Consider the following 72,089-nt stretch of genomic DNA (forward strand, 5'->3'; position numbering starts at 1 on the left):
CACATATGACCCCTTAGGACACTATGTGATCCTAAAGGGAATGTCATATGTACACTAGTATGTTATATGTGATCCTCTATGGTCCTAAGGGAACGTATAGTGTCATTAGGGGCATATGTGGTCTTAAGGGGTCATGTTGTGTGTGTAATAGGATGTGAAAATGGGTCACATTGTAGAAGATTTCTTTTGTCTAATTTGTTTAAATTTGTTATCTAAATTTTCTAATGTTTTTTTAAATTAAAATTTATTAATTTTCTAATGTTTAATTTATTATATTTACATTTATGACATTTTTCTAATTTTCTTTTTTTGCTAATGTTTTTCTAATTTCTGATTTACTACCTTAGTTTTCTATGTTTTTCATAACAAATTTTTAAAATGTTGAAAAAAAAATACATATATATAGTTATGTAATTTTAAAAACAAATTGACATATTTCAGTCAAAAAATTAAATTATCAAACATTTTTCTAAAATAATGAAAAATAATAAATTATCAAACATTTTTCTAAAATGCTGAAAAACAATAACTATATACAATTATTTAATTAAAAAAATAAATTAACAAACAAATTATTTATTAATTTAATAAAAAAAGACATTATTAAACCAAACAAAGGGTTATTTTGTGCACTTGATATAATAAAGGTTGAAAACTGAAATATGAAAGACACTAGCTGCTGTAGACAAAGCTTGGTGACGTGATGCTGACGACTGGTTCGATCCAACCCCCACTAGACAAAAAAAGACAAGTTTGACAATGACTCTTTAACTGTCACATTCACTATTTATAAATGTTTTAAAAAAACCTAACCAAAAAAGGGTTCGAGCAAAGGGGGTGTTCGCTCGAACCCCTCAAAATAATAATATTATAGTGGGTTCGCTCGAACCCAAAAACCACCCACAGTTTGAGCGAATCCATGACCGCAAGGAGGTTTGCTCGAACTCTAAGGGGTAGTTCGAGCAAACATGCCTATTTTGCGCAAACCCCTCAAAAAATAAACTTCCCACTTTCGCCAAATTCCTTCATTGACAAAAGTGGGAACCAGCTTTGTGAATTCACCCATGACATGTAGTCATTTTTCTCTTGTTCTGATAATGATGGTATTGGATAGAGAATATTTTCTTGATCTGGTGTTCCAATGTTGACTATTTCAGTTGGTTCAATCAGTATTGAAGATCTTTCCTAGAAATACTCAGGTAAGGTGTCAAATCTCCCATCCTCTGGCACGTCAAGGAGGTTTTCACCATTGGATACATCCTTTCTTTTTACTTTTTCTTAATCTAATGTTATCATTAACTGGTTTTCAGCATTAGATCTGATCTTTTCACTTTTGCAACTGACAGATTTGGCACCCCCTTAAGTATAAGATACGTTACTAAATTCATCGGTGGAATTTTTTGTAGGTTTGGCTGCATTGAGGTATAAAGAAATGACATGATCATCAGGGAAATTTTCTATTTGAATGAGTCCTTCATTGTCCCAATCAATAAGCTCAAGATATACTAATGGCAGAGATTGTCAAATTGTTGCATGTCAAGAGTATTAAGGGTCATGATAGAGATGTTGAAGTCTTCAATGACTATTTCTAAGTCTAAAATATTATTTTCCTCAGAATGACCTTCAACAAGTAGTTCCTGATCATCCTCACTAGAGTCAACATCAATATATTATAGTTCCCATTCAAGTGTTCTATACTCTGACATTTGAGCTACATATGAGTGGACTATATCGATGTCTACATCTTTTATATAGAATGACTCTTCAGAAGAATCTTTAGATTGGTAAGAGTTTCATTCCCACTCATTGGAATATGTTTCACTACAAGCTTGTAATCTAAAAATTTTCTCATAAAGGTTATTAGTAGCTTCTTTTCACTTCTTAGCAATATCCTTAGCTTCTTCATGTTGTATGTGAGTTTCTTCTTCTTGTTGTTTATGGATAGCTTCCTCTTGTTGTTTACATGCAACTTCTTCTTCTCTTTGAATGGCCCTTTCTTCTTCTTGTTGTTCATACTCTTTCTCTTATTGATTGTGAGATGATGCTTCTTCTTGTGGATCTATGGTATTCTGCCCATAACCTAATCCTGATTTATCCTTAGGAAGTTGTGAAGGAGGCTGTATTGGTTCTAAAATACCTTCTTTCCTTTTGCCCATAGGACCACTACCACCGTATCCCATCTTTCTCATGATATCATATCCTTTTCTATATTGCTCTACTGGTATATTGACATTATTGACTTCTGGTTGGGATTCTGGCTCATCTTTGTATAACCATTGCAAAACATCCTTGTCATCGATCTCTTCAACTAAGGTACCAACTTTGACAAATGATCCATTTAGTATTTTACTTGGTTCTAAGACAAGTTGTTATTTTGAACCTGTTGGTTTTCCATATGATCTCAGAGAGACTGGTAGGTCTGGTAGTGAATATTCCCCTAAGCCTTTTTATTTCAATTGCATCTTTTTCTCAAAGCTCGATAAGATTGAAGAAAATGATTTTTCCTTAGGTGGTGTAGTAGAAGAGGATGCTTCTCTATTATACAAAACAATGATCTCTTGAACTGGCTTCAGGTTACTACAATATTGAAATAGATTTGAATCTGCTGGAATGGTGATCTCTTGTCCATCATAAGGAAACTTGAGGTACTGATGGTAAGTTGAAAGGATAGCTTGCATATCATGGATCTAGGATCTTCGTAGAAGTATGTTATAAGACAAATTAATGTCTAATACTTGACATACTATATCCTTTTGCATAGGTCCAACTCTGACTGGCAACGCTACAACCCCTTTGGAGGAACGCTATTCTTTATCATATGCTTTGATGGTTATCTTTTTGTGAGGATCAACTGCATCTTCAAAATAGCCTATCGCATAGACAAGACTTAATGAACAAATATTTAGGCCAACTCTTCCATCTATTAGAACACATTTTACGTAGGTTTTGTGAATTAATACTTCGATATGAAAAGTATCATTATGCAGATGTTGCAGGGACATGTCATCATCTTCTATGAAGGATAAGAAATGAGGTTCTATAAGATGTCCCACCATGATTTGAAATTGATCAATTCCCAAGTCTTTGGGGACCGTGGTATCTACTAGAGCCTTTTCTAGGATCTCTTTATGTGTGGGTGATATTTTTAGAAGTTCCAATATTGAGATTTGCACAGGGGTCTTCTATAATTGATCCACTATGTTGTATTACCTAAAAGTATAGGGTGTGTTGGTTGTAGGTCCCGGTAAAGCGATCTTAGCTTTACTGCATGTAATAGCGTGTGTAGGTTTTGGTTCAAATCTTTCTTTCACTATAATGACATTGACCACATTATCGTAAGTATGGGAATAATTCACTTTCTCCTTGCCCTTGCTATCTCTAGTTACCAATGTCTCACCTTTCTTGTAGTTTGGTAGATGAGTTTTAAATGTTGTGTGTGATTTGTTTGTTGTGTGCCCATCTATCATTATTACCTCATTATCTATCAAATCTCGAATGACATGCTTTAATCGTTGAAAATAATTAGTCTGATGTTATTTTCTCCGATGATATTTGCAAAAATGATTGTCATTCCACCAAGTAGGTTTCACCTTTGGTTCAAAATCCCTCACTTCTGGTAATGTAATTAATTTGTTTGCGAGAAGTGTTTCACCAATAGGTGTAAATGTCCTATGAAATTTGGTGAAGGGTACCTTGTTTTATTATTATCTTTATTGGTTTTCGAGGTATGAATGACAAGTTGAATATAGGTTGCTTGGGTTTCACAGTGTTAGCATCTGGACTATCCCTTCATTCACAATGTTTCTTATTCTATTCTAGAATTTAACTTTATTAGCATTATTGTGAATGTTGTTGGAAGAATTATTCCCTTCTCTATGAAGCTTTAATACCCCTTTTTTACCAAGGCTTCTTCGATTTTGTTTCCATTCTCAACCATTTTATTAAATCTTGGAGGAAATTGCATCTTAAGTGTACAACTCATTTCATGGTTCAAGTTCTCGATAAAAATTTCCATCTTTTCATTGTGAGGAATAGGATGAGAATATCATGCACACAAACATCTCTACCTTTGTAAGAATGTCATAAAAGGTTCCCCATTCTTTTTATTTGTATTACATAGGTCAAGTATAGTAATCTTGTGTTGAATGTTATATGAGTATTGGGAAACAAATTTTTCTACCAATTTTGAAAATGTTCTTATACCAAGTGGTAACCTGGAAAACCACTCCATTGCTTGGCCACTTAAGCTCTTGGGGAATAGTCTCATCAAATAGGTGTCCTCCTGTGTGAACTCCATACTCACTGTGCAAAATTCCCTAACGTGATCTCCAAGGTCAGTCTTACCATTATATCTTTCATACTTCTAGGGATTTCGCAATTAGGAGGAAATGGTATCATATTTAGAATTCTATCAAATGGATAAGGACATATCTCTTCTAGGGAATATCTTCTTGTGGTTCCCCCTTGCAAGTCTTTGACTTGTGTTTGGAGTGCTTGAATATGTTGAGTAAGCTCTAAAAGGGGATTATCAATATTATACCTCCCTTCACCATCTTGGTTATTTTGAATTCGTTCATTATGAGTCTCATTTTTAGTTTGTTCATTGTGAGTATCACTTTGAGTTCGTTCATTGCAAGTATCACTCTTAGTTCGTTCATTGTGAGTATCACTCTCAGTTTGTTCATTGCAAGGGTCACATTGAGTTTTTTCATTGTGAGTGTCACTTGTCTCTCCACTTCATTTTATATTAGTGGTATCAAAATTACTTGGTAGCTTGGCCCCTTGACATGTTGATATGAGAAAATGTCTTTCCTTATCTGCTTCAATGATTCTTTCCAAGAATCTTCTAAATTTTGGATCTTGTTTTGCTCCTTCGATTATTTCTTCTATTATTTCATAATCGTCATCATTGTTGTGAGTAGTGGATCCAAATTTGTGATAGAAAGGATTCTCTTCGTCCATTGTAAATGTTTTCCCTTGTTTCTATTGTTTTAGTCTCCTCTGATTTATGGTCAAAATTCGCATACAAGTGATTTTATTGTTTTGAAAACTTTTACTCTTCCAGAAATGTTGCTTAATAAGTGATCAATTCTTGAGGTAAATAAGACAAGTTAATGCAACCACTTTGATTTATACTTTGTGATAACACAGATCTTTGTTGTATAGCACGTGTTCTCAATGGTTCTTTGTCAAATTTGTTTCCTCTACTATGAAAATAATTTCAATAACAATGTAGAAATATGCAACATTTCAACAAGATTTTGCAATTTATGTAGATAATTTATTTAATTTTTAAGATTGCCTTGCGACTAAGTTTCTTCGTTTTCAATCACTATGCAATGGCCATCAAGTATCTGAAAATTTACAAGTTTTTTATCTTAGTTTTGAGTGCAAAGTTTTGTTATGATATGACCATGTCAAATAGGAAGGATGTATCCTATTTAGAGAACTAGGTCAATGTCATCTAGCATTGTAGTTTCATGATAAAGGATTATAGATCCTAATAAGAAACTATGTCTGAAAGATCAGACTATCAAATATGTTTGATTATGTACTTGAGAGATTTGGATCTTAAACTTGTTTGAGATGAATACTTGTGAGACCTAGTGCATTTAGTCTTACATTTAACTTAATTGAAGCCAATTTTTGGAGTGTTTCACCAATAGATGTCCCAAAATATGGTGCTATGTTATCAACCCAAAGAGTTGCTTCTTAGACCTAAAGAGCTATTCCCCAAACTGGAAGAGCTACTCTACTGACCAAAAGAGCTATTTCTAAGACTGAAAGAGCTATTTGGTTGACTAAGAGAGTTGTTTCTCAGACTGAAAGAGCTATTCTGTTGACCGAGAGAGCTATTTCATAGACTAAAAGAGCTATTTTGTTGATCGAGAGAGTTGTTTTGCAAACCAAAAGAGCTATTGTTTTAACCAAGAATGCTACTTCTCAGACCAGGAAAGGTATTTCTTAGACCGAAAGAGCTTCTATTTTTACAAGAATGCTACTTCTCAGACTAAGAGAGCTATTCTCAGACTGAAAGAGCTAATGTTTATACCAGAAACTTTACTTCTTAGACTAGGAGATTTGTTTCTCAAACCAAAAGAGCTATTGTTTAAACTAGAAATGCTACTTCTCGGACCAAGAGAGTTGTTTCTCATACCAAAAGAGCTAATGTTTATACCAAAAATGATACTTCTCATATTAGGAGAGTTGTTTCTCATACTAAAAGAGGTAATGTTTATACCAAAAATGCTACTTCTCAGACCAGGAGAGTTGTTTCTCAGACCAAAAGAGCTATTGCTTAAACTAGAAATGCTACTTCTCAGACCAGGAGAGTTGTTTCTCAAACCAAAAGAGCTATTGTTTAAACTAGAAATGCTACTTCTTAGACGAGGAGAGTTGTTTCTCAAACTAAAAGAGCTAATGTTTAAACCACAAACATTACTTCTCGGACCAAGAGAGTTGTTTCTCAGATCGAGAACACTAATTTTTTGACTAAGAATGCTATTACTTAGACTAAAAGAGCTATTCTAAAAATTAGGAACTCTCAAGTTTGAAATAGTGATGTTCGGACTCAAAAACTTGTTGTTTTGAATTAAAGATTTAATGTATGGGTCCTGATAAACTCCAATCTATTGCTTCTTCTCTACTAATAATGCCTACTCCCTCAACTCATTTCAAAAAGATAGGATTGCGTGTAATAAGCCTTTCATATTCTATCACTTTTGGGAAGAAATAATAGCAAAAATCTAAGCATTTATCTATCCAACCGTAGGGTAAATCTACAGCTACTCCTCCAATGCGGAAATAATTATGCATCATTCGCATGCTTGTGGCAGCTTCAAATAAATCATATATCATTTCCCTCTCTCTTAAAATATAAAAGAAAGGAGTCTGCGCACCAATATCAGCCATGAAAGGTCCAAGCCATAACAAATGAGAAGCTATATGACTTAACTCTAGCATAATCATTCTAATATAGCTAGCCCTTTTAGGTATTTGAATATTTTCCAATTTTTCTGGCGCATTAACCGTTATCCCCTCTGTAGACTTAGAGAACTGATGTTTAGAGCTGATTAGTGAAAACATGAAGAGTTAATGTTGACACATGAGAAATTTGATATTCACACCAAGAAAGCTAAAGTTCTAACTAGAAACTCTGATGTTTGGACCAAGAACTCTACTTTTAAACTGAGAACTCTAATGTTTGTACCAATAAGTCTAATATTTGAACCATAAAATCTATTGTTTAGAGTAAGAACTCTACTCTATGAACTGAGAACTCTATTATGTGAATTGAGAACTCTACTCTGTGATTTGAGAGCACTACTGCTTGAACTAAGAGAGCTAATGTTTGAATCGAGAGTGCCAATCTGCTATGAACTATGTTATTTTGACAGTTTGATGTTTGTTTGAATTTTTCGTGCTACCAATGGATGATATGTATCGAATTTATTGTCTAAAAAAATAGAAGAAAAAATTTCAAATAGTTGTCTTGTCTGTATCTTCTAAAGGCTCACAAAAAGCCCAAATTTGCACAGGCTTTACACAAAGAAGACACTTCAAGTAGATTTATCCTAAGGAATTGGTGGCAATGTGATAACTTAGCCCACAGCTAGGAATCTTCGTGATGAAAGTGTAAACACCCTAAATGGGGTGTCCACTTTTTTTGTTGTCGAGAGATGGCAGATAGGGGCCTCCAAGACTAGAAGGATTACCTAATCCCCCTCTCCCTGGAAGGCTACAAGTAGCCTATGCAAAGCTAAGGATTTCTACCTCTCCTCAAAGGAGCCAAATGATGAGTGTCTTGGGGGGAAAATATTCTATCCCATTGCACTGAAATTATCACACCAAGGCTAAAAAGGTTGGCTTCTAACTAACAAGGAACTAGTAAGGGTATCTATTCAGCGCGTTGGGGTATAAACTCAATTAATTGGTCTCCCAGCCATGAGAACCAAGGTTTTATATACCCGAAGGTACGAAGGAGAGCTATTCTCAACATTGTCATTGATTCTTATTTTCATTAAAATCACATTTATTTTATAGTGGGTTAGATGAGCTTGGCTTTAGCCATTCCAACTTGGGTCATTCCCCTCTCACCCAACCTTATGGGCTACTCAGGAGGGCAGGCCTGCTAAGGATTATTGCACTACTAAAAAGAAAAGTGATGAGTCTAGATTTTTTATCACCTCATGAAGGTGAGAACATACTCACCTATAATTGAAGATACACAAGACATGGTGTTTATTTTTCTTCCTAATTAGTCTAGGTGCAGATAATAATGAAAACAAGTAATGCAATATCCCACAGTTACACCAAAATGTTAGTAGTTTGTAATTTTCTCTTTGGTGATGAAGATTTTTTTAACTTGGGTCTTGCACAGTGAATTAGGTGCTTGCAAAATAGAAAACAACTAGTCAGATTATGCAAAATAACAGTTTAAAAATAGAACAGAAAAGTGCAGAACCGAACATCAAATTGCTAAATGAACTACCTAAAACGTTGTTTTGGAAACCAAAAATGCTACCCTTTTAGCCAAAAATGCTATTTCAAAATCTAGAAACGGTATTTCATAAACTAAAAATGTTGTTTCATTGACCAAAAATGCTATCTTATAAATTAGAAACATTGTTTCATTAACCAAAAATCTTGTCTAATCAACTAGAAATGCTATTTCATAAACTAGAAGAGCTATTTCAGAAACCAGAAATGCTATCTCAAAAACCAAGAATGCTATTTCAGAAACCAAGAGAGCCAAAATAGAGAAAATGAGAGTCAAGAGCCAAATCCTTTTTTTTGGTTGATGAAAACATTGAAACGGTGATCGAGACCACCAATCTGTATTCTAGGAGAGCTAATATATGTGTCAACAACACTATTCTACAAATCCATGAGAACTTGTCAAGAAACATTCCTGCAATAAAATTTGTTAAAAACTTTGGGGCTATGCCCCACAGTGGGCACCAAAATTTATGTGTGCAAAACTATTGTTATTAATCCATAAAAAGAATTTAAAATCACACATAATGAAACATTAAATTAAGGAAATAAAATAAAGCATTTAAAACACTCCCCAATGTCGTCTCATTGCTCCCTCATCTTGAGGACTTTATCGATTCATTTGGTGGCTCTCAGATGCATGATCTTTGATAAAGTGACAACCCAAGAAATGGAAACTGATATGCAAGCTAAGATGCACAAGATAATCTATTTCTATGCAAATCTACATTATGATGATTAAACTATCATGAAAGCCATTATTACAATGATGCTATGCTATTCTAATGCTATGATAAATATGATTGCTAAAAATATAGATAGAATACTGAGAGAATGTTGATAATGATGCTAAGGTCCTCTCATAGCCAAAAGAGGGGGTATTTATAGGATTTTCATGACTAGAGGTGAGGTGCAAAGAATCAACGATGCAGATTCGGTCTCGGTAAATCGACAATTGAGATTGAAGAATTTGGAAGGAGGCTGAGGAAATGGGCACTTGTCATTCCTATGGAGGCAAGTGGAAAATAATATCCAACCATATGCCAACAAAGGGGCAAGTAGCATGGAGATGAGAGACATGTGGCATAAGTGTCACGTGTCTCCAAGAGAGGGTGGACACTCCAAAAATGGTTAGGATAAGAGGTTGGAGAGGATAGGATTAGTTAACCTATGATTAGACTAGGGGTTGGTTAGAAGAAGGTTAGGTTAGGAAGTGGTTAGGAGTTAGGACACATGTGCTTAAATTTGAATTTTAAATTCAAATTTAATGGGGAAACAATAATTAAATACACAAATTAACCAAATTCATTTATTTAATTAGGAAATAGAAGAAATTGATTTTGGTGGGATGAATCAATAAAATGAACCATATAAAAAATTATTTAATTCATTTATATAGTAGAAGAATAAAGGTCATTAATTAAATATTTTTGTATTTAATTAATTCAATTTTCCAGACCAACTTTTAGTGTATACTTTTTTCCTCTCTTTGAAGCGATGCGTGATAGCATGTCGTTTCAAAGAAAAATTGCTCGCTTCTACTGATTTGGTTAGATATGATACCCCAAACATTAACTGATAATGATAGATGTGAAGATGCCCCCTCAGAAGATAAATCAAAAAATTTTGAATTTTTAAAAAAATTTCATGATTTTTAAATTTTTTACTGTTAGATCTCTATGTTGTATTCTCTACAATGATATTAAGAGTGTGTTATTCCCTTTGTGGATTGTGTAATCAATGCAGCTCCACACCCAATTGAGGAAGTTTCTTCTCATTCGACTACTCATGTATTATTCTGTAATACTTATTGGTTATGTAGAAGAAGAAAGGTAGGCAGGACACCGTTGATGGAATGTTGTGGATATAAGAATATTTGTGTGCAGTAACCTCATATTCAATAGTATCGTTACCAGGCAAGGGATTGAAGAGACATGTATGTTCACCACAATTTGACTGTTCATGCTAGAAAATTGTTATGTTTCATATACTTGACTTTAATTGATGAGAATGATGAAATGTCTCTTGATCATGTCATTTTTAAGGATTTAAATTTTTTGATGTGGGATTGGACCAGCATCAACAACAAGCTAATTTTGACATGTACAAAATTTCTTTGTTGTCACTCGTTAGTTGAAGGTCGAATTTTGATTTAGATGTATGTTTATTCATCATGGCATAATACACTTGTACAAAAGAACAAAGATGTTGTTATCTATGTAATTTAAATGCTTTCATAAGAACAAAAATGGTATGGTTTTGGATTCACTTTAATATAATTATGGATGAAGGTGTTAATTAAAGAAATATCTAAACATGCATAGCTCTTTCACACCAAAACCATTTGTACAAAAAAATTACTAAAAAGGCAAACTAATTAATATACAATAACTCTAAAAGGATAAAAAGTAAAATCATTATCAATTGTTTCTTGAGGTTTGTTTGTATGTCTTGATCATCCTCTAGTTAAAACTTTGTTTCAAGTTGTTGAACAAGAGTGTGGCATCCTAGCTTCAACTGTGGGTTATAGGAGCTCACCTTATCTTTAAACACCTTATGATTGGATTCCAAATCATTGGATCACCATTTCTTCCATCCATAAAAAGTAGATATAAATAAACCATATTGATCAACAACAATTATATCAAGACATACTACTATGGATTCAAACTTTGAAGCCTTATAATTTTGAAATACAATTAGATCTTAAAACATTTCCACAATTTCACAATTTAATCTTAGAAGCTTTACAAGCACCTCCAATTCTAGAAAGTAGATGCAAAATCCACATGACTGTGCACAACTCACATACATGTTCAAATTAAGTATCTTTGAATGATTATTGCCTCCTTAAGTTACCGCTTATCTAGCAATAATAGATATCTATTAAGTAACCCTAATACATGCTTCTAATGAGGAACTACCTCAAATAATCAATACGAGACATTATATTTACCATAGTCTATGGTAATCTTTAAATATGTTTATGAACTTAACTACAAAGAAATTTAATGTTAGTTTTATATTTTACAATTATATTTTCATAATCTAGAAAATAATATCCTTTAGATAAATCATGTCATATTATAAAATATTCTTGTAAGTTCTAGCCAACCATATAAATTGTCTCCTATTAACATTCTCTAATTGATCAATCTTCTACAAGCTATAAAAAACATTGGAAGATAGCTCACCCAAAAGACCTCATGTTATCTAAACAAAATTTGATTTAAGATACTATTGGAACCACAAACTAAAAACTTTACTAGAATTTAAAAATCTTGGATAACCTTCCTATCTAATTATGTGCTTATAACCTCCAATGCTCGTCACCTCCACGTTATTGAAAGATCTATATCCTACATATAAATATTCCAATGAAAAAATAGTAGAATTAATTGTAATATATGATGCAACTCTCGAAATAAAATAGATAGTATCATTGCTATTCAGATTCTTACATGTAAAAAAAAACCTTTTCATATTAAATTTCAAATTCATAGTTTTCTTTTTAATTAGACAAATCTTTAATAACCAAGGAAAATGAACACAAATCTTTGTCTGGTTTAATTTATACTGATGAATAAGTGGTATTAAAATGTTAACTCTTAGCTAAACCACTATTTATCCTAATCGAGAAGGTTTTGAACCGTCGATGAACATTATCTAAGCCGACGATGATGTCAACGCCTTTATTTGTTTAGCAAATAATTTTCCTATTTTAAATCCACGACAACCGTCACTACTTTGTTCAATTTATAAACATGTTTCAAGTTTCAAGTTTCATGCTTTACACGACAAAATTAAACTTGGAGAGAAGAGAGAGTGAATGACTCATTTTCTTCATAAGTATCACGAACATGGACTTAGTTTGATGGCCGTATGCTTACTAAACTACAATAAATGATCTAATAGCTTAGAATTAGTTGATGGTAAAAGGCATTTTCTAGACTATATATGTGACATGAGCCTAGTTACTCCAAACCCTCTACTATCTAGTCGAGGATTAGTACGTTGCCATTCCATCAACTGAGTTCATCTTTTATGAGTAAAGATTTTCTATGGTTCATTTATTTTGGAATGTTTGAATTTGATCATTCTAACTTTAAATCTTGATTTGTTAGTGTTGGGCCTCTCAAGTCGGGGCAAAATGTGGTTTCATCTTCATTTTTTTCTCTCAATGAATGCAATATGGAGGCTATATCAAGGAAAAAAGGATTAAAGAGTTAGGCCTTGCACATATAAGTGCTTATACTACTTTGTTTTTGTATGGCCTAAAGGTACAACTTGTATACATTCTATCTAACATAAAAATATAGTACAATCTACTTTCACAAATCCAAAGTTCATGTGCTTAGGATTGAAAGTTCTTTATCCATGTGCCTAATCTATGGTGAGAGTGTCATGTTGGTGAACATTACCCCTATCTCTAGAATATTAGATTGGTGTGGTTGGAGTTGGTGAGGCAAGCTTTTTCCCTTTAAACCAAACAAGAGAGAGGTAGGGCTAGCTTCAAAGTGATAACTCACCTATACCTCAACCAATACTTCTACATTTATTTGTTCATAAACTTGTTTTTCTATTCTCGCTATTTTTTTATTCCCATTATAGATGCCAAGTATAGACTATAGATTCCACTCACCAGCATAATCACTAATGATAATCTTGGAAACCAAACACTATCAATCACCCCAATATCTTAATATGTAATGTCTAGAGCACCTAAAAAGCCAGTGCATCTACATGCTTAGTGCTAACATCCTAGAGATACATAATGATTTAATTCTACCTTCCAATGCTTAGGTAACCACTTTATTTCCTTTAGTCTCTCTTTCCTATCATCTATAGTAGAATCAAAGATATATATCCCTTATTAGCTATCATCATCTCTCCTAGAGGGGGTCATAACAAGGGATTTAAGTGGGATGAAAATTGATCCTTTTGATTACTAATATAGTTTATTGTTGACTACAAGTATAAATCACTACCTCCATGCTACACTGGTTCACAACAACAAAAAAAACCAACACACCCAGAACCTTCACTATAATAAGAAAAGGGGTAAATAGGAATTAACTCACTTCTTCTCATAGACCCAACCCCCAACCCATACAAACCCATCATCAACCAAGATGCAAACTCTTAGATTTCACCTCAAAGTTAAACCCATCCCTACTCTTCCTTCTAGACACATTATCGAGGCGCACCATACTATAGAGAGGGGGGCCAATCAATCTTGGAATTAATTGATGAAGGAGACGTTATAGAAAATGGATGTAATTTTGACATCCAGGTCACTATCTATAAAGGAATTAGGGAACTATGGGAATATTGTTAGGATAATCTCGATTTGACTTCCCCATTACAAAAAAAATCCCTACCCTATATTCTCCCTCCTTTCTATAGCTATGCTAAGATAAACTAAACAATCGTAAGGGGTCGGAGGTTAAATACCTTTTGTCTATAATATAATGTTAGGGGAGATACTTTCAAATAAGGCCAATAAGAACTATTATATGGATGGACCCTACTCCATAATGGAGTAAATAGATAAAGGGAAGATCAATATCTAATAGAGTGGCAATCAACTTCAGTTGAGAGGAGTATCTATTTATTCATTTATGCACTCAACCAATAAATCAAAGGATCAATACTTTTACATTTCTTTTTAATAATGATGCATTTCCAAGAGAGTGCATGCACATATTAACTGACTCAAATATTGAGTCATTCATCACTAAGGCTCAAATGGAGCTCAAGGTTCTTGCTTTACTCATAGGATGACAATATCAATCCAAATGAGATAACATCAAGTAGAGGTTGTGCAGGGTCTAATCATAATAATCTTATTTTATTTAGGAAGAAGATCAACCAAAATCTTGAAGAGTGACATAATAAAAAAACATACCATCATCCTTGTGCCAATTGAACTCAAATGCATGAAACATAACTTATAACTTTATAAATAAGAAGGTTTCTTACATGAACATTCAATTATATTATGTTTCTTTTGAACAAAAATACTAGTGTGTTATAATATGTTTCCATTATGCCAAGACTAATGCCAAAATTAATGCATATTATAATATTTTAACATTATTGTCTTCCTCTTGAATTTCCAACCCTTAGGGTTGGATTTTCTTTGGCCATCCAACCCAAAGGATTAGCCAAACATTTCAACATTCAAACACATTTTTTTTTAATTCTCAAAATATTGATACAATCTCAAGCATGGTCTCTATCAATTTTCCATGTGTTTCAATGTCAAGTCAAAAAACTGACAAAGTAACATTGAGCTCTTTCTTAGATTTCTAACCCCGATTTTTTTTATATGTTTAAATTATGTTAAGGTTTTGATCTTTAATTTTTTTTTTTAGTGACTCTTTCTTTTTTTAAAAGACCTATGTATAATAATTTTAGTCTCATTTTTTACTCGTTCATTGAAATTAAAAAAAAAAAATTGTTTCCGAAACTAGTATTTTAAAACAATAAACAAAAAGGAATTTCAATTATTTTTAAATAAAATTAGGGGTCTACATGTTCATTTTTATATTTTTCAGGGATTTTCCACTTTGAAAATTACTAAAAAAATCATATATTCATTAAAAAAATTAGTAGAAAATTTGAGCATAAACTAAATTTTGTTAATTAATTTCTCACCAAAGCAATTTTTAAATACTAAATAAATTATTAAAGTTTTGGGTGCCACACACTAGGCACTATGTTATGTTTTTTAACAAACACGGGACTAGTTTGTGTGTTGCCCCTTTTTAAACCGCTTAATCTCCACCAATCTTTTTTTTTTTTAATAGCACTTTAGAAAGTAGATTCAGAGCACTAAAAATCTTGTTCTTATTGCATCTCTCAAATTTTGAGTATAAATATCTTTAATTTTTCATCCAAGGTCAATCTTTTTTTATTTAAAAAAAAAAGTGTCCTCTTAAGACACCTTTTTGGTCCCCCATTTCCACTCACCCTAAATAAGTGTTCAGTTTTTAAAAAAATTAGAACAAATAAAAATAAAATCTATTAGAGGTCAACCAAAAACCTTGAATCCTAATAAGCTATCGCACTTCCCAGAAATTCGATAATGGTATCATATCTCCAAAAAGTTGTATGCCCCATTGAGCTTCTTCTAGGGTGGATATCTTCATATTGTACTCCATGAGAGATTTTGATCTTAATTATGGCTTCGGACTACAATACCTGGTGTGAACCTATGGTGTTGTCAATTTTGTTTACAAGAATGTAACTGATTCAGAATTGTTGCAAGCTAAAAAGTAATTCATTTCATCCCAAAAATCAAGTTTATACAAAATTTTGAACTTCCCACGGTCACAACAAACCTTTGGGATGCATGACTGTTCGACTCCCAAATCCTAAAAAATTAAAGTAGACACAAAAATTGAAACTACAATCCTAGAAAGACAACCCACTGCGGGACACTAACGTCGGAATAGAAATCCTGACTCGAGGTCCCAGTCACCCATCCGAGTAGCTCACATAGGTGGTGTAACCACTTTATGCAAACCTGATAGAGAAAACTATCCCAATGACAAACTTGACATTTTGGACATCTATCAACATAGCCATCAACAGTCAGATAAGCAACATTTTCCATACCCTATAGAGAAAACTATCCCGATGACAAACTTGACATTTTTTACAATAGAGGCACCTTATCGGTATAGCTATTTCAATGACAACAAAATGACTCCAAATTTGATATTTTTAAAATCATTTCCTGATCATTCCTCCCCTCTTGAAAATAAATGGGCCCCATTGTATCCACAGTATACAGAAGATGAGGAAAATGAGGTTGAATCTGATCTCGAGTAAGCCATTTACCCTGCTAAGGAAACTGGCTTGCTTGAACCACTTTGTACAAATAAATTTGTTGTTGTTTCAAGTTTTTCACCATGGTGTCCATAAGTTGATCACATTGTACTGGAGTAGTTGCTTCTGGATTCAGTTTTGTAATATTAATTATTTTTGCAACATGAGCAACATCCAATAGTGGAGGAAAATACGGTTTCAACAATTCTACATTGAATACTGGATGAAGACCCAAAAATGGAGGTAAATTGAACTTAAATGCATTATCACCAATTTGCTTGATGATTATATATGGGCCATAATGCAAAGGGTGGAGATTCTTGTTGGCACCTTGAAATCTCTCTTTCTGAATATGCAACCACACCTTATCACCAACTTGAAAATTATGGGGATATGTAGTCCTGCTTTATACGCTTGAATATAATAGGTAAGGATGATGTATGTTTCATGATTATTAAAAAACAAACGAAAATATATTGTGTTTATCTCATCAAAAATTGATATAAAATACTATTAGAACTAACTATAAAGCAGGGTTCCAATCGACATCATTAGGAACAACATAGTTATGTACATAAAGTTCACAAAGTAGATTTTTTATTGTTGTAGGAGATGTCTGATAAGCACGGTAGAATTCTTCTAGTGTTTGCAATGAGGGGCTTAAATGGTGTAAACCTTGTTGTAGTTTTCTAGGTGGTTCTTTAAGTCCATACAACTTCAAATAATTTGCTAGACCAATCTTTCCTGTTGAGTGCTACTATTTTGGTCAATATTGATTCAAGCTCCCTGTTAGTGATCTCTACTTGTCCATTAGCCTGTGGATGATAAGGAGTGGATTTACTATGCCTGACATTGTATTCATTAACCAAGGCTGTGATCAAAGTGGAAGTGAATTGTGCCCCTTGATCTATTACTATTTCTCTAGGAACTCCATACTAAGTGAATATTTCTTCATATAAAAATTCTGCTACCTAATTATCTTTGGCATGCTTGAAGGATTTGACTTCAACCCATTTAGTAACATATTCGGTACAAACAAGAATGTAGGAGCGACCATTTGATGGTGGATTGATTGGCCCAACAAAGTCTAGGCCCCATTTATCAAATGGTTTAACAACCACCTGAGGGTGTAGAGGCATTTCATCAAACTGAGTTGGTCTTCCCATTCTTTGACATCTGTCACATTTCCTGGTGTATTTAACTGCATCCTTGTGCAAGGTTGGCCAATAGTACCCTGTAGTTAATATCTCAAGAGCTATTCTTTTGGCTTCAAAGTGGCCTCCACAAGGCTCATCATGACAGGCATGAAGTATATCATATGTCTCATCTTCCCTTACATGGCACCTCATAGCTTAATCTGGCCATGTATAAAATAAGCAATCTGTTATCCATGAGAAGTTGAAACTCTTTTCTACTAGCAGTCTCTTTTTTTTGGGTGAGAAATGTGGGGGTGTCTTGTTAGCTGCTAGGTAGTTGGCTATGTTAGCATACCATGGACTATTTAAAATGATGGAAAACAAATTCTTACCTGGAAAAGAATCATTAATGACCTCATTATTGTCTGGTATTTGAATCCTTGATAGAAAATTTGCCACTACATTTGCTTTCCCTAGTTTGTCTATAATAGTAATATCAAATTCTTACATTAAGAACAACCATCTTGCTAATCTACCTATAGTGGAGCTTTTGTTCATGAGGTACTTGATGGCTACATGATCAGTATGCACAAAGATTTGATATCTAGTTATATAGTGTTTGAACTTATTTAGGGCATAGATGACAGCTAATATTTCCTTTTCAAGAACAATATAATTCAATTTTGGTTCTTGCAAATTTTTACTGATGTAATAAATTGTATTTTTAAAAACTCCTTGTTTCTGCCCCAAAAATGCTCCTATTGTGAAATCGGATGCATTTGTGTGAATGTGTAAATGAATTGACCAATCAGGTCCTTTAAGTACAGGGGCTTGGGTTAAGGCTTCTTTTAGTTTAGAAAATGATTTTTCACATGCAACTATCTATTCAAACTCAGCTTCCTTTGTCAATAAAGAATATAATGGCACTACTATATGACTAAAGTCCTTAATAAATCTCCTATAGTACCTTGCATGGCCCAGGAAACTTCTTACATCTTTTTGTTTGACATAGGTAGGAAGAGAAATTATTACTTCAATTTTAGTTGGATCTATTTGAATACCCGTGTGAGAAATTTGATGCCCCAACACTATTCCTTCTTGCATCATCACAAAAAAAAAATCACTATTTAGGGATAAATTGTGATATTCACACCTACAACACTTTGGTTAGATTTTGTGATGCCTCCTTAAATGTAGTCCCATAAGTAGTAAAGTCATCCATGTAAATTTCCATACAATCATGGGATATGTTTGAAAATATACACAAGACAACCCTTTGGAAGGTTGCAAGAGCATTACATAAACCAAAAGGAAGGATTGAATAGGCATATGTGCCCCGAGGGCAGGTATAGGTGGTCTTTTCTTGATCTCTCGAAGCTATTTTGATCTTATTATAACCACTAAACCCATCCAAAAATAAAAAGTATTCCTTACCTGCTAGAGAGTCTAACACTTGATCTATAAATGGAAGTGGGAAGTGATCCTTTTTGGTAGCAGTATTGAGCTCCCTATAGTCCACACAAACTCTCCATTTCCCTCCTTTCTTTGGAACTATAACTAGAGGAGAAACCCATTGGTTGTCTGCAATAGGGTAGATGAATCCTACATGAAGCAACTTTTGTAGTTCCTCTTTAACTATTTCCCTTAAAGCGGGATTAATCTTTCATTGAGGCTATCTAACTAGTTTACAATATTCTCTGATATAAATCATATGGGTACATAATGTAGGATTTAATCCCTTCATGTCATGATAATCCCATGTGAAATCTTGTTGTTGGGATTTGAGAAATTCTGTTAATGACAATCTTTGCTCTGCTGCTAATTGACTATTGATATTCAGATTTCTTCCTGCAGCAACTTCTATTTGAATTACTGACTCGATATTAGATATTTCAAACAAACAAGAGGTTTGAATCTCCTTTGGTAGCAATGTGTGAAACATATCTGTGGCTGCAGGAGAATCTAAAGAGCCTACAGATAGAAGAAGAGTATTCAAAGGACTTACTGGTATACCCAATGACTGTTGAGCTGCTCGATAATGATTTCTTATTATGTTAGAGAGTATTGTATCATCCTCTTGAATTTGTATGAATGGTTCCCTTGCTAACATAATTAGTTGTTGAATGGAATTAATTTCCTTTACTTCTTCTCCTATGTCTGGCCATACTACTCACTCTTGATCAAGTTGTGGTTGTGCTGGAGAATAGAGTACAAGTGTTTTGGTAGTAATACCATCTGAAATTGTCATATCTCCTGATCTGCAACCTATATATGCATCAATTGTTGTCGGCCAAGGACTTCTCAAAATAATTGGATATCCATCTAATGTGGCCTTAGGAGAGAGGATTATAAAATCAACCAGATATTCCCAAGAATCTAATGTGACAACAATGTCTTCAACCATCCCTTCAGGCTGAACAATAGAGCTATCAAAAAGCTGCAAGACCATTGGAGCTGAGGATGTCCACAATATGAGGCATCTAGAAGGGTGAATGATATATTAGATACTTTTTTCTTCTAGTTAGGAGGTGAGATTAGAGTGATAGTGACCATGTTAATATAAGGGCCATCATCCCATACTAAATCTAATGTAGAGATTGTTAGACAGTTCAAATAACCACAAGACAACCGAGAGGGGGGGGGGGGGGGGTGAATCAATTGTCACCAATTACCAGAACCATTAGAAATTAAAACTTTAATACCAAAACCCAAAATATTAATACCAGAATAGCAGTTAAACCAATTAAGCATAAACAATAATCACAGAATAAATACCATCCACATGACACCAAGATTTATGCGTGGAAAACCCAGTTAAGGGAAAAACCATGGTGGGAAGCCTACCCATAGTCAGATAATACTTTTGCAGTAAGTATGTGAATTACAATTGAGGGGCCCACACTTGCAGGAAGGCCAACAACCTAGAGCGCACTACTCATCACAAAAGGAGCCTCACTGACTACATAGAAATCCAGACTACAATCCAGGGAAGTATTGAACTGCAAAAGATAGCATCTCCTATGCCTGAGTATAGTTCTGGTTAATCTCAATATCAAAGGAATAAATCCTCTTACATAAACCCAATTTGATCTCCAATGATCGACCAAATCCTCTTCCTAAATGATATTACATTATTCGCACATTACATCCCTATTTCCATAACCATGATGATCTACAATGAGATATTACATCTATATATACAAACCTTCAACCATAAACAATCAGGTCGGCCACCAGATAATAAACCAATTACATAATTACAAAACATGTTGGCCTTCGGCCAAACAAATAATATTTAGCACATAAGACATTCCAGAAACACATCGAGAGGTCCAATCCACACATTACATTAAAGTCAGTCCATAACCTAGATCAACCAGGACCCAATATAGGTCCATACGCTAAAGCAATGATCTCCATCTGCCAAGTCTCGAGCATGATCACCATCAACATCTTGCAACTCCACCAGAAACTGCACCAACACCACTAATGCAATTCATCAAAGATCTCCATCAAAAGCTCTGCTAGTGAAACCCTCGCTAGAACCAGAAGCTAAGCTTCCAAGCAAACAGGATAGCATTCGATCACCAGACTGAAACCAACTTACTGAATATGAACATGAGTATCATGAATAATCCAATTCCATAACCAAATCATGCCGAAGCCTACCAGATCATGTCGGATCCAAACCAATCCAAAAACCACTCAACCTACCAGGACCAGAAGGGTGCCGGTAAATCATCCAAACAACTAGTGTTGGCATCAATGACAAAACATCACTGCAACACATAATAAATTCAACCAAATAGCCAACAATCTCCCCCTTTGGAATTGATGGCAACACTAGATGTGAAAAACATCTAAGTACCAAGAAATGCCAAACAAGTCTCCCCCAACGGAAGACAACCAACAATCTCCCTCTCAAGATATAGCAGTGAAATTCTGAATCAAAGACCAAACTCCCCCTATGGATAATATCTCTGTAAAGCTTTAAATTATACAAATATCTCCCCCCCTTTCTTTTTCTCATCAATATCTCTCCCCCTTTCTTTTTCTTTTTCACATAAATATCTCTCGCCCTTTGACATCAATGCTAGAAATTTGACAAAAATATCAAAGCAAAAACATAAACCACCGAATCACAAAGTTGACTACTCCCCCTAAGCAGTAGCATCCCCACATCAGTGCCGGAATGAAAAAGTATCTTTGATAATGCATATCGGACTGATGCCAAACTGCATCAATCAAGTCTCTATCGGAGAGGCAAAAAATCCCAATCTATCTCTCAAGTACTCAAATGATTCCTTAGGCAAAGGTTTAGTGAAGATATCTGCAATCTGTTCTTTAGTGTTCACATAAACCAGTCTAACTTCATTTGCTTCCTCCTTTTCCTTCAAAAAGTTGTACTTAATAGATATGTGCTTTGTCATAGAATGAAATACCAGATTCTTTGATATATCAATAGCAGTAGAGTTATCAAAGTGAATAACTACTGGTGCATTACAATCCACCTTTATATCCTTCAACATTTTCTTCATCCATAAAACTTGTGTACAGTTAGTAGCAGCAACAACATACTTAGCTTTAGAAGTAGATAAATAAGTACATGACTATTTCTTGCTGATCCATGAAACCAACTTCTTTCCAAGAAAGAAAGCTCCACCGGAAGTACTTTTCCAGTCATCAACATCTCTAGCCCAATCAACATCTATATATGCACATAAAGTAAACTTATCATCCTTAGGGTACCACAAACCATATTTTGATGTACCTTGCAAGTATCTAAAAATCCTTTTCACCATACTCTCATGATTCTCTCTAGGATCACTCTAAAATCTTGAAATAATGCAAACAAAATTCATTATGTTAGGCCTAGTCTAAGTCAAATAAAGGAGACCTCCAATCATAGATTTGTATCTTGTAGGATTTACCAGTGTAGAAACATCTTTTCTTGTCAATTTCTCACTTGTAACCATAGGAGTACTTACCGGTTTAGAATCTCTCATACCAAATTTCTTCAACAATTCCTTAGCATACTTAGTTTGACTCTTAGAAAATTCTATGCATAACTTATCTTCACCTCCAAAAATGATGTCATCAACAAATACTTCAATAATCAGTACATCATCATTAGTGACCTTATAATATAAATTACTATTAGCACTACCCTTAGTAAAACCAATCTTCAAAAGATATTTATCCAACCTTGCATACCAAGCTCTAGGTGCTTGTTTCAATCCATATAAAGCTTCCCTTAACCTACAAACCATGTTTGTATCATCTGATAGTGAAAAACCATCAGGTTTCTCAACATAAACTTCCTCATCAAGATCCCCATTAAAAAATGCACACTTAACATCCATCTGATAAACTTTGTATTTTTTATAAGCAGCATAGGCAAGAAATAATCTTATAGCTTCAATCATAGCTACTAGTGCAAAAGTCTCTTCATAATCAATTCCTTCCTTCTGAGAATATCCTTTACAAACTAATCTAGCCTTATTCCTTATAACTTGACCATCCTCATTCAATTTATTCCTAAAAACCCATTTAGTTCCAATAACATTCTTATTTTTAGGAGGACGGGGAACCAAAGTCCATGTCTTATTTTTCTCAATCTAATCCAATTCTTCTTCCATAGCTTTCAACCAATATTCATCTTTACATGCCTTAATTACTAATACCGGTTCAATTTGTGAAATTAAACATACCTCATTAGTTGCCAGTCTTCTTCTTGTCATTACTCCATTGTTCTTATCCCCAATGATCTGATCTTCTGAATGATTCAATCTCACATACCTAGGATTCCTCTGACTCTCTGGTTCTCTTCTCTGATCTTTAGTTACTGTAGAATTTTTTGATACTTCTAGAGTAATTGGTTCAACACTCTATTCTGATAAAGGTGCTACCGGTTCAGATATAATCATTTCCATTGTCGGTTCCTTCTCATAAACTCTAATTTGACTTATGTTCAACTCATCTACTTTGACATTAGTACTCTCCACAATTCTCTACAATCTCTTGTTATAACATCTATATGCCTTGCTTTCATTAGAATAACCAATAAATATGCCTTTATCACATCTAGGATCAAATTTATTAATGTTATCATCTTTCTTGATATAACATTTACTACCAAATATTTTGAAATACTTGACTGTGGGTGTATTGCCAAACCATAATTCATAAGGTGTCTTACCTATTTCTCCTTTGATATGTACTATGTTGATGTATAAACCATTGTGCTCATTTCTTCTCTCCAGTAGATATGAGGTAGACTAGCTTCCATCATCATTGTTCTAGCAACATCCAAGATAGTTTTGTTCTTCCTTTCCACATCTCCATTCTGCTGAGGTGTCCTAGGAGCAGAAAATTGTCTCCTTATACCATGCTTCTCACAAAAATTATTAAACTCACCAGATGTGAATTCTCCACCATGATCTGACCTCAAACATTTAATCTTCAATCATGTCTCAGTTTCCACTTTAACCTTAAAAATTTTAAACTTTTCAAATGCCTCAGGTTTTTCTTTTAGAAAAGTAACCCTACATCATTCTAGAATAATCATCGATGATTAGCATGAAATATTTATCACCTTGAAAAAATTTAACTCTAGTAGGGTCACACAAATCAGTATGAATAAAATCAAGAACATCATTAGATTTATCTTGTATACTCCTAAAAGAGTTTCTGACTTGTTTACCCATTTGACATTCTTTACATACCGGATTATAGGGCTTCATAATCTTGGATATATCCCTAACTGCCTTAGTTGAACTGATCTTTACAGTGCAATCAAAATTCACATGACAACCATTTATGCCATAGCCAACTCTCATCAATCTGTGTAATCAAACATGCCTTCTCACTGGAACTCAAATGAAATATATTACTTTTAGTCTATGTACTGGTTGCAATCTCCAAACTAGATTTGTTAATGATTTTGTATTTTCCATCCTTGAACTGCAATTGAAATCCCTTATCCACTAATTGTCCTACACTCAAAATATTATGCCTTAAACCTTCAACATAATAAACATTGTCAGTATTGTTCTTACCATCCAATGATATAGTTCTTTTTCCTTTGATCATACATGCTTTGTCATCTCCAAATATAACCAGACCGCCATCAAATTCTTGCAACGATAGAAACTTCCTTTTATCTCCAGTCATATGATGTGAACAAACCACTATCAATTACCCATTCATCCTTGTCTTCAATTTTAGCAGCAAGTGCCTTCTCTTCAGGTATATTATCTTTCAGTGCTGGATCATCTTACTTGATAGCCAAGAACACCCATTCCTTCTCATTGCCGGAACCACTAGCAGATTCTTTTTTTGGTTCATCATCAGAATCAATAATGCCTTCCTCATCCTCTGTGTACCATGATTTGTCTTTGTTTTTCCTATACTTATACTTTTTCAGATATCCAAGGCTAGGCTTAAATGATCTTCTAACTCTTTTTTCAAATCTTGAATTCCTTTTAGGACATCTAGATGCAAAATGACCAATCTTATTACATGAAAAACATTTAAAAGGTGCTTTTCCTTCATACTTACTTCCTACCGGTCCTCTAGGTACTCTTCTAGCAAATAGTGCTCCAAGTTTCTCAAACTCATCATATTCTCTCTTCATATCTTCCAGTTCCTTTGCATATAAAGCTTTCCAATCTTGCTTACCAGTTATAGATGTAGATGCATGAAAAGTAGGTTCAGTCTTCATAGCTCCAAAAGGTCCAAATTTTTAAAGCTCAAAAGCAGATAGTTTCCCAACCAATGTATCTCTGTTGATAGATATATTAGCCATTGTTATCAACTCATTAATAGTAGTAACCTTCATTTTTTAAGCCGGTGGTAGGGCTTTCAGGACTTTAGAAACAATTTCATCTTCACTTAGAGTTCCACCACAACATTGAATTCCCATAATAATCTCATTTACCCTTTCCATGAATGCAGTAATCCTTTCATCTTCTTCCATCTTCAGTTTTCATAGCTCACCCGGTAACCATCAAGTTTAGCAATCTTCACTGTAGGGTCACCTTCATTAAGAGTCTCCAACTTATTCCATATAGCCTTTCCAGATGATTTGTCAGTTAATCCCATTATTTGTTGATCAGAAAGTGCACACAAGAGGGATTCTCTTTCTCTACAATCATTCTCAAGCTCCTTATCCAAGTTTGCTGGAGGAGGATTGCCAGATGCTAGATTATAAGGTGTGACACCATTCGGTGTGATCTGCCAAATCTCCTTGCCAATCTCAGATGAATCTCCATCCCAATCTTCCATACTGTGTAATTTGTTCCATCAAGCCTAGGAATATCTCTCTGAAAGATAGCTCCAGATGAACTGGATGAAATCGAGTTGTTAATCACCATAGGGTCTTCCTCAAGCGGTTAAGATTTTTGGAGAGAGGAGTAAAGCTCTGATACTAATTGTTAGACAATTCAAATAACTGAAAGACAATTAAGAGGGGGGGGAGGGTGAATCAACTACCACAGATTACCCAAACCATTAGCAATTAAACCTTTAATACTGAAACCCAAAACATTAATACCAGAATAGCAATTAAACCAATTAAGCATAAACAATAATCATAGAATAAATACCATCCACATGACACCAAGATTTATACATGGAAAACCCGGTAAAGGGAAAAACCATGGTGGGAAGCCTACCCACAGTCAAATAATACTTCACAGTGAGTATGTGAATTACAATTGAGGGCCTGCACTTGCAAAAAGGCCAACAACCTAGAGCACACTACTCATCACAAAAGGAGCCTCACTGACTACATAGAAATCCAGACTACAATCTGGAGAAGTGTTGAACTGCAAATGATAGCATCTCCTATGCCTGAGTACAGTTCCGGATACGCTCAATATTGGAGGACTAAATCCTCTTACATAAACCCAATTTGATGTCCAATGATCGACCAAATCCTCTGCCTGAATGATATTACATTATTCAAACATTACATCCCTCTTTCCATAACCATGATGATCTACAATGAGATCTTACATCTATATATACAAAACTTTGGCCATAAACAATCAGGTCGGCCACCAGATGATAAACCAATTACATAATTACAAAACATGTCAGCCTTAGACCAAACAAATAATATCCAACACATAGACATTTCGGAAACACCTCAAGATGTCCAATCCACACGTTACATTAAAGTCAGTCCATAACCTAGATCAACTGAGACCCAATATAGGTCCATACACTAAAGAAATGATCTCCATCTATCAAGTCTCAAACATGATCACCATCAACATATTGAGACTCCACCAGAAACTGCACCAACACCACTTATGCAATTCATCAAAGATCTCCATCAAAAGCTTTACTAGTGAAACCCTTGCCAGAACCAAAAGCTAAGCTTTGACGAAAACAAGATAGCATCTGATTACCAAACTGAAACCAACTTACTGAATATGAACATGAGTATCATGAATAAGCCAATTCCATAACCAAATCATATTGGAGCCTACCAGATCATGTCATATCAAAACCAAGCCAAAAATCATTCTACCTACTGGGACCAGAAGGGTGCCAGTAAAGCATCCAAATAGCTAGTGTTGGCATCAATGACAAAACATCAATGCAACACATAATAAATTCCACCAAATGGATAACAAAGATAAAATTAGATGAAAGTAGGGGCAAAGGATTTTTGTAGATTTGCAACACACTATTCATCTTATCAACAAACTTGTTAGATTAATGTTTTTCTATCATTGACCTTTATATCTGCACTTTCAATGTGGTCTTGAACTATATTTTAAAGATGATAACAATGCTCAGTGTTATGACTATGCACATGGTGATTGGTGCAGGAGCACCTAGTTGAGTCAAAACTCCATTTTTGGGTATTTTATGCTTTTATGTTTGTAAAGTCTTGTGTTAGGTTTTTTTTGTTCTTTTAGGTTGTTTTGAGTCATTTTTAGTGGTTTTGATCTCATTTTGGGCTTAAGAGATTAAATCTTGCATTTCAGACCTTGAGTTGACAAATTTTGGCCAAAATGTGAAAAATTGCCAAAAAGGTCTCCTAATGGCTTCAAGAGCATCGAAACATGTTTGCTTAATTTTTATAAGCATGTCTAAGTTGTTTAGGAAAGTTGATAAGGCTAGGTTGTCAAAAATGCCTTTGTGAGCAAGAAAAGTTGTCATTTGACTTAAGAAAGTTGTCAAATTTGTCTTTTTCTTGAAAAATGTATTTATTGAAGCCTCTTGTCCATACAAGGGCATGGAAAACAACTAGAGAAACTATATAAGGCCTCTCTTTTCCTTGGAAAGGGTTGGTGATGGTATTTGCAAGAGAAACTCAATAGAAAACAAGTTTTTTTGGCTTTTATGACAAGTTTTCTCTCCTTTTGAAGGGCAGTCCGTACTGTAGCTGTACAATCCATACTGTACCTTCTTGGAAGTTGATATGTTTATGTATTAAGGATTCTCATGTAATTGTATCATTTATTTTTCATTTACAAGGTGCTTATTCAAAAATATTTGTAAACTATGAATCTGCTGCCCTGTCAGGGGTTTGGGGTTGTAAAATGTGTCAACTTGGTTGATCTAGGTCTGGGATCCCTCCAATGGATTCTCCCAAGTTGATCCATGTATATATGATGTACATTCTTTTCTTTTTGTGCTAGAAGAATGGTTTAAAGATGCCTTTGAGTGAATACTAGGTAAGTGTTTGTCATTTGGCTAGTAGTTTGAATAACACTCAAAGTTTGCACTCAAAAACAATTTGGGTGAGCAGATGGATGTGACAAGGTCTGGACATGTGATCAAGGATTTGAAGTACCATCTTGATGTACTAGAATAGCTTACATCTTGTAATCATTCTCTTTTTGTACATAAAATAGTGAGTTCAGTTTTTTTTGTGAAAATTGTTGTCATTTTGCCAAATGGGATGCTCAAAGCATTATCCACGCCTTAGAACACTAAAGGCAATGTAATAGGAGATAGATTGTTATGTGGCAGACCTCATTGAGGTATAACTCCATTCAAAAGAGTTGGTAGCAATTTGACTGGTAAGAGCCAGTGAAAAGATAGTGGCAGAGGCAATTCTCTATTTTCCTTCTTGTGTGCCAAGTGTTTGATGTTTTCCTTGCAGAGAAAAAGTAGGGGAAGATTCTTAAAGATGTGGCAAAGGTTCCAAACTTTGGTGGAGGCTTGAAGAGGGGAGTTGGAGTTTCCTTCAAACATTACTTGCTCCAAACCCTATAAAACCCTCAAATTATGCCATAAAAGATGGACAAACTTAAAACCACTCTAATAGTGGGCTAAACCTCAAAAATCCTTGAGATTACATCCCTAAAACATCATCCCAAACTTCCTTTGTGGTTAAAATGGCCATCGTTGACCAGTGGGAGCAAAAAAGGGCCAATTAGGCCTCCATGGGCTAGTAGCTTTGTTGCATAACACACAAAAGACTGATTTTTGACAAATGCATTAAACCGATGGGAAAATGAAACATGGGAACTTAGGAAACATGTGGAGAGAAATCCAAGCAGTCCAAAAAGTGTCCCTTGGGGTTCCTAGACAAAGTGCAGCCTCCTTTGGGGGTAGGTGAGTCTTGCTAATGAAATTGAGTAGGTAGAGGGTTTAGACCTCAAACCAGATGTTGAGCACCCAAAGATGAGTAGTACCTTGCTACCCCTACATTTCCTTATGAAAGACTCCTAGCTCACTCTAAAAACCTAAGGAAGGAAGCCCCAAGAACCAAGGACAAGCAGTTGAAGATGGGAGGAACAAGCAATTTGAGTAGTTTTGGAGCATGGGAGTAAGCCATCACCATAAAGGGAGTTTGCTAGGCAAGTAGTAAACATACACATCAGATACTACAAGGTTTTGGCTAATACATTGACACTTTGAGCAAGTTAGCCTTGTGAGCACTTCCCTACCAAGCTCCCTATCATAGTGGTATCAGAGCCAACAAAAGATTCATGGGAAAGACACATTAGGAAAACATGGTGACCAATACAGAATTGGCTAAGAAGGTAGAGGACCAAGAAGAGGAAAATAGGGCACTCAGAGAAAGACTAGATCAACTAGCAATGAAACTAGCTGAAGTAGCAGTCAAAACTGAAGAAGTCCAGGATAAGGTTGGAGATCAGGGTAAAATGATGGCAATAGATGATGAAGTCCTCATTCCTAACCCTTTCATTGAGCAAGAACCATTCTTGAAATCCTTGAGAGCTATGAGTGGTAAGACCTTAGAAGGAGTGGCCCTTTTCAGTGGGAAGATGGATCCAGATGCTCTAATAGAGTGGATTGAAGGGTTAGAAAACCATTTTGAGTGTGATGGAGTGACTGAAGCACAAAAGGTCAAGATGGCCATATCAAGGCTGAGAGGGGTAGCCTTAACATGGTGGAAATTCATCCAAGAGGAAAGGGTGAAAGAAGGTAAGCAACCACTAGCCACCTAGAAGGCAATGGTAGCCAAAATTAAAGAGATCTACCTTCCTGAAGACTATGAGATACAACTTCACAAGAAAAGACAAAACTTGAGATAGAAAGACCTAGATTTCAGTAGCTACACTAAAGAGTTTCAGAAACTATGCATGAGATCCAGAGTAGTGGAGGATGAGAGCATAAAAGTGGAAAGGTATTTGAATGGGTTAAGATGGAACATCTAGGAAGAGATGAGCTTGTTGTGCCCACAAACCGTACGCAAGTGCTATCAATTGGCACTTAAAGTGGAAGAGAAAGGTAGGAGAAAGCAAGAACAAAACAATAGAGGAAGAGGTAGGGGAAGAGATGGTAGAGGCCATAGAGGCATTTTTGGGGGAAGAAACATAGATCAACAGTCCCAGGGAGAAACTAAGCTTATTAAGAAAAGTGGGGATTCTTAGAACAAACTCAACTATAGGGGTAGGGGATCAAGAAACCCGATTAGGGGTAGATCTAATGGACCAGGGAGAGGGTCCTACTTCTCAACCATGAAATGCTACAACTGCCAAAAGTTGGGCCACCCTACCTATAGATGCCCAAAGAAGCCCAGTTCATCCTATGGAGGTGAAAAGAGAGTAAACTATGTTCAAGAAGATGGAGGTAATACCAGAAATTCAACATTGAACAACCTAGCTTCAGAAGATGGTGAGAGTTTAATGATCAAGAGAGTGTTAATGAAGAAGCCACATAGTACAGAGACCTCACAAAGAAGAGCATTGTTCAAGATTAAGTGTAAAATCATGGGAAAGGTGTGTAAGGTGATCATAGATTCAGGATCCATAGATAACATCATATCAGAAGAAGCAATAAACAAATTGAAACTACCTAGGATACAACACAAGGAGCCATACAAAGTCACCTGGTTGAATAAGGGACAACATGTGTTGGTAAATGAGCAAGCTTGGGTAGATTTCCACATTGGGGGATATGTAGATAGGATCCTATGTGACATCCTTCCTATGGATGCTTGCCACCTGTTGTTGGGTAGACCATAGCAGTTTGACCGAAAAGCACAACATGATGGGGAAAGAAACTCCTATTCTTTTCAGAAAGATGGAGTAAGCTATTAGATTCAATCCCTCATTGAAGAAGGAGAGAGTGGCAATAAGGTGCCTAACATCTTGTTAGTGAATGAGAAAGAGTTCATAAAAAACACTAGAAGAGGGTGAAGGAGTAGGATTTGCACTCATAGTGAAGCCTAAGGAAGAAAAGGTAGAAAAGAAAGTTGACATACCATATGAAGTGCAACAAATCCTTGATGACTTCAAACAAATAATCAATGATGGTACACCTGTAGCCTTACCACCTCCTAGAGCCATTAGCCATCAAATTGACTTTATTCCTGGAGCCTCTTTGCCCAATAAGGCAACCTACAAGATGACCCCTGAATAAAACAAAAAGGTAGCAAGACAAATACAAGAACTCTTAGACCAAGGGCTGATTAGGAAAAGCATTAGTCCTTTTGTAGTACCTACAATGTTAGCACCCAAGAAGGGTGCAACATGGAGACTTTGTACAGATTCTAGAGCCATAAACAAGATCACCATAAGATACAGATTTCCCATACCCAGGATAGAAGATTTGATGGATTGTTTGGGGGGTGCACATTATTTCAGTAAGATTGATTTGAAGAGTGGTTACCATCAGATAAGGATCAAAGAGGGGGATGAGTGGAAGATAGCTTTCAAAATGAATGAGGGTCTCTATGAGTAGTTAGTCATGCCTTTCGAACTCTCTAATGCTCCCAGCACATTCATGAGGCTCATGAATGAAGTTTTACATGATTTCACTGGCAAATTTGTTGTAGTGTATTTAGATGATATTCTTATTTTCAGCAAGACTAAGGAAGAGCACTTACAACATTTAGCTAATGTTTTGAAACAGTTATCTAATGAACAGCTAACCATTAATCTTGAGAAATATGATTTTATGAAGCAAGAATTGGTCTATCTTGGTTTTGTTGTATCGGGAGGCAATCCGAAAATGGATCACTCAAAAGTTGCAGAAATAACCAGTTGGCCAACTCCTAAAACAACCAGTGATGTCAGAAGCTTCCATGGTTTGGCTTAGTTTTAAAGGAAGTTCATCAGGGGATTCAGTGAGATTTGTGCTTCAATGTTGGACACCATCAAAGGGGGTGTCAAGGTAAAGTTTCAATGGACAAGTGCAGCAAATAAGGGGTTTGAATTACTAAAAACTAAAGTAGCTACTCAACCAGTGCTCATTTTGCCTAGTTTTGATAGGCTTTTTACTATTGAATGTGATGCTAGTAATATTGCAGTATGAGCTGTTTTAAGTCAAGAAAATAGACCAGTTGCATTCTTTAGTGAAAAGTTAACTGATGCAAAGAAAAAGTACTCATCTTATGATTTAGAACTTTATGCATTAGTACAAGCACTTAGGAAATGGAGACACTATCTTCTTCCTAAAGAGTTTATTGTATACACAGATAATCAGGCACTCAGTTTCTTGAACTCACAGGATAAACTGAATCATAGGCATGTTAAATGGGTAGAATATTTACAAGCTTACACTTTTACTCTTAAGCATAAGAAGGGTCAGTTGAATAAAGTAGCGGATGCTTTGAGTAGAAGATTGTTAACTATTCATGAGATTCAAGTTCAGAGCATTGGTATTGATAGTTTCAGGGACATGTATCCTACTGATAATGATTTTGTAGAAACTTATAAAGTTTGTAAAGATTTTGAGAATAACTTCCATGGTTTCTATGCTGATTTCACTTTGCAGGATGGTTTGTTATTCAGGGGTGGAAAATTGTGTGTTCCACAAGGTTATATGAGAGAGAACCTCATTCAAGAGAAGCACAATGGGTGCTTAAGTGGACATTTCGGTCTTAACAAGACCTTAGAACTGATTCAAAGGTTCTATTATTGGCCTAAAATGTAGAGAGACATCAAGAGGTATGTTGAGCAGTGCTTGGTATGCCAGAAAGAAAAAGGTAACTCCTCTAATGTTGGTTTATATCAGCCTCTTCCCATTCCACATAGGTCTTGGGATTGCATTAGCATGGATTTTGTAGTAGGACTACCTAGAACTCAAGCAGGATTTGATAGCATCTTTGTGGTAGTTGATAGATTTAGTAAGATGGCTCACTTCATTCCTTGCAAAACAACACATGATGCAAGTCATATTTCTTATTTATTTTTTAAGGAAGTTGTTAGAATTCATGGTTTGCCTACTAGCATTGTATCTGATAAAGATGTTAAGTTTCTTGGTCATTTCTGGAAAACATTGTGGAAGAGATTGGGTACTAATCTCTCTTTTGGTTAAGCTTATCATCCACAAACTGATGGCCAAATAGAAGTTGTGAACATGTCTCTTGGAAACATGCTTAGGTGTTTGACAAAGGAATATGGACAGAGTTGGGATCAGCTCATTCATCAAGCAGAATATGCCTACAATGATAGTGTTAACCGCTCTACAGGTAAAAGTCCATTTGAAGTTGTTTATGGTATGCATCCAAGGGGTATAATGGAGTGGAGGGATATCACTAACTTGCAACATAAGAGTGGGACAGAAGATGACATGGCTTACTCCATGAAGGAGGTTCATGAGCAAGTAAGACAAGCTCTCCAAGACACCTCTCAAAAAGTTAAAGCAAGAGTGGATGCTACAAAGAGAGATGTTCAGTTTGCCATAGGTGATTATGTGATGGTTCATTTGAATAAGGAAAGGCTACAAAAGGGATTTTCAAGCAAGCTTCAGATGAGGAGGATAGGCCCTTGCAAGATCTTGGCTAAGTATGGGTCTAATGCTTATAAAGTTGATTTGCCTACTAATGTTTCTTTGTCCCCCATTTTTAATGTTGCAGATCTGATTGCTTTCAAAGGGCAGCCACCTGAGGAGGGTCAAAGAGTTTCAGATGTTTCCAACTCCCTTTCTAATCTATCTCTCCCTTCTCTTTCTTTTCCCCATGCTGCACAGGTTCTAGACTCCAGAGTTCTCAAAAAGACAAGGAATCACTCCTACATGGAGCATCTCATCAAGTGGAAGGATCAGCCTACCTCAGAGCCCACTTGGATACCTAAAGCTAACTTTCAAAAAGTTGGCATTCCTTCTTCTTTGCTACCTCAAGGAGTCACATGACTTCTTTGTTTTTGGGGGAGTATGGTGCAGGAGCACCTAGTTGAGTCAAAACTCCATTTTTGGGTATTTTATGCTTTTATATTTGTAAAGTCTTGTGTTAGTTTTTTTTTTTTTTTTAGGTTTTTTTGAGTCATTTGTACTGGTTTTGATCTCATTTTGGGCTCAAGAGATCAAATCTTGCATTTCAAGCCTTGAGTTGACAATTTTTGGCCAAAATGTGAAAAATTACCAAAAGGGTCTCCTAATGGCTTAAAGAGCATTGCAACATGTTTATTTAATGTTTCTAAGAATGTCTAAGCTATTTAGGCAAGCTGATAAGGCTAGGTTGTCAAAAATGCCTTTGTGAGCAAGAAAAGTTGTCATTTGACTTAAAAAAGTTGTCAAATTTGTCTTTTTCTTGAGAAATGTAATGATTGAAGCCTCTTGTCTATACAAGGGAATGGAAACCAACTGGAGAAACTATATAAGGCCTCCCTTTTCCTTGGAAAGGGTTGGTGATGGTATTTTCAAGAGAAACTCAATAGAAAACAAGTTTTTTTTTGGCTTTTATGACTATTTTTCTCTCCTTTTGAAGGGCAATCCATACTGTAGCTGTAAAATCCATATTGTACCTTCTTGGAAGTTTATATGTTGATTTATTAAGGCTTCTCATGTAATAGTATCATTGATTTTTCATTTACAAGGTGCTTATTCAAAAATATTTGTAAACTGTGCATTTGCTGCCCTGTCAGGGGTTTGGGGTTGTAAAATGTGTCAACTTGGTTGATCTAGGTCTGGGATCCCTCCAATGGATTCTCCCAAGTTGATCCATATATATATGATGTACATTCTTTTCTTTTTGTGCCAAAAGAATGGTTTAAAGATGCCATTGAGTGAATACTTGGCAAGTGTTTGTCTTTTGGCTAGTAGTTTGAATAACACTCAAAGTTTGCACTCAAAAACAATTTGGGTGAGCAGATGGATGTGACCAGGTCTGGACATGTGACCAAGGATTTGAAGTACCATCTTTATGTACTATAATAGCTTACATCTTGTAATCATTCTCTTTTTGTAGATAAAATAGTGAGTTCACTATTTTTTGTGAAAATTGTTGTCATTTTACTAAATGAGATGCTCAAAGCATTATCCACGCCTTGGAACACTAAAGGCAATGTAATAGGAGATAAATTGTTATGTGGTAGACCTCATTGAGGTATAACTCCATTACAAACTCTTAAAATGCAGGTCCAAAAGAGTTAGCAGCAATCTGACTGGTAAAAGGTAGTGAAAAGACAGTGGCAGAGGCAATTCTCTGTTTTCCTTCTTGTGTGCCAAGTGTTTGATGTTTTCCTTGCAAAGAAAAAGCAAGGTAAGATTCTTAAAGATGTGGCAAAGGTTCCAAACTTTGGTGGAGGCTTGAAGAGGGGAGTTGGAGTGTCCTTCAAACATTACTTGCTCCAAACCCTACAAAACCCTCAAATTATGCCATAAAAGATGGACATACTTAAAACCACTCTAACAGTGGGCTAAACCTCAAAAATCCTTGAGCTTACATCCCTAAAACATCATCCAAAACTTTCTTTGTGGTTAAAATGGCCATCATTGACCAGTGGGAGCAAAAAAGGGCCAATTAAGCCTCCACAGGCTAGTAGCCCTGTTGCATAACACACAAAAGACTGGTTTTTGACAAATGCATGAAGTCGATGGGAAAATGAAACATGGGAACTTAGGAAACATGTGGAGAGCAATCCAAATAGTCCAAGAAGTGTCCCTTGGGGCTCCTAGACAAGGTGTCCCTTGGGGCTCCTAGGCTAATGAACTTGAGTAGGTAGAGGGTTTAGACATCAAACCAGATGTTGAGCACCCAAAGATGAGAAGTACCTTGCTGCCCCTGCATTTCCTTGTGAAAGACTCCTAGCTCACTCTAAAAAACTAAGGAAGGAAGCCCCAAGAACCAAGCACAAGCAGTTGAAGATGGGAGGAACAAGCAATTTGAGTAGTTTTGGAGCATGGGAGTAAACCATCACCATAAAGGGAGTTTGCTAGGCAAGTAGACCATGGAATCCTTGGCATTACAATAACAAGATAGGTTGAGTAAACATACACATCAGATCCTACAAGGTTTTGGCTAATACATTGACCCTTTTGAGCAAGTTAGCCTTGTGAGCACTTCCCTACCAACCTCCCTATTAGTGATATTGGCAAAATTTAGAATTATTATACCAATAAGGGTATGGTCTATTGTTTGCCAGAGGGATAATCTCTTGAAGGGTTATGAGATTGTCTTTCAATAATCTTTTCATTATGCTCAAATCGGAATCGTTCAACTTGGTGAAAAATCTATTACGATGTGGTTCTTGTCCAATAGCTATCGAAGTATTACCAATGACATTAGCCACAACTTTGTTCTTCCTAGACCCTTCCATGGACATGCCTACGAAAGTACCAGTATGAGGGTTAGAAGTAGATTCTCTAAACTGAGTCATTATATGATGGTAATAAGTGAGTGTGGAACACAAATTAGCAAAGTTTTGATAACAGTTAAGAGATAACTTCTCCCTCAATGTTGACTGTAGATTTTTAATAATCAATCATTGCGAGTCACTATCTGGTATGGCAAAGGGGATCCTAGTAGAGTTATATTGATACCAAGAAATGAAATCTATAACCTTCTCATTTGGGATTTGTTTATAATGAACAAGGTCTATGGTGGTGACCTTGCTGCCAATGTTAGCTTGGAACTGTTTGAGGAACAAATCCATAAGCTGATCAAATTTCTAGGTGGAGTGATTGGGAAATAAGATATACTGTTCCAACATGATCCCCTTAAGAGAATGGAAGAATAGTTTGAGCAAGACAAAATCCAAACTATGGTAGGCACTACACATGGTCATGAATGAGTCAATGTAGACATTGGGATCTCCATCACCATTAAACTGATCAAACTTCAATGACTCAGCACCCTAGGGAAGGATGGTATTAATGATGGTATTATCAAATGGGCTCTTGTAGTAATAGGCAGGCATCAAAGATTGGCCAGAGGCAGACGCAAAGTTTGTGAGCTACAACTACAATTATCCCATATTCTACAATATGGTATTCAAGATAGGATTAATAGGTAGAGAAGGAGGAGAAGGAGCACCATGTGCACTACCACATCCACCATCTCCAGCATGAGGATTGGTACCACCACTAGGAACAACTCCAACACTTGAACTGGTGCTGCTAGAAGTGGTATGTCTTGTAGAAAAAGTGGTAGTGGAACTTCTAGCCATGACAGTGTAACCTAGGGGAATGGTAGAAGCATTGATGCTAGGAATGTGGAATTGACCATGTGCACTATCATCTCGGATATGTCAACACCAAGTTGAGAACCATAAGTGTCAAACTAATTATCTTGAGGAGAAGTACCAACTAAGGGTACATGATACTTAACGATCAAGGATAATACTATCAACATTTTCAGGCCTTTTCTATTTGAGATCAACATGTCTCTTAGAGTGTTTACACATTTCCAACTTGGGGGAGGACATTCTCTTGATTTAGAAAATCCACAAAATCTCTCAATTTCTACTTCAACATATGAATCCAGTCAAACTCAATAGTTATAGCTGAGTCATGATCAATGGTAGGAGGAGAAGACGAGGGACAATTCCTTAGGGTGTTATTCCGAGAATTCAATTATCAACCAGATGGAGAAGGACCCCCTATCAAAATGGTTCTAACAAGGTGAGAGGTCATGAATTCATTTGGATCAGGAAGCGGATAGTTAAACATTGGACCTGGCTGAGGAGGACTATAGCGATTTGAGGGGATACTCTTCCTACGAGTCCTTATAATGGCTCCTATTGTAGATTGGGTAAAAAAGCTCATAGATAAGTTCTACAACACTTCAACCACACTACGAGGTTGTCACAAGGATTCTAAAATATTTAGTGATAAAGGATGTTGGTTAAATTAACAAAAAGAAGCTGCTACACACAATCTAAAATATATAAAGAAGACAAGAGAAGTCAACAATAAGGTGTAGGACTCATTGGCAGGTAAATGTGAACCGTTGGATGAAATCAAATCAAAGGATGATAAAATGACCATTGAGAGGATGATATGATCCTACAGCCCAAGGAGGAATCAATCTTGCTACATGCATAGGAGCTAGGTCTGATCTGTCACCTAGGTCACCATGTCGTGGTAGGGCTACCATACAACATTTCCCACTCCGAGGCAATGGAGATTCACTGTCCAATACAAAAGTCATCTATCCACTAGTCATCTCACCATAGTGGATAAGTGTGTGCTCATGGCATGTCCACAAGCATAGGATTGGGAAATCCAACAGGCCTGGTGTACGTAATGTGCTCAAAGATCTAGACCTGTAGTAGTGTACACACGATCAGGCTTTGGAACTTGTGGTGCACATACCTGATGAAATCAATGTATAAGTGGGCGAGCATGCTTTGACCCCACGTGTACACAATTCCCTACTCCTCCTCCTCTCTGATAAGAGACATGAATCTTGTGGTGAGATCAAATCCACATCCATTTGTAGCCACTCTTAGTACCACTATAGCAATCATAATACATTGGATGAGAGAAATGGCTCCTCATCCTTGCATGAGCGCTCACAGGTAGATGTAGTCGATTGTATCTATAGTCTGGCCTAATACCCATGGCTAGTATCTGACCAACTTGCATGTGAAGGCCACTGCAGGGGATACACACTAACCTTAGATGGGCAACCATATGATCTAGTACACATCAAGAAGTGTGATGGTAATCTTTTCGGTGGCTAGATGGAATGACACATCATGTCAACGTCCCCTCTTTCCATCAGCACTCACAACATCGATGCATAGAATCAAAACTCTGGTATGTAGTAGACCCACCAGAGTCCTACTTGTCGTAGCTGTGCTCGCTCTACCAGCTCATCTGCTTGATCCCATAGTGTCAAAATAATATGACTTTATGTGTGCTCTCATTACTTGGGCAACCCCTGCATCAACAAACATAATCTACATCACTTTCATCTTTGAGCAAGTAAAACACAATAAATTTTTCTATGCTATAACTTTTTCTTTTTTGTCGGGATGCCTGCATTTCTCGGGATCTTAAACTAACTATAAAATCACTGAAAAATTAGCTAAGTAGTTTGTTTTGAGGCGTACCTAGTTTGGCTCCTTGTCCTACTCCATGATGGTGTGTAGCTCCTCAATCCTGGTCACCCTTAACTCTTGTCAGTGAGGTGTTTTTTCTCTAGCTCTATAGAAATCTCAAGGAAAATGCCCACAATGAATAGTGATAATGATTCTTCTAGGGGCCCACTCGTTGAGTATATAACTAGATTCTTGCCCAAAATTTAGAAAATTTTCTTTTGTGGTAGTCTTGGCTTCTCTTCCTTCCTATTTTCCCCACCTTGTTGGGGGCAAAACACTAGGGGGAATATACATGGTCTTTATCAGATTTTTCATTTTTGACTCATACTAGTGCTTCTTAAGCATTATTCTCACCGAAGTAGTTTTTTCTATTTTGTGTTGACGATTTTGGATCTATTTTGCAGTCTTTGGATTTTCATGCTAAACACTATAGTTTTTTACGAGTATTGGGGGATGGTTCATATGTGCCTATTCGACCTCTATGGTCTCTACAATATCTTTTTTATTAAATAGTTACTAAATTTTTTGCACTACATAATCTTAATGAATTCATCTTTCTGGACTAATTTAGTGCACTTGATCCCTTGAGTTGATAAGTGGGGGCAAAATGTAGTGTCATAAATTATGCCCTATGCATTTATGACACTTACACATGACGCTCAATGCATTAATGACATCTAGTTCATGATCAAGATTTTATCATTTTGACATCATGGCCTCTAAAGACAAAACGTCGCTAATCTTCCTAAAACCTTGATTAGGGTTATCTTTGGAGGGACGACAAAGTGACATGCAGACATCTGCACGGTGCACTAATTGCCTAATAATTATCAAATCCAAAATGGAATATTCAGTGTCATCCTTTCGAGGACACATGTCCTTTGCCTTGGGCACATCCAAAATGATTAGTTGTGCTCGTTTCCAGTTTTAAAATATCATTCTCTTGCTCATTCAATTTCGTCTTGGATTTTTGGTCTCTTGGTTCTTTAAGAAAATTTGTGAACTCTTTGGTGTGTCTCTCATCATCTTGAACTCTCCATTGCATTCTTGGAACTCTCACAACAATGATCTCATCTCGATCTTTGTCATTCTCTTATCTCAAGAGAGGGGTTTGGCTAAAACACTTTGTCTTCTCTCTTATCTCATGCATTCTTAATGTTGCATTATCACATCTAGTAAATGTTTAAATGCATCTATTGTCTAGTTGTATTTAGTCTATTTATCTTTATATCTCATGCAATTGGGGTTTTCCTCCATTAAATGGGGTTTGTTTCTATTTCTCTATCATATTGTCATTATATCTTATGTAATAGGGGTTTTCCTCCATTAAGTGAGGTTTGTTTCTATTATGTTTATCTTTTTGTCTATTCTATCAATCTGGTTGTTCATGGTGGTGGAAACACCAAAATGAGGGTTTCGCTGAGGCAAACCCCTATATAGCCCCATCATTTTCTCCCATCTTAGTGTGTGCAGGTGATGAACAGGTTTTGCGCTTCTAAGAGCGTATTCTGGAGTACTTTTGATATACTTTTAGGTCTCTATCTATATAGATGGCAGCAAGTGTGCAGACGTCCCCATGATGTGCTAACATCCCGAACTCGAGATCGAGTCAGGTCTATGGTATAATCTATTTTCTGTTTACGTACTTCCCTCATAGTTAGAATTTCATTATTTTTATTTTGTATTTTAATATTCAATAGCTTTAATATTAGTATAGTTGTTGTTTTATTCATGTTATTTTTATCCCTTGGCTCACCAGAGCACCAGTAATGTGAGGTAGAGAGAGGGTAGATTTGTTCCTTACGGTTTATCATCTTGAGGGTAGCAAATCCTTTCCTCTACATTTCCTTGAATCAACTATACCATTTGAATTTACAAACCACCTCAATCTTAACAATGCCCTAAAAGTATTAAAAGGTCTTTTCATTTCAACTACTTCCAAATTTATCCACTATTTGTTTTAGCCATTTAGTATATACTTTCCACATTTTTTTATCTACCCAAAGTTTCCATACTAGAATGATTTTGTAGGCTAATGTTTATTGGTTGTTTAACTAGCTTAGATCTTCTCAATCTTTCCCAAGTTGTAGCCAGAATGGTATTTAGGTTGGCACCCAAATCTATCATCACATGTTTGACTTTGCAGTTGTTAAGATGTGTAGTGTGCAAAGAGGTTAATTTTTCTAGTTTTGGACCTAAGTCGATTAATTTGTTATTGCTTTTGCTTGTTCCAATATTTTCCCAATTATTTTAGCTTCACCAAAAGGTCCTTTTGCTAGGCCAAAGAGCCCAAATTTTTGAACATCATCATCTCCTTTTTAGAAAAAAACAAGTTATGTCATCATTTTGTTGCTAAAAAAATTGAAGTCTAGCATTCTCCACCACTTTATCATGTTCTTTATTTGACTAGAAGTAGCCATATTCTTCCCCTTTCAGTCTTGATTCACCTCTTCAATTTCTTTTTGTTTATGTTTGTCGATATTAGTTCTTGTAGCTTTGTTTTTCTTTGTTACATATTTCTTCTTCTTCTTTATATGTACTTGTTGCTCTTGTCTAGAGTATTCTTCATTTGATATGTTTAATTGTCAAACATCCATCCCTTGACAACATGTCACCCCATTGTGATGGTATTCTTCTAATCACCCTCTCTCGTCTATAGCCTTGTAGATCATTGAATTGCTTCTAGATTGTAGTGCCACATTTTGAAAAAACAATTTTAAATAATGTGATGCACTTTAAAAGTTTACAAAAATAAAATAAAATAATAAATAGGAAACCAAAGAAAATACGTAGACCATGAAATTAAATTACTGAAAAGAAGCCGCTACACGCAATCTAAAATATATAAAGAAGACGAGAGAAGCCGGCACTAAGGTGTAGGACTCATTCCCGAGAGGTTCGACTGCATCTTTTAATTAATTTACAAAACGAAATTTTAGGGTGTTATTAATTTGAATGTGTCTTTATTAACTGTGGTTAATGGTGGGTAAACGGGAACCATTGGATGAAATCGAATCAACGGATGATAAAAAATTGGCGGCACTCAACTACAACACCTGAGTCTTTTCTGTCTTTTACCATTGATAAGTACATTGTGTGGTCGATAAAGACATATCCCAACAAGTATTCCAACACACAATTTAACATATTCGTGGAGATTGAATGCCATGGCTGATGCACTTAACAAGAGTTTGGCTCTGCTGGAGTATATAGCCTGCAAGATTAAACGGGAACCGTTGGATGAAATCGAATCAACGGATGTTAAAAAGTGGCGGCACTCAACAACAACACCTTAGTCTTTTCTGTCTTTATCGACCACACAATGTAAATTTTAGGGTGTTATTAATTTGAATGTGTCTTTTATTAGCTGGTCTTAATGGTGGGTAAACGTAAACCGTTGGATGAAATCGAATCAACGGACATATCTACGCAATGTAAAGGTCAAAGACGGAAATGACTAAGGTGTTGTAGTTGACTGCCGCCATTTTTTATCATCCGTTGACCTGCAAGATTGTTTGCAGGCTATATACTCCAGCAGAGCCAAACTCTTGTTAAGTGCATCAACCATGGCATTCAATCTCCACGAATATGTTAAATTGTGTGTTGGAATCCAGATAGCAATATTTGTTCCCATCCTCTCTACAGAGATGAAGCCTAACGCCCTCCTCATCTGCCGCAATTGGTGGGTTGTTTTTCTAATTTCCTTCAGTGTTTTCACTGGAATGCTCATTATTATATTAGATGAATGCGTTATACACTTAAAGGAGGCTTCTCCTGTTCGCTTATTGCCTTTCCAACGCCCACCATCATTTCAGGAGAATCTGAAATTGTTCTTATCGCATTTGAGAAAGCAATGGAAATATGTAATTCTCCTCATTCTATACATTGTATTCTCTGGAGCGATCTTAACGGCCAGCTACAGCCTTCGTGGATTGTGTAAGCAGTACGGATCAGCGCCCACTCAATGAAGGTTCTTTTCGTCCAGACTGATGTATATTATGCTTTGTGAATATCTATGTTAGGAACTGTCTTATTTTGTAATATTATTTGTATTTGGTTCAACATTTCAGAAGTGTGATTGGATCAGGTTGAATTCATAGGTGATCTTCACAAATGGGGTTTTGTTGATTGTGGTTTCTATTCGTCTAGACTGATGTATCGTGCCTTATTACTTAGAAGAAGGAAGGAAGGCAGGTCAGTGTTGATGGAATGTTTGTGTGTAGTAGGCAGGCAAGAAGGGATTGGAGAGATATGTGTCTCTTCCTCACTAGTATTTGAATATCCATGTTAGAACTGTTTTATTTTTTAATCTTATTCAGTGCATTATTCAGGGTAAGGCTGGGGTCCCATGGAGGCGGTTTCCTAAATAGAATGGGTCAGGTTGATTCATAGTCTATTTTTAGAAATGGAATTTTTACTATTTGGGGATTTTAGTTCAAGGGTGAGTTTGAGTTTTGGTTTAAATGTGTGCTTACTCATCATATTGTAATATATGCTTATTCTAATAAGGCAAAAATATCCTTATTTATGGAATCAAATTGTTCTAATAGAAAAATTTGTGTTTATATATATAATACTTTTTGTTTTTATTTTGGGTTCATTTTAATGTAATTGGAGATGAACGTTTAAATTAAAGAAATATGTAAACTTGTAGCTATTTCACATTAAATCATTTGTACAACAAAAAATACTAACTTATGCTTATTGCCTCCTTGAATTACCACACATCTAACATTTATATATGTCTATTTAGTGACCTCTTTGAATATTTACAACAAAGAGAGATGGCTTCTTATGATCAATAAGAGAGATGATATTTTCATAGTTCATGAGAATTTTTATATGTACTTTTGAGTTTAACTACGAAGAAATTTTAATATCATTTTACATTTTACTTTGTTTTCATAATCTCGAGGCTGATAGCCTTCTAATAAGTCATGTCATAATATAAAATCCTATAAATATTGATGATGGCCACATTATGCTTTCATTTGATTAATCTTTTTTGCAAGCTATGAAAAACTGCAAAACAACTTTAGAACCAATAATATAAATGCTTGAAACCTTGTTCTAAATTGTGAAGTATGAACTAGAGAGTTCCAATGATGTCTCATAATCCTCAAGTAGACAATTCATTTTTTGTTGTTATCGTAGAGGTTCAAATTATGCTTCAACCTCCATGCTCTGTGTGGTAACAAAGATTCAACCAAACGATCTTGTTCTATCTAATAAAAAATGATTAAAAGTATCATTAACACTTCAAAAATCTTGCAAAACTACACAAATTTTCTTATATATAATTATGCGCTGATAACCTTCAACAACCTCCACTTTCACTTTATTGAATTCCTCTTCCTTTTATTGCTCACCTTGTACATTTACATATATAGTCAATGAAAAATAATAGAAATGACAAAAAGAACCAATTAATTATAATAGACGAAAGTTTCTAATCTTTAACTTTCCAAACAAAATAAATCCTATCATTAATATTTAAATTCCCACATAAATTAAGAAATAGTATAAACAAAATTGGGGATGAGTGGTAGCGGAAGCGGGAGCAGTTTCGGTGCTAGGGTTTCATCAGGGGAAGGTGTTTTACAGGGGAAGATGATGAGGGGGACTGTATTCTGAAGATGGGGGGGTTTCAGGGAACCTGTGCCTCGGTATGGTCGTGATGGCATAGTTGTTACTTCTCGTGGCTTCTGGGTGGAGGTTTTTTGGGACTTGGCTGCTCTTTGTCGTGCCTCTGCCTAGGTAGGAGAGTTGGGTTGTTGTCGCTCGCCTCTGGCTATTGCGCTTTTTCTCCCTGGCGGGCGACTGCACTCTTTGCGCGTCCTTCATCGCAGTTGGGGTTTTGCACCTCCTGACGACATTTCATTGGGGTTTCGTTTGGTTCATATGGGTTTCCTGGCATTGCGTTGGGGTTGTTTCTTTTGTGTGGACCCTAGGTATGTGCGTAGACTCTGTCGTGGCATCCCCCATGCCTATTGCTTGGTTGGGGACTCTGCTATCTTCCCACCCCCTTCGCTGCTGCTGCCGTATGGTAGGTGTTGTGAATTTGGTCTTGGGGTGTTCCTTTCTGTCGTGGCATGAATGCATTTGGTGCCTATGTGGATTTCCCACTGCACTCTTTGGATGTCGTGGTTGGGTTTATCTGATTTTTGGTGGTGTTCGTGTTGGGTTGCCGTTTTTGCATGGTCGGCTGTGGATCTCTTCGTTTTCTTCTGGATGCTACTTCTCTATGTCGTGGTCTCCTCTGTTCTTTGATTTTGGTTCTCGGTAGGACTTTTTTCTTTGGGTGGTGGTGTGTTATGGTGACCTCCATATTGTATCATTGACTGTGTTTTTTAATTAATTAATAATTAAATTTTAATCAGTGTTTATTTATCAATTAATTATTAAAAATAGTTAATGGTACAATACGAGTGCTGGATAGACGTTGCCCTTATAGTGCGTGAGGTTTTTCATAAGGGAATCTTTTTTTTTGTGCGGCTTTCTCTCAGTCCTCCTTTCCTCCTTGGTGGTTAGCTGTGAAGGTGGTGTGTTCCTAAAGGCTTTTTCTGATGCTATGAGTTGGTGGGGTGTTGTCTTCATTCTTTGTGAAAGTGCAGTTTCCTTAAGTAGTGGGTTTCTTCATGTTGTGGTGGATGGACTTGGAATGGATGCTAGGAGTTGGTTACCCTACGAGCGCTTAACCAAAGAGGGCCCTATTTTTCGTGCTTCTGCTATAATGTTGGATCTTTGTTTCTTTTGGAGGGTGTTGTCTTCATGCATGACTTCTAATTTTACTCCTTGCTCCCTCTGTCATTTGTGCCTTCGTGGATTTCCCTTTGGATCTTGTGCCTATGGTAGGTTTCAGGATCTTTGTTTCTCTAGATTTTTGGCTTGGGTTTCCTCCCAGGTTATCCTTCTTTTTGAGATTTTCTTCCTACGAATTTATGTTCTCAAGTGGCTTATTGAGGTTCTTCTGAGCATGTTTGGGCTAGTCCATTCGAGTTTGTTTTATATTTTAAAGGAATGGCTAGGTGTTCCTTTAAGGTTGTGGGGTGCCTTTCAAAATCCATTGTTAGGTTTAAGTTCTCTTGACTATTCAGTCAATTCAAGGGTTTTTGTTAGGGTTATGGTTTGGGGTGCTTTCCAAAACCCCTCTATTCTGAGAGTGAAAGGCCGCTGAGGGTCGGGGGCCCCTGTTCCCCCCTATTAGGTGCTTTTGTCTTCAGCAATATTTCTCTGAAAACTTGGGTGTCCCCCTTTTTGGTGTCTGGGGTGGCCCTCTCCCACTTTTATTAATCAAAACATTGTATGATAAATTTTAAAATTGTCTATTTTTTCAATTAAACACATCTTTAATAATCATTTGAAAAAAATAATATCAAAATAAACATAGAATAACTTGTATTAAAAAATTAATTGTTAGCAAAACCCTATTTATCCTCCTCAAAGAAAATAAATAAATAAACAAATTAATTAAAGTAGAAAATATCCATCATGTACTAAGTGAGAATGTTCTGCATCATCGATGAAAATTAAATCGATGACAACATGTGCCCCTCCATTCATTTCGCAGACAATTTTCCTATCTGACCGACTTTCATAGTAAACCCGAACCATTGATGATTTTAAATCAACGACAACCATCACTGTTTTGATCCATTAACAAATGTGTTTCATGCTTGACATGACAATTCTTTCTCAAGCATCGCAAGGAGGACCTAAGTTTGATGGTTGCTAAACTATAACTAGTATACCTATATTCTAAAAAAATATATGTAAAATAATGTCAAGAGATATCACATAATTGTCTTGCATGTTTATTTGTTGTCTAGAAGAACATGATGCTGAATAATGCTGCACTCTTTCACTCTCATTAAAGATGTAACAATTTCATATACTTAGAGACAAGTGGCAATGATTCTATTTTATTCAGAGTAATAAAATACTTATAGAGAAATTGAAACATGCATGCATTTACCTATCATCCACACGTCAAATTTATTCAAAACCAATTTTTTGTTTACGGATATTTGTATATGGATATTTGTATATCATTGTAGATGCCTCTAGGCATAATTAGGGGTATGTACTATCTAATAACTATTACTTATAGGCTGAAGTCTAGACCCCCTGCTATCTAGTTTAGAATCAGTACGTTCTGACCATTATTAGGAAGTAGAATTCATCTCTATTTATAAGTGAAGATTGTTATGATTCCTTTATTTCAAGGTATTTGAATTTGACCACTATGACTTTGAATTCTTGATGTGTTCAAAGTTGGCCCTCAAGTGAGGGGAAAATGGTATGGAGAGATGGATTTATCATTTTTTGTTTTGCTAATGAGTGAAATGTGGAGGGCTATGTCAAGGAAGAAAGGATTTAAGCATTATGTTTGCATAGGGATATATATGGGGTTCATATGATTTTATCTTTGTATTGTTGAAACGTACAATTTTATATAGATTCTATCCAATACAAAAATGTAGTACAATCTAGTTTCATAAATCTAGTTTTTATTTGCTCCTTATTTAATCCTATTAAAAATGCTATGCCATTAGTCTTGACACAAACCAAGTTTAGACTCGTAATTTTTACCTTATGCTAGACATTGATACATAATGACATTTGATATTATGATGCTTGATGACATTAATTTAATATGATGCTAATTAATGCTATTAACGATATTATGTGATATTATTGACATAGTGTAATGTTAAATTTGTTATGAAATTTTATGTATCATGATGATCTGACATATTCGTTGAGTATGAGGTGGTTACATATGACCGAGGAGGGGTCTCCTAGCTCGTCGACAATAACTTACAAAATGTAACCTGTGCACAAACACACACAAATAATAATAATTAAATAAGATTAAAATTACATTAAATATTAAATCAATAAATAAAATTTAATATTAATTAAATCTGAATTGTGATTTCAAAAGTTATTAAAATTTAAAATATAAACATGTTTTAAAATTAACCCATGAGATAAAATTAGAACAAAAAGTTGAACTCCCGGTGACTCTAGTTCAATATATCAATTTGCATCGATTTAGGAGAGATAACATAATCATCTCCAGGAATGCACGAGTTCACCAGTTTTGATCTCCCAGTGACTGGCAATTCAATTCAAATTTTCTTCACTCCACCTCAGTCTTTCATCAATTAAGATCCATGAATCATGGATCGAATTTCTTAGTCCAAGAGAGTTTAAAAATTAGTAAGAAATCGAACTTGACCACGTAGTACTGAGTCTCGTCCCTAGTAAACACCGTTCCATTTCATTTGTCTTTATTTTTTGCAGACCTTTTTTGGCAAAAGTGGCATATGTGTTTGTATCGATTTTGAATGTATCTTGCTTGCTGAAGATTTTGATGTTTCTGTGAGCCTATTCCACTCTATATGGAGACACACCTGCAGATTTTCCCTTCCATTTAATTTAACTTGTAGTGGCTTGACTCCCTTCCAATCGATGTGGCTGGCTCATGACTGACCTAAATCAACTTCTAAATGATTATTCACCACTTTTGACCACGGTTTGCAGAGTAAAACTTTTGGTTTTGCTGTATTTCCCATGTTATTTTTTTTAATATTGTCCTGAAAGTTGAGAATATCTGCTAAGCATCGAATTTACTACCTTTCTTGCTGGAAATTTTGAATGCTCTATGTGTCCATGTAGCAAATCGTCCTCTAGAATCTTTTCCTCATTCCATTTAACTTGCAATGGTATTGACTTTCTTCAAAATTGACATGGCTGGCATTGGCTTGTTTTCTGTAGACAGAGCCAAAACGACTCCCAAGTGTCATAGGGTGTTTGTTGCTAATATTTTTGAGTTAGATTCCATAAAACTTGCCTGGACTCAAATCTTATTGCTGGTAAAGTTTGCTTGGCAGACATAATCGATGCCCCATTTGGGTCGAAAACGCCCCCCACACTCCTTTCTTCTGTGGTTTTTCTTTAAATGGGTCGATCTGATATTTATATATATTGAAATTTAAATTTTTATTGATAAATGTTTTCTTGGAATCAAACTAGAGATTGGGGATATATATATATATACTTTTCATTTGCAATTTGTGCTAATTGATCTATTAGCTGTTGCAGCCGATTCTTCCCGAGGGCATAATCGACTTTTCCTAAGTAAAACCGTACTTTACTTCCTTGCTTAGCATCCATACTCTCCTTTGACTGTTGTTTTCCTCTCAATTGGGAATCGATTTTAATTTTTGCACTTATTGTAGGAGGTTCACATTGGGTCGATTTGACACGCAGAGCTGGTTTAATGTCTCTCCCAGGAAATTGCAGCATATATTGATCATTAGCTAGGGTGGAATCCAAAATTAAATTTATCTAATTATTCACTAAATTAAATTCTAGAAGTGAGATGGATTCCATAATTGGGTAAGAACGTGGAATTAATTTTGAAATAGCAATAATAATTGAGTTTAGTCAGGGAGGGTAATTTGTCTCAATTTAACTGTTTATCATGAGCACTGGGAAGCTTATCATATATTCATCTTCCAATTGCATCGTGAGGGACGTGAGCTTATGACGAGCACTGGGAAGCGTAAGCTTCATTTGGTTGGGTGGATAAAATGCTTGGGTCATATGTTCATCTTCCAATTGCATATGGAGTTGAGTCCGATGGCAACATAGACACTACATCCAGAGACAAAGATTCATAATTATGGCATTGTAAAGACCTATGGAGTAATGCATGTTTGTATTGTTATATCATTTTACAAGTGAAATGGCCTATGTGGTCTCATCATTAAGCTATATAAGCTATGTAAACGACCTATGAGGTCTACTGTAGTAAATGCGATAGGAGGTCGCCATGTAAATGTAACTAACAAAAAGTAAGGAAACTATTAGCCACTAACCTAGTAACATGTGTCAATCATGTGCATGACTCTTTGCTTATGTGTTTCTTTGATGATCTTTCTTTTAATTCCTTTATGAATGCTTCATGCTTAGGATGCATGGTTGAAGGATATAATTTAAGTTGATAAGTTATCCTTATTTGTATGCACTCTAACTCTAATTTGTAATAATTGTTAAATTGACATAGCATTTCATAGTTCTTCATGCACGTTAAACTTTGGTTATCATTAATTTATCTTATTCATATGCAGGTATGTGCAAGATCATGGTGGGCCAAATAGGCCCTTAAGTGGCAATGAAAATCAGAGAAATAGAGTTAGGCAACTTGATGTAAAAATTTGAATAAGTTACCAACATTATTTCAAAAATATGTAAGAATATAATCTGTAGCAAATTGAATCTAGTTTCTAAGATACTAGTTGTTGTCTGGAAAAAAATAAATCTATTTGAAAAAAAATTGAAATTTCAATGTAGTAGTACTAAAATTTGAGGAAAAAGATAAGAAGCAAGTGTTTGTCTGACCATCCTAATCGCAATAAATCATTTTTTTTTTTTTATAAGACTTTAGATATAAGTAAAAGATTAATGTCTGGATGTGACACATTTGTTTTTGTATTTTTTTTGAAATAAATAATTAATTATGATTTAACAGACATCAAGTTTCCACAATCCATAAGATATTAATCTAGAGTGCTTCCAGATTAGATTGTGTATGAGTTTTTTTGCATCAACGTTTCGAATCACACTCCGTGATCCATCATCAGATGAATAGGGAGCATGCAAAAATGAGAAGATGACCAAGAAGCAAACCAAGGAAGCTAAAAAGAAGGAGGGATGAGGCACAAGAATTGAGGGAGGTTGACAATGATTTTTCTACTACAACTTTTTAAAAATATAAAAAAATATCGTATGTTTGACCACCATAACTTGGTCAAAACTTTATGAAATTCCATTTTTTTTAATACTATAGTATACAAAGCATAGCATGTGATACATGTTTCAGATTCAAAAAATGTGACACTATTTGAAAGTTATAGATATTTTTCAATTAGTCTGACATCATGACTTTAGTTAGAATATTGTCACTTTTTGGCCCCTCATGATCCTAAACATACCTATTCATACTAACTATAGAGTGCAATATTTGTCTATTTTACTATGATATTTCATATTCCTACATACTTGTTAACATCTAGTTTTATCTTTACTTAATTATTACGTATGCATGATTATCTTATGTTGAATCTTGCTCTTATATTAATGATAATTTATATTCATTTGTATAAATGCATATTAGACTATAATAGAATTTAATTATGATGGTTTAATTTAGGTTAGGACTAGCGGGTCCTTACAAAGTCTAATATAAGGTGAGAGTGCCCTATTGATCAAAATTGGCCCTTCTCTATAGTGGGGTTGGTGAGAAAATATTTTTCCCTTTAAAATTGCCAAGAGAGAGATGGGGCTAGCTTAGAAGCAACAATTCACCTAACTCTCAACCAATGCTTCTATATTCATTTCTTCCTAAACTCATTTATTCTTACAATTATTTTCTATTCCCACTATTGGGCCCCAAGTTTGTGCTATAGATTCCACTCACCAACCCAAACCCAAGTAGTGATACTCTTTTAAACCAAGCACCACTCAATTGCTCCAGTATCTCAATATGCAATGTCGATAACACCTAGAGACTAAATGTTTTTGTATGCTTAGTTCTCACACCCTAGATATATATAGTGAGAATTCCATCTACCAATGCTTAGCTTACCATTTTAATTTATCTATTCCTTCTTGGTTATCACCCATAGTAAAATCGAAGATACCCACCCCTTGTTTTTCTATCCTATCTCTAACTAGAGATGAAATTAATAAGAGATCTAAGTAGGGAAAATTTTAAGTTTTATTATCACTAATAATTATAGTTGATTGTGATTATTGATCCCTACCTCCATACTACATTGATTCACAACAACAAAGAAACCAACAAACCCACAACCTACCCTATAATAGAGAAAGGAGTGAACAACAAAAGACTCACTCTTTGCCCTAGGCCCAATAGAGAGGAAGACCGGCTCATCTTGTCATTAATCAATAAGGAGATGCTACAAAATATGGATAATAATCTAATGTCCCGCAATAGCCATAAAAGATTTATGGAGCTATGGGGCATCCTATTGTCAAATTTTCACATCCCAATTTGACCTTCCACAACATTAAGGGTATAGTTCTTATCCCCAACACCTCCTCATTTCTATAGCTAGGCTAAACTAGACTAAGTTATAGTAACGAGGTGGGTGTTGAATAATCCCTTTCTATAGTATAGCAGCAAAAGCGGGGCCTACTCTCTAATGGGGCCAGTTGACACTATTCTATGGTCGGATCCTACTCAATAATGGGGTAAATACATAACCAAAAGCTCTATTAGAGATTTACACTCTATTGGAGCTCATGATTGAACCCCCTAGCTCCCATAAATCACCTACAAGAAAAATACTTGTCACAAAGACAAATCAAACAAGATAGATTTTGTGAACTATCTAAGAAATTGTATTTATCGTATATTATGAATTAATAATTACAATAAAAGATGAACCCCTATGAAAAGGATAAAGAAACCTGAGATCAAACTCTAGATGAGGACTGAATTAGATTGTGACAAGGGTCTTGATACTATGCAATGATACAACATGGCCTAAAAATAGATCAATCTAATAATATGAAAAGAACTCCTATGTAAATCTTAAGTGAAAAAAGTAAAAGGGGTCTAATAATTAATAACAATTAATTAATTATCGGGTGATTTCCTATTTACTCCAACACAACCCTTAAGTTCAACTTAGGAATAAGATAGAAACCTAATGAGAAATGCCTGAATGGGTCCTAACCACAAGGCCTGATAAAGTGCCCATGTATACAAAAAAAATATATCTCAATAACAAGAGAAGAGGAAAAAACATCATAAAAAATCCTCTTTGAAAGAGAGAAAATAAATGAAAAATGCTCTAGTGAAAGAAGGAAAGTACTCAATATGAACCCCGAGGAATTCTTCTATCACAAAAGAAGAATAAAGATCCCAAACAAGAGAGAGAAGATGTGAACAAGAATCTCCCGATAAAGAAGTAGCTTATATGTTAATGATGAAATCCTAAACATACAACACGATCCACTAGGAAGAAACAAATCCATTAGTGCTTAGAGAAGTAGTTTCCATAAGTTAGATGAATGGGGAATCCAAATCCGAATGATGTGTACATATGAATTTTTTTCAAATGTCGACATGGTGGAATGAGATGATGTCAATCTAAAATATTGTGAAGATTGGTGTAGAAAATGCTTCAAAGACAGTGATGATGGGCCAACAATGATGATATGGTTGTCATAAAAGAGGAGATGAATGTCATAAAAATATTCCTCCAACTTTGAAATATGAGACTCCACAAACAATAATGATATGTATGTAAGATGTGAATACCAATAAGTTGTGTTTGGAAGGGGATTAATGGTTGTAGTTTTGTATGTTGTACTCCTTAATGAGTTGCAAGTCCAATTTAACACTCTCCTTAGCACTTTCTTTAGTTTCCACTTTCCTCAAAATTTTAAGGACTCTTTTTAGCCTTAAATTTAACCCCCAACTCAAGATGTGTCCTATCCTATTTGAATATATTAAATTTCTCATTCAGTCGTCATCAAATTCAAAAAGTAGGATTGTGTCCAATATTAGGGCTCTAAAATCTTTCATCCCACTTTTCAAGAGTCTATTTTAGTCAGGCTATTCCAATATTCTCAGTTGACCCACCAAAATCTCTCAAAATGTTAAATATTTTAAGTTTCACCCTTGACATTTTAGATATGGTCTTAGTTTTTTATTATGATTGTTTTATGTTGACTTTTTATCAACATTAACATTCTAACTGATATATAAGCTAGTATACTTCCTCATTTGGATATACAATCTTCATGATAAATGTTAGAGTAATCTTTTATTAGCTAATAGTTATTTATTTAATTATTAGTCTATTATACTCAATGCTTAAGCTAAATTTAGGAATCTTATAATTCTTTAGGGTTTTCTCCTTTAGGGTTTTGAGTATCCTTTTATAAGAATTCTCTCTTTGTATTTTCATAACAACTGTAATTATTGAATTGCATTCTTGTTGCACAATCAATATGACTCCTCTTTTCTGGATCTCTAAATTCTGGCCTCCATAGATGTTTTTCTTCTCTCCTTCTATGATAGGTTTGCATGCAGGTGATCTTTGGGAGCTGTAGAGTTGATTTTTCCTTAACTCCAACATATTTTATTTATGCAAACGCACTGAGATAAAGTGCCAATATGTATTGTATACTTGGGATCTTGCACATCTTGTGCCTTATTGTACATGCACTGCATTATAAAGTGCCATGGGGGGGTTGATGTTTTCCTTTTGTTTGCCATCTACCTTTGTCACGTGAGTGTTCCTTCCACGACATTAGCCTCATGATGTGTGTCAAGTGAATGTTCCTTCCACGACACTATGTACTTTCTCTACACCTTCGATGTTCCTGGTTCTTCTTCATGCAGTTCTTGTTGGTCATTCTTTTCAGTGTACCTGTCCCTCTCCCTTTTCAGCATTATGGGGAGGTTTGTCCTGTTGGTTCTAATGCTTCCTTGGTTCGATTGATCGACTCTTCAAGCTTTGGTGTTTCATGCCATCTGTATCTTCAAGTTCAGTTGCTTGCCTTTGTTTGCCATCTGATTCGAGTAATGTCATTTGAGGGCACTCACACAGATTACAGTCTTCTCTACCTGGTCATGTTCTATTTCAGTGGAGGTTCTTTAGATCAGTAGTTACTCTTCAACAATGTTTGCAGCTATTTCATGCTTCAGTGGTGTTCTTCTTGTTCTTTTTTGTTCCTATCTTCTGGAACACTCTTGTTTGGAGGCTTCTTAGTCCTTCACTTGAGCTTTCATCTCTTCTTGGAGATGAGTTTTGTTCCCACAGGGTTTTCTCTTTTTTCTCCACTTTACAAAGATTTTATTGTACTTGGGTACCTCATCAGGCCTAGTTGTCAGGACCCATTGTTGCTTTCCTGCATTTTTTACAAGCTTTTTTAGTCCTTGGTTGTTTTTAGCTACTCCCTAAGTTCATCTTAAGGGGGGGTGCTAGAGTAATCTTTTATTAGCTAATAATTATTTATTTAATTATTAGTCTATTATACTCTATGCTTAAGCTAAACTTAGGAATCTTATAATTCTTTAGGGTTTTCTCCTTTAGGGTTTCGAGTATCCTTTTATAAGGATTCTCTCTTTGTATTTTCATAAAAACTATAATTATTGAATTGCATTCTTGTTGCACAATCAATATGACTCCTCTTTTCTGGATCTCCGAATTCTCGCCTCCATAGCTTTTTTGCTTCTCTCCTTCTGTGACAGGTTTGCATGCAGATGATCTTTGGGAGCTATAGAGTTGATTTTTCCTCAAATCCAATAATAAATAAACTTTTCAAAATTTGAGTCTACAAGTCAACAAATTTAAAGGATAATAAACAATATCAAGTCTTCATCAATTATCATTCATAATGATGGAAGCTTCAAGGAATGTTAGAGGATAATTATGAATTGCTAATTGATGATTAATAGGCCACTTAGAATAGTAATAGACACTTGTATAATATTAAGTGAATCTAGTTATTAATCCTTGAACATTGAAATAGACTTCCTTTTTATATTAAAAAAACACTATATATTATCAATGCATGGATTTTACAAATATCTGACTAAAAAACTAATCAATATACATCATAGATACAACTACACATCCAAGGAGAGTTGATTCTACCATCAATCATTTAAACCAAAATGATTATAAATTTATGTTACCTATTTGTGACATGCCCAGATCATTACATTATCAAAATCTCTCTACCCAAAATTAGAGTTTGAAACCTCATGACTTCCTGTGAATAAAATATGCTCTGCGAGCTCTATAATATCTCCTCCTGTCAACTATTTCTTCTTTATCCTTTACTAGATACAAATGGATCTCTTCTATATTTTATCTGTTTTCCCATTGTTAGGAATATTTAGGGCATGACAATAATCAATAAACACTAGCCTCTATCACCACCAATTGCATGTTGATAGCTAGGCCACAAATTCAATTTTGAATGATTAAAAGAGGGCATGGTTGGGTGCCTTTGCCAGTTAAACATGTCTAGCATTAATGTATTCTTAATCTTGAGTGCACAATAGTTGAAAATCATCTAGAGACAAAATGATTTGGAGAATTTGAATATGATTGGATCGGTCTGTAATCAATAAATCCAGTAGTGGGTGCCACTATCTTCATCCTTGGGTCTTGACATGAATATTTGAATCCCATATGCATGCTTAGGAATAAAAGTCAATTTTTTTGCAAGAGTTGTTGAACATTGATGATGTATGCATTCTAAATTTATGGTATCAAGCTTACCCTGTGAATTGAGAGCTTGCATGGTGGCTGTGACTTCAAATTTAAATGTTGGTCAAGCAACTCATACTAAGCCAATTCAGATAAGATTTTTCAATTTGGAAAATTTGCCTAAGGTATGGAGGAGGGTAACTATGGGTGATATCAGATATCTATGATTAATTATCTTTGATGGACCATAAGCAGATGGCAAGGTGGACAATTTATGGAGCACATAATGAATGGCCAAGACATGTATAAAATATTTGAGATGCCAACACAACTAATATGCTAAATCTATAGACACCTAAATTTATCATAGAATAACCATATCCCAAATTAATTAAATGATTATATTATTTAGTTAATCCACTCTAACAAATGTAATCCACTTAGTTAAATAATTAAATTTTCCACATCACACATAATTTAATAATTTTATTATTTAATTATCATATTTTTCACATCAGATGGTTAAATAATTAAATAGATTTGTTATTTAATTAAACTATATTCCTTCCACCAATTTTAAGAATAAAGGGGATACTAAATATATTTGTCTTCCACATTTCTATGGTTCCAAAAACTTACTAAATGAATTTGAATAAATGTGGACTATGAAATGAATATGATAGTATGTCAATTAATTTATGTTTTATGGTAACATTTATTTTCTCTACTTTCTTTGAATTTTATTTGCATTCTCTATCTGGATTTTGTTGTAATTTATGACAAGAAAGCTCCTTTTTAACATTTGTTTTACACTTTGTATTCTAATCTATAGCTTAAGAGATCTATTGATGTCTTTTAGTTATTGGGTAGCTATGATATGCTTATACACTCAACTATTCCTAATGAAAAGTGAGCCCATATACCCAACCACGAGCCTATTTGTTCCTCCTTGTTTTGTTGGTTGAGAGAAATTAGACTACTCCTTGTTGTCGACATCAATTTGATAACAACAATTGTTTCATTTAATAGTTTCCTCACCCCCATTCATTCACATGACAATGTTTCTTCCATCAACCAAATAGGATTAAATCTTGGAGTCCTTCCACTAGACCAACTAGACTAGGATTGATTCCCCCAGCTCATTAATCCATTATAAATAGAGAGCAACAAATCTAACCAACTTGGATAATCCTATTTTCATTAATCTTCTCCCTAAACAAATTAAGATTGTTATGGCTATTCGCTACTCAAGTTCTACTTGATGTTATCTCAGTTGGATCAATATTGGACCAACCTATAACTAGCGTAAGAACCTTGAGCACCAATTGAGCCTTGATGATGAATTACTTAATGGTCGAGTAGGTTGAGTGGGTCAAGAATGTGCATGGACTCTCTTTGGCATGCATCATTTTATATTAAGAAATATTAAAATATTGATCCTTTTATTGATTGGTCAAGTGCACAAATGAAGAGATTTAATTCCCTCAATTAAGGTTGAGTGCTACTCTATCAAAGATCAACTTTTCATTTAATGCATTTACCTATTATGGAGTATGGTCCAACCATATAATAATATAAAATAGCCCCATTAGAGATAACTCCCCTTGAGTGTGTATTATTTAGTGTAGTTTATTCAAACAATAGAAAGGAGGGGAGTTGGGGGTAGGGTTACCCTTTTTTCCAGTAGGAGAGTTGGATCGAGATGAGATAACCTAATAGTTTTGGGGGTTAGAGTGCCCCAATTGCTTTATGAGTAGTAAGGGACAACAAACTAACATTTATATTTTGTAGCATCTCCCTCATCAGTTAATGCCAAAATAGGTTGGCTCCCCTATTTATAATGAGGTTGGGGCAAACTCTAAGGTGAAATATATGAGAGTCTGGAGCTTGGTTGATGATGGGACTACTTGGGGTTGGGCCTAAGGGAAGGAGTGACTTTTTTCTTGTTTGCCTCTTTCTCTATTATAAGGTAGGTCAAGAATTTGTTGGTTTGTTTGTTTTTTGTTGTGAACTGATGTAATATGGAGGTAGGATATATAGTGGCAATCAATTATAAGTATTAGTGATAATATGACTCAATATTTACCCTAATAGAGTCCCTTGATATGATCCCCTATAGCTAGAGATGAGGATATGATAACAAGGGACGGGTATCTTTGATTCTAATATGGATGATACGTGAGAGAGATTGAATGAAATGAAGTGGCTAGCTAAGAATTGGAAGATGGGATGCTCCCTATGTATCTCTAAGATGCGAGCACTAAACATACACAAGCGTTGAGATTGTAGTGGTCTAGAGATTACATATATATAGGGACAATTGAGTGGAGAGTAGTTTCTGAGAGTGCCACTGGATGGTCTAGTTGGTGAATAAAATCTATTGTACATACCTAGGGCCCATAAGAAGAATAGAAAATAATAGTGAGAATAACAAAATGAATATAAGAGGAAATAAACATAGAATCAATAGATGAGAGCTAGGTAGGGTATTGCTTCAAAGCTAGCCTTACCCCTCTCTTAATGGATTCCATAGGCAAAGGATTGCCTCGCCAATATTAACCTCACCATCCGCACTATAGAGATAGAGCCAGTTTTGACCAATGAGGCACTCTTACCATAGATTAGACAAATGGATAGAGCACTTTCAATAGAATTAAATGAGGAGAAAATGAACTCTAGATTCATAGAACTAAAGTGTCCTATATTTGTGCTGGGCAGAATATGTATATGTTATACCTTTAGGACATACAAAGAAAGAAAATGATTCGCCTGCCTTCTCTTCTCTCCATTAATTATGTCGTGTCAAATGTGAGACTTGAAATGCATTTGTAATGGACCAAAATAGTGATGGTTTTCATCGATTTAAAATCATCAACAATTGGCTATACAATGAAAGTCAATCAAAAACGAAAAATTATCCACTAATGAATAAAGGGGTGCACTTCATCATCGACTAATGTTCATCGACGGTTCATAAGCTTCTCAATTAGTATGATGAATGCTTTATAATTTTATTTGTTTATTTTCTTTGATGAAAGGGCAAATGGGGGAATTAGGAGTATATAAACTATATTAGACTAAATATTTGTGTTTATTTTTAATTGATTATCAAAAATGTGTTTTAATTAAAATATCTAGAATATTAAAATTTTATATGAAAATGTTAGTTTTAGGATAATATCTATTTCATTCACAGAATTAAGAATAAGAACTCTTTCCTCTATCATAGTCAATAGATTATTTTTATCATTTATATTATTTTTTATTGAAATGTTTGGGTGAATGTTAGATGAATACATAAGGTGAGGAAGAAAAGAAAGTGAAAGATACATAATTAATAGATCATTTAATAAAGTGAGGGTAGAATTTGTTGGAGGTAATATACATTTTAATAAATTTTGTAGAGTTTTTGTAAGGCTTTTGAAATTCTAGTTAAACTTTTAGTTAGTTCTAATAGTATTTTAAATCAATTTTTGATGAGATAAACACAATATATTTTCGTTTGTTTTTTTATAATCATGAAACATACATCATCCTTACCTATTATATTCGAGTAGACCTCCTCATCCCCCTAGGACTACACAACCTCCACTAGTCTCTTCTTTTTTTGTAAGTTCACCTAGTATAAACAAGGGAAAGACACTTGCACTATCAAAGTTTATGGCCTGCCCTCCCTTCGAACTCTCGATCCTTGCTAATATCTCTCATCCTTTTGATATGAGAAGGGAAAGAATTCTCCTCATGCTTGTTCATCACCTCTTCCTCTTTCTTCATAGCCTATGTAGGAACCTCTATTCCTCAAGCTCCTCCTCGAGAAAAGTGAGGTAGGGAACCTATTTCTATGAATGTGGTGCCTATCTTGGGTGCACCTCCTATTCCATCAGGTGGGCCTTCTCTGACATAGTTTTAGAGGCCTTTCCTATGGAGCATGATGCTCCTAACTCTTCTAAAGCTTTAGCTCTTGGTCCACATCTTCATCACAATCAACATGCATGTGAGCATAAGCGCTATTGATAGGTGATGGCTTTGATAATGTGATGCCACTTTGCAGTCTGACTGTGCACCTTCAGCGCCCATTCCTGTTATATTTGTTCCTGTCTCTTCAGACGTTCCAATATTTGCATCATCTTAAGTGTTGTTGTTGGTTGTTTTGGGGCCCATCAATGAACCTCCCCCTATAAGGGTGTGGGTCTTCAATGCTCCTTCGTTAGAGCCACCTCTTATCACCTCACTGTTGGATGTACACTAGTACAAAAACAACAATATATGACTAAAAAACTACCAAAAATTGTAGATAAAAGACTAAATTTGATCACGTGACCACTGGATAGTGTTGGAGATGACCTATCTTCTATTGAGGTGAAGGTGGATGTTGTGGTTGAGACTGGGAAATGTTGTTGGGAAGCTAATGATGTGTTGTCTCTTGACTGTTTGGGAGTGAAGACTGGTCTTCATGCTGATTTCTTTCTTTATTCTCCTATTGAGGTGGAGAGGATGGAGGGTATGATTTTCTTAGTGCTATTCTTCCTCAAGTTTAAGGTTAAGGGAGCCTTGTTAAAACCCCATGTCCCTGTGTCCTAGATGTTGGCAATTCACACTCATCCAATAAGATTTAATGGCATTTTAGGTTGTCATTGATGGCAAATCATCATCTCAGGGTAAATGGTTTCATTGTTTGGTTAACCGGTACTCATTGTATTTAACCAGTATTCACATTGCTTCACACCAACACTGGCAACCAACACCGAGATTCACTTCATAGCTAGCTAAGTCCTGATCCTGGTAACATGTCCTGATCTCGGTAACATGTATATGGAACCCGGTAATGGATAGGACCTGGGTAAGGAAATATTTTGGTCTTGATTATTTCTTTCATGGATTTGGTGGTAACGTGTAATGGCCGACATGGTCATTGGATTTATGATTGTAATTCATTGTGATCCGGTAGCCGACATGTTTATATCTTTTATTGTAACCGACATGATAGAAGTTAACAAGGTATTTAAGGAGACTTGGTTCAGTGATGGATCTAGAGATCTGAGAGATGTGAGAGATGTGAGAGATGTGATGGTGATGTGGATATGATTGTGAATTAATCAGAGATTCCTATTATGCATTGTGGTTAGTGATTCGAAGCATTTGTGTGCTATTTCATGTGCACATCTTAACCAATATAGGAGAATAGATAAGAACAGAGCATCAGTCAACAGGTATACAGAGAAGGTTATCAAAGCATTCACCGAAACTTATCCATCATGGTCAGATGTAATTTAGAAGTTCACTTTCATTTGCAATCACTTTGTATTGTTTTGTAAGTTAGTGATACTTCTTATTTTGTGTTGAGCAAAGAGCTCTAGGTAGTTGACCTTTCTGCATGTGCAGACCCCCTCATGTAATATTTGTATACGTTGATCAATATATAGATATTGTGGGTATCAACCCCACCGTGGTTTTTCCCTTTGTAGGATTTTCCACATATAAATATTTGTATTATAGTATTGGCTTTCTATGTATTATTTGGTGTATGCATTCTAGTTTTATTTACTGTTAACTAGTCGATAAGAAATAAGTTAAAATCTATCTTCACCGGTAGAACACTGATTCACCCCCCCCCCCCCCCCCCCCCTCTTAGTGTTCTTGGATTCCAACAATTGGTATCAAAGCTTGGCTCCTCTGAAGAAGTTTAACCACTTGAGGAAGATCCAAAATTTGGAATCTATGGATACCGATCTACTACAACAAATTCAACTTACTCTTGAGGATCTTGATAATGAGCGGATGGATAACAATAAATTGAAAAATGAATTGAAGCAATCCAAAGAACACATCATTTAATTTCATTGCAAGGAAAGCTTTTAGTTGTTCAAGATAAGAGGAAAGAACTTTTTGGTCAATTGCAAAATTAGAATAGTGATGAGGAAGATGCTTTGAAGGAACAATGTGACAATCTTACTCAGGAGAACACTATCTTGAAGAGTGAGATGCAAACCCTAACCATGATAATTTGCAAGGAGATTGAAGATACGAAGAATAATGAAGAAAAAATAGCTCAAGCATTAAAGGATAGATCTGATGAATGCAACAAACTAACTCATGAGAATGACTTGCTGAAACTTAAATTGGCCCACTCCTAGAATAATGAATAGGAACTTGAGAGACAAATTATATTCATGAGAGATGACTTGGTAACTACAAATGAGTACAAGAACAAATTTCAAGCTAGCTCTGCTAAACTTGAAGAACTAATTAAGAGTCAAGAGGAATGGTAATGACAAGAGAGGTCTTGGTTATGAAAAAGGTGAGAGCTCTAGTACTGCACAACAAGATCAATCATCCGGAAAAAAGTAGAATCATGTCAACCAGAACCAGAAATCATTGGTAAGACAAACCAATGCTCACAAATTCAATGGTACGTGCTTTATTTGCAATACATATGGTCATATGGCTAGTCAGTGCAAAAATAGGAATAATTAGAACAATCCATCATTCACTGGTCTTGGAAATGTAAGATGTCATGCATGTAGTAGATTTGGACATATGGCTAACCAATGCAGATCAAAAGGAAATCAAGGAAATCAAGGGTTTTTAACAAAGCAATTCAGAAGAACAATATTGTTTGTTATGGATGCAACAAGATTGGACATATTGCTAAATATTGTAGAAGTAAGAACCCATCGATAACTAATGGAAATACAAATGAGAAAGGAAAGGCAAAAGTGGAAGATATTAGAAAGCAACATGAGTTAAGATGGGTAAGAAGATCATATACACCTCAGGTTGAACACTTGGTAGAGTCATCAGGTCCTCCACCAGTAGCAGACACAACTAGTAACTAAGGCACTCGGCCTTAGGGGTGGGCAAATTATTGAAGATCTTGCAAATACCCCGGATTATATTTGTAACCAAAGAATTCTAATTGCGGATGGGTACTCAAGAGATTTTAGTTTTTTACCAAAACGTACTCACAGACTATGTGAACCGGTAAATCCTAACTGACAACATTAATGACAATGTTAAGTTAGTGTTAATGATAATAAAAAGAGAAAAGTTAAGTTATTTTCTTAATATAGAAATTGAGCATTTAGATAAGCGAATTTTGGGAGCATTTCAAAGTTCAAGGCGATTTGAGTGAGCACTTTGTTTCAAAGGCAATTTGATCTCCTGACAACTTCTCAAGGTATTTTGTCGAAACCCTAGTTTTTGTGCTTGGTTATAATGACTTTATCTTCATCCAACATTGATACTCCTTTGGTGGTTGAGATTAAGAACCTCCCTCATCTAGTTTTTAGGAAGCATCCATACAAATCTCTTTTGGATGAGCCATTGGGTGCATTTTCAAAAGTTATCATGGAGTTATTCATATTGAAGATATTAGAGCTTATATCCACTGCGACATTGAGGAACTTGGAAGTTATGAGTTGTCCTGCATTTTCACCCAACACTTAATTTCCAACAACTAGCTGAAACCAAAATTTGCACACCCACAAAGGAAGGGTTTCATGTAGTTTATGGATTTCCCAACTTTTGATGAGGCAGAATGGGTGCGCAACATTTTGAGCTACATTCAGGAAGAGTTCATATGGTTGGACGGGCCGTACAAGATTACAGAGGAATTTATCAAGAATGTTACATGTTTGCACAAAATTGGAGGCGTTCCCAGCACAAGGTGTAAGTTATCTAATAATGAGCTTAATAAAATTACTGGCATAACTTTTGATTGATGTTCCTTGAGAGTAGTTGATATTAGGGAAGTAGATGTGAAGTTTACCTCTATGGTTATCGGATATAAGGTCTATCAGTCAAACGGGTTAAACTTTGTCTCCAGTAACATAATTTTGATGACATATTAGATGGTTAAGGAGGATGCCCATTATGATCTATGCAGTGTTATACTCAAAGAACTAATGAAAAACCTGCAGAAGATCAAGAAAGACAAAAAGAATACTTTTCAATATTGTCTCCTTCATTATTTGTTTGGCTTTTTACTTTTTGGGAACTGTTCCCGATTTTAGAAAAAATTCAGTGGGCTTATGACCGCCCTTTAGCAACACAAATTGCACAAATTTTGGATAGGGAAGGGAACAAGCTTAGTAAAGCAAATCTATGGGCATTTTTCAATACATTTCAGGAGGAAATAAAGAATAGGTCCCGGATTCCCAAATCTATAATAGAAAAATATAAGGATATTATTTGTTTCATAGTTGTTGAAGATGAATGTATGATGGAGGATGTACAACCAAGAATAATATGGATAATGCCTATGGGATATGAGGTAGAATAGGCCACACTAGATGCCTATACACAACATTTGCTACAGGCACTAGTAGATGAGAAGGAAGAGAAATTTGGTAATACCTAGGAGAAAGGTTTGAAAGTTCATCAGGAATAGGTAGCTCTAGCAATCCAAAAGAAGATGACCAAGGTGGCAGCTAAATCATTAATCAGTGAAGGTTATGATAGGGCCAAGGTAGAGCAGAAATTTAAAATTTTGGAAGAATAGAGAAAGGAAGAGATGAAACAAAAGATAAAAGCAGAGAGGGAAGCCCAGAAAGAAGCTCAGGCCACACCCAATGTGGTCCTAGTTACAATAGAAACTTCCAAACCACCAGAAGAATCCACAACTGAGCCTGTTAGTGAGAAACTAGTAGAGCCACCTAAAAAGAAGCAAAAGGCTACCCCGCAGTACATGATTGTTTCTTTTGAAAAAATGAAATCAAATGTAGAGGTTAAGGAGGTTCCCAAGAAGAAAGGCATTTTTGCTGGAGTTGTGAGGGAGAAGAAAGACGAACAAAAGAAAGAACCTATTAAAGAGACTCCCCAAAAGCTAAAGATTACAATTGCACATAAGAGGAAACCTAAATTAGATGATCAATCCAAACTGGAACCAAAAACAAGAACTGATAAGAAGCAGATGGATGCTTAGGATCTCATTGATTAGATTATAAACGATGGTAATTTAGATAATATTTGTTCATTCTTTGATAATTTTGATGAGGTGGATAAGAAACAAATTGAAGAAGCAATTCTTTTGTATCTTCATTCCTTTAGTAAGACATTGATTGAATTGGAGAAAATTTTACCCAAGGAGTTATATGATAGGTTAGAGGTCAGAAAGCTACACACTCAATCTTTAGACTGGTAGATTAAGGAGACTAAATTGGTCAATCTATGTCCCTCAACAACTCCTCCGAAAATGACTGAATTGATTAATAGAACAGGGTCATCAGAAGTCAATCCTAAACATAGAATAAACAATCTTGTGTTGGAGTGATTTGAAGAGATTAGGAAGGAAACAATTGATATTTGGGTAAGGATTCTCTTGAACTTAGGCTATGAGTTAATTTCCAAATTTGTGCAATCCCAGAACATTCAATTACCTAAGGATAAGCAACTAGTAGAACAAATTGTAGATACTAAGAAATAGACAAGCACTCCATCAGTTGCTACTGTACCGGTTAGTAAAATCCAATTTTGTAGTAGAGGACATCCCGAAAGAAAATGTACAGAATGAAGAGGCTACAGAGATAGATATAGTTAAGGATTCAGAGAATAAAGGTGTAGAGGATGCACATGTTTTGGATGAGGCACCAAGTGGTGAAGCCACTAGTGCAGAAAAGCTGAAAGAATCTAAGGTTATCTCATCGGCTGATAAGGGTAAGGAAACTGTGGTGGATCTCACTTATGGCTTGGCAATTGACACTTTTTCCATAGCTAAAGGAAATTTACCACAACTTTCCATCATTTTTGACAAACCTTACCACAAAATGTCACTGGCAAATAAAATTTTGGCACTAGCAACTCTTCAAGAGTTCAGGCTACCCAGGAATTGACTCAGGAAGAGTCAAAGGTCATACAATTGATCAGGCACAATTTTGAAGTTTTGAACCAGTTAGTCTCAAAATTTGAAGCTCAAGAGAGTGCAAGATCTTTTGACAAATTGGAGGAACTTATTGATTTCATTCCTAAACACTCTAATACTTTATTGAAGATCTCATTAACAAAGGCTAAGGAAAAATTTGTGGAGGCCCGGAAGCAGAATTTCTCCTAGATGATTGAAACCGAGAAGGGTAAGCGCCATAACTATTTGGAATCTATTGATGCAACTTTAACTGAAGGAGGTGATGTATATAGGACTTGTCTAGATTTTGATAAACTCACAGCCTCCATAAACAAGCAACTATCTGACTGTAGGAAGAACTTAATTCAAATTTTTAACTCCTACAACCTGACAATGAATCTAACAAATTGTTTGGATGGTCAAATTTTGGCGGTAATGGATAAAATTTTAAAATTCGAGAAGGATAGGGACATCATAATAAAGAGATCTAATGAGCTCTAGAATCTCATTGGACCTCAACTTGTTAACTTATTATTTCATAAAATAGAGTGTATTTCTAATTTGCAGAAGGAGGATCCCACTAGTTCAAAAGAAATAGAGTATTATGCCAGTCTCTTGAATGGATTCACCTCCATTCTTGATTCTCTTAAGTAGGTTTGGGATACCTACTTTTCATTCTTGAAGAATATGTATGCAGATATTTTGAAGTTTGTATAAACCATCTCATGTTCATAATTGTACAGAATACCTTTTGGGAACCCCACTTTGTCATTGATGTCAAAGGGGGAGGAATAAGTGAAAAATGTATATTTTTCTCAAGGGGACCATCAGATGTATATAGAAGATTCATGTACAGGTCATGAGGTTTTGGAGATTGAGTGGCAGATTTTTGGACAGTATCATTTTTCACATGAGTGTTGCCATCAATGCCAAAGGGGAAGATTGTTGGCAATTGACACTCATCCGGTAAGAGTTAATGTCATTTTGGGTTGTCATTGATGGAAACTCATCATCTCAGGGTAAATGGTTTCATTGTTTGGTTAACCGACATTCATTGCACTTAACGGGTATTCACATTGCTTCACACCAGCACTGACATCGGCATTCACTTCATACCCGAATAAGTCCTGATCCTGGTAATGCTAAGTCTTGATCCTGGTAACATGTCTTGATCTTGGTAAATTGTATATGGAGCCCAGTAATGGATAGGACCCGACTAAGGAAATATTTTGGTCTCGATTATTTCTTTCATGAATTTGGTGGTAACGTGTGATGGCCAACATGGTCATTGGATTTATGATTGTAATTTATTGTGATCCGACAACTGACATGTTTATATCTTTTATTGTAGCTAACATGATAGAAGTTAACAGGGTATTTAAGGAGACCCATTTCAATGATGGATCTAGAAATTTGAGAGATGTGATGGTGATGTGGATATAATTGTGAATTAATTTGAGATTCCCGGTATGCATTTTGGTCAATAATTGGAAGCGTTTGTGTGCAGTTTCACGTGTACAGCTTAACGAGTATTGAAGAATAGAGAAAAATAGAGCATCAGTCAACCAGTATACAGAGAAGGTTATCAGTGCATTCATCGAAACTTATCTAGCATGGTCAGACGCAATTTATAAGTTTATTTTCAATTGTAATCACTTTGTATTATTTTGTAAGTTAGTGAGAGTTCTTATTTTGTGTTGAGCAGTGAGCTCTATGCAGTTGGCCTTTCTGGATGTCTAGACCCTCTCATGTAATATTTGTATACCTTGATCAAGTATATAGATATTGTGGGTATCAGCCCCACCGTGGTTTTACCCTTTGCAGGATTCTCCATGTATAAATATTGGTGTTATGGTGTTGGATTTCTATGTGTTATTTGGTGTATGCATTCTAATTTTATTTACTTTTAACTGGTCAATAAGTAATAAGTTAAAATCTATCTTTACTGGTAGAACACTGATTCACCCCCCCCCTTCTTAGTGTTCTTGGATTTCAACACTAGATTGTTCTTTCAGAAAGATATGTTGTTGTTTAGGCCTTGACACATTTTGGTAGCCTTGCAAAACCCACTTTTGAGGTTGAGGGAGCCTCGAAAAACCCTTTGTTTTTTGTTTCTTTCAGAGACTGGTTGAATGCTAGCTGTTTTCAAGGGCCCATGTTGGTCAATGTTTATTTTTGGTTAGGTTTAAGCTTCATAACCTTTTGTAGCCCAGAATTTTTATTATAGGTAATGGGAGCCTGGGAAAACCATTTTTGCTAGTTAAGGAATCCTGAAAAAATCCTTGTTCTTGGTTTGTTGTGGTCTATTGATTGCTGACTTAGACCCTCTACTTGGGCAACCTATTTTGTAATGTTTCACTCTTGAAGTTTGGCTAATGTTTGACTGGTTGTGGCTGCTCTGTATTGTTATTTATGCTTTGTGCATTATTTGGGTTTTAGGTTTTGGATGCCCGTAAGTCCAAAAGGTTTTAGATTCTTTCTAAAACTTGTTTTTTGTTGTCGGGTAGTCTAGTCCATTATTCGATGGTAGTTATCTGATTGTAAGGGTTTCAAGGCCCCTTCAAAACCTGTTTTATCCTAATCAAAAACTATTCAAGGGTTTTCCCTCTATATGATATATGATTTGGAATTGATATATTTTATGTATTAACTCAACAAATTAATCTAAAACACAGGTTCTAGGTTCTTTATTCTCTCCCTTGATAGTGTATGTGATTTTCTATTCGATAAAACACATTGATGCTATATTGTCCTTTCTTTTCCTTTAATGTCTATATCCATTAATTGTAAATTGTTTCTAGTTATGTAACCAATAAACAATAGTTATAATAAAATGTTGGATGCAAGGTTCTTTATTATTCTCCCTTCTAGAATATATATCAACTTAAAATTGATATTGGTTGCCTACTAGTAAAATATTACTTAGAATGAAAATATATATGATATGTGTAGATATGAATTTGGAATTCATCAAAGCAATAGAAACTAGACTAGCTCAATCACGAAAACTAAATTGCAATGATAACAATCCTAAAAACATTCAATAGAGACATGAAAGCAAGACATTCAAATCAAATGCAAACCATCACAAATGCGAATATCTCCTCCATAATTCTCCATTGTCCTTCTTTCTCCTTCAAATTGCTTTGTTTGTGGATCTCACCTACAAATGCAAAGGCATAATCTGAAAGCAAGATTGTTAAGATGGAATGGCAGTGTAAGGGTACTAGAAGCGTGATTGATTGATCGGATCCTTTGATTTAAGAAATTCATCCAATTTATAGACAAATTGGAGAGATGACAAGATTAGCATGAAGAGATTTCAAAGGAAATTTCAAATCAAGAATGACAAATATGACAAATTATGACAAAATTGACACTTTCTATGCAAGATTGATTGATTGACAAATTATGACAAAATATGACAAAGTTGCCATGCAAAAATTGATTGATTAACAAATTATGACAAATTATGACAAATTGCTATGTCATTCCCATGAAATTAGGGGAAATATTAGAAAAATAGGAAAAAATAGAAAATTAGGAAATTAGAAATTGATGAAAATTAGGTAAATTAAGAATTAGGAGAAATTAGTAAATTGGAAAATTAGGTAAATTAATTAATAATTTTTCATTCATTAATTAATTCACAAAAAGAGGGGGAATTAATTAGCCAATTAAATAAAAATTTAATCGTGACAAGAAGACTTAGGATAAATAAATAAATTATTTAACGTAGAGGGAAAATGACAAACAAGATTAAATGAATAATTCATAAAACCCTAGAAGATGAATTAGAAATGCAAGGATGACAATTAGGTCTTGACAAAAGATAATTGATGCAGGGTCGATTTGATCATGATTCAGACTGACAAAGGACCAATGTTGATAAATGATTGAGATTGGTTGACGAATTGACCAAGATTGATAAAGAGATCAAATTGAAAGGCACCAATTGACAAGAAGCAATGACTAATTGATCCAAACTGACACGATTGAAAAGGACAACGATCGATGACAAATCAATCACAAAATGACAAGATTGACAAGGACAAGGATTGAAGACGAATCGATTGCAAGATGACAAAATTGACAAGAGGACAAGGATCGATGACGAATCGATTGCAAGACGATGAGACTAACAATGTCCAAAATGATGATAAATGAGCACGCACATTGATGCAATGGGATAAGATCGACCAAAATCATGACTGAAGATTGCTATCGACAAGACCAAATGCGAAAGTGAGACAAATGAAGAATGTAGAAGAAGGACTCGATGCTCGCAAATGATAAAGACCAAGTGTGCAACATAGAAGAAATGTTAATGTGACGCAAAAAACCCTAAAATAAGGCAATGCGCAAATGTTAAAGTATGACTCTGCAAGTGTTGACCATTTTTAGACGTCTACATTTTGCCCCTCTTTGAGGCAATGTGATTTCAAGCGTTGTTTCAAAGAATAATAATGAAAATGCCCCAGACAATAATAATGACATATGCATGCCCCCTCGAGGAATTGGCCAAAAAAATCTAGAAAAGAGGCCAAGTGATCGATAAGAATGACAGAAGATGATAGGTTCGAACAGACTGCCAAGACTGACGGAAGAAATGTTAGTAAGAAGAAATTAGATAGAGGACAGTTAGAGATGAAGGAAAACTTGCTTTCACAAATGCACATAAGTAGGTGAGAACCTTTATTTATTATAGCAAAGTAGATGCAGAGCATCATGGCATTGAAGGCTAGAGCTGGAACGCAACCCATTTTGCAAAAGACAAACACGTCACACACAAGGAATGAGTGAAGCATCCTAGGGTGCATACATCAAGGGTCAAGGTATGTGCGGTGTTCACAAAGCAAACATACTTATCACAGACACCCAATGATATAGTTGCCCCAGTTTGTGATAATCATTCCACAAACAAAAAACACAACAAAAAAGGAAAGGGACCATGAACCATCCTGGTTACTCTAAATCACTCAGTGACATCATCAAGCAACATAGGAACATGATCGAAGCCAAAGATAAATCAATAAAAATATAAGACACAAAAATTCAACCAAGTCAAACAAACAGTCTAATCGTCATTGTCAAAAGTGGAAAACAAGAATGATCATGCTGTCTGGTTTCAAGGAATGCGGTACCCCATCGAAGACAGGACACAGTCTAGTTTCGAGTATACCACACCTTTTATAAGACCCATGATAATGTTGACAAGGACCAATGGTAATGTTGATTCTATTTGGATTGATGTGACAACTGTGATCAAGTTGAATGCTTGCTTGGTCGAACAGTTCATCTGTTAATGCGTGATTTCATTAAAGCACAATGTTTGATTGATTGTCGTTGGATGTATGCTCAGCGATTTGTCTATGCACAAAGGGGACCATTTATTGACAAAATACAAAATTCCAAAGAAATTGTTTTTGGATTTTGATGTTTTTCACTTTGTAGGAATTTTGAGTTTCTTACAATTTTTTTGTTTGTTTTTCAGGACTTTATTTGACTTTTTAGGGATTTTTTCAGGACATTATTTGATTTTTAGGGATTTTTTTAGGACATTACTTGATTTTTTGGGATTTTTTTTAGGACATTATATGATTTTTAGGGATTTTTTTAGGACATTATATGAATGTTTTTGGATTTTGCCCCCTAGTGTCTAGCAAGGCAAGGAATATGACAGGTGAATAAATAGGCTTTTTGAAATGTTGGTGGATAGAGGGAAGACAAAGGCCTTTTATTATGGAGACAATACGGATGCAATTTTCAAGGGCTGTTGCATGATGGGACAAGAGACTGGATATGACAA

The sequence above is a fragment of the Cryptomeria japonica genome, chromosome 5 (genome assembly GCF_030272615.1).
Source record: "Cryptomeria japonica chromosome 5, Sugi_1.0, whole genome shotgun sequence".
NCBI lineage: Eukaryota > Viridiplantae > Streptophyta > Pinopsida > Cupressales > Cupressaceae > Cryptomeria > Cryptomeria japonica.